At 43.9% G+C, this 72,089-nt stretch overlaps 1 long non-coding RNA gene and 1 pseudogene across 1 annotated transcript; both read right to left on the bottom strand.

Moving 5' to 3' along the window:
• Positions 1 to 15,471: 15,471 nt before the first annotated feature.
• On the bottom strand, positions 15,472 to 39,421 carry LOC126481239 (uncharacterized). The gene is made up of 2 exons (XR_007587535.1): positions 39,315 to 39,421; positions 15,472 to 15,963 (listed from the first exon to the last, which is right to left on the bottom strand). It is a non-coding gene; the product is annotated as an uncharacterized LOC126481239 (long non-coding RNA).
• A 1,207-nt stretch (positions 39,422 to 40,628) lies between these two features.
• On the bottom strand, positions 40,629 to 40,746 carry LOC126482926 (5S ribosomal RNA; annotated as a pseudogene).
• Between the last annotated feature and the right edge of the window lie 31,343 nt (positions 40,747 to 72,089).

The following is a 72,089-nucleotide window of genomic DNA, read 5'->3' as shown; positions in this document are numbered from 1 at the left end:
ACACACATAGGCATTTATGGTTAGTTCTAACCGTCTTTTGTTTTCACTATTCATGCCATGTTGAATTACATCACAATAGTGGAGCCTCGGTAGAATGAGTTCTTGCACGATCTGGCGTCTCACGTCCTGTGGAAATACGTTCCGAAACTTTTTAAGAGCATAGAGACAAGTCTTCCGGTACACTGCGGCTGTATTCTCTGCCCAGTTGAGATACTCATCCAAAGTTGCACCCAAGTTCTTAACTGTTTTCTAATACGTTATTGGAATACCGTCGAGCAGAATAGGAGGCAGCAGTTCGCGGAAATCTGAACTTATTAATTTGTGATTACAGTGTAAAAGCTATTGATTTATTGTGAGACGGGTCCGACTCTGCTCGGTAAAACCTGCCACACAGCCGTAAGGCACCGTTCTTACAGTACACGCAGGAGGAGTTTTCCACCAGCGGGTTTAAGTAGTGTTCTCGAAAAAGTGACTAGAAGCGCCACATTCCCGTAACAGGTGCGCTGTTACCCTGTATGAGGAGTTGCATTTTGGTAGCAGATTCATTTGCAGCCTAGCAGTTCGACCAGGAAGTGGGTGCCACGGCAGGTGAGGGACGACATAGAGCCACCAGCATTAGTCACAAGTTCGTGTCTTCATCGCAGTACCTGCCTCCTGCACGAAGTCCATCCTTTGCAACCAGTGCAACGGCGGAACAGGGCCGTCCCAGGTTCAGCCCATCAGCGACGAAGTCCAGGCCCAGGAGGCAGTGGGATGCATCACAGGTCCGGTAGCGGCCTTCCACCATCGCAGTGTGGGCACCGCAGCGCCACGTGTCATCAGCTGCTGAGATGCGGTCATCTTCTGCAGAACTGACTGCCGCTGCAAGAATCTTGACCATCATCGACTATCTTTGATGCAGGGTGCTTCATAATGAGCACTGAGACGTCTGAGTAAATAAAGGTTTTTTTTATTTTTTTTTTTTAGCCGAGTTTCACTGGGCCACCACTGGCCTGAGATCCGGCCTCATCTCTCTGCCGCCAGACCGAACGATGTGTCGCTGTGGTTAGCACACTGCTTTGCGTTCCGCAGGATGACAGTTCAAACTCAGGTCCGGTCATCTAGATATATGTTTTCCGTGGTTTCCCTAAATCACTCCAAGCAGATTCCGGGATGGCTCCTTTGAAAGGACATAGCCGATTTCCTTCCCCATTCGTGACTCAATCCGAGCCTATGCTCCGTCTCTAACGACATCGATGTCGACGGGAAGTTAAACCCAATCTTCCTTGCTCTTTGCCTCCGTCAGCCATATTGCACCATAGCAACCCCTCCCGGGGTCGGTTACGAGAGCTTCCTTTGATGAGGCGATGTTCTATTTCTTAGTCCACATATGTGAACTAAAAGTGCTTCTCTTAATATCTCAAGAAATTCGCAAACAATGCATCGATCAGTTTAGTAGCAGCCTAGCGTGGAATTGGATGAGAATTCGAATAAACAGGGCGAAGTAAAAATACCGCACCTGGCGATTTCCATCTAGTTCCACATCCCAATTTAACACAAAATTTGGTCTAGCGAACCTAGTCCCTCCAACAGGTTTAGTAGAAATGCGATTTAAAAGACGAGACTTCGGCAACACTGTACATGCATGCAGCGTGGCCAAGAGCAGATAACATGAACTCTGCACTGTGCCGCAGCTGTCCCATTAACTCTGCGAGGCGAGGCAGTAACGCGGGGAATGGACATGCAGGCTCGCCAATGATCGAGTCGCGTTGGTGCCAGGCATTTCTTTCCCAGTTAAAGTATCACACTGTATGCAGTTTACACCTCCACAATACGGCATCTTGTGTACTTGTTACTGTTACTTTTATTTAAACATTAACTTCTTACAAACTTAAACGACTACTGTTTCGTCCGTGAGACAAATAAAGCCATTAGAAAAATAATACTGGATAAAATAACATCGTCTGAATTCACTGAGGGACAAAAAACACAACAGATAGGCTACACTAGAGTGCACATTATGCTACGCACAATAATTCCATTCTGTACGTTTGACGTCCAAGTTTATGTTCACAGAAAAATGTTCAAGTGTGTGTGAAATCGTATGGGACTTAACTGCTAAGGTCACCAGTCCCTAAGCTTACACACTACTTAACCTAAATTATCCTAAGGACAAACACACACACCCATGCCCGAGGGAAGACTCGAACCTCCGCCGGGACCTGACGCACAGTTATCTTCACAGAGCCAGCACGTACATGCACGAGCAATGTTCACTGAGAGATGTTCATAGCGACTACCTTGTATTTTCAGACGCTTCGCCACTCGCTGGATCATACTTTGATGAACACTGCGCAACAGACCTGCATCCACCATTGCCGAAGCAGCAACTGCGCGAGCTACTGGGTCGTGTAAATCCGCTGGTAGAGTACTATAAACTTTTTCCTTTAAGTGCCCCCTCCCCACCAAAGAAAGAAAAATTCCGATGGAGGAAAGAGGAGGCTAGAATATCGCGTAGCGACAGCTTATTCTCCTAAATTTTTGTTATAACATTAATTGTTTAGTCATTTGAAAACTGAGGGCGAACTCCTGGTGTGTTTTGTCTCATGCACGCGATCTGGTAGTTGTACGTTTCATAGCTTCACAGTACCCAAATATGAAGTAAAGCAATACAAAGGATTAATGTAAGAAAGAGCACGCCATAAACACTATAGAAGTAAAGCTCTCATAAAATAACAGTAGATTCATATCTAGTTTAATTAAATTCTGAACTCTGTTGTGTAAGGTATTCTGTGACTGAACATTCACTACCTGTCATCTGCCAACAGCGGAATTAAATCGCTCTTCTAACATCGCAAAATATATATATCAGACTCTTCGGAAAGAAAGAAAACAAAAACGAAGGTAATGTGCTCGTTAACTTGAATAGGTTACCACACTCGTTAACTCAGACATGTAGCATTCTTGCTGGCATAGGCAGACAAGTCACTGTCTAAACAGGGAACAGAGGGCTGTCAATGTAAGAGTTTCACTTGGGGTGTTCAGCGCGCGGGATGTACAGCACAAGCTCATGCTCTCCATCAACGGGATCCTAGGACCCCAGGACAACCCTTGCCCGTTAGTTCTTCCTGTAGGCGGTGCCGTTATCTGCTAGTTGTTCTCCCGCCCGGCTACCAACCGCGACTTGTCTTCTTCTGCTGTTGCAAGTCCCCTGTGTTCAGCTCCTCCTGTGTTGAGCCCAGTCCCTCAGCTTGCTAACTGCTGTGGTGCTAGCAGCGCCTCCTTCAGTACCTGCTCCGTCTCGCTGAAGCGAGAAAACTCCTCCAGATCTGGTATCACTTGATGAACAGTGCTGAGCTTCAACTGAACCGTACAACCATGGGACACATCTATCTCTTACCGCAAAAGTTTCTCACTCCATCTTTACGCACTTTATTTGCAAACGCCATTTTATCTCGAGGATTAAAACTCTTGTGGTTGTTCTACCGCGCCATTGTATAAAATACCTTAAATATAACCTCCAAAAATGACATATTTTATAAAATGACGCGGCGCAACACACCTAAGATTTTTAATCTTAATGTCACCGGCGGCGAAGGCCTTCTTGGTTATACCATTTTATAATTTTATATTTATTTACGCAAGTTATTTAAATGTGCAAGTAACTAAGGTACTGTTGTTTAGTGCCATAATTTAGATACATTTAGGTCAATAATAGATAAAAATGAAAGCAATATATTTTTCTTATTAGTTTATAAACTTTGTCTCAGCATCAGTTTGAAAATTTTGATGTCCGCAGCACATCGCCTCAATCCACACCTATGTTGGCAGATTTATACTCCATGTGGCGTCTACGATTACCTATTCCACTTCACCATGCAGTTTTTCTGTTTCCAAAGCTTTGTCATGCTCATCTGTTGTTCAAACAACAACAACGTGGAAAAAATAGATATTTTCTGCAGTTTAAGTTACACTGGCGAGCCGAAACATTATGACCATTGCCTACCGCGCGCACGTGACGCGATAACAAAAGTTTGTAAACGGAGCAGACAGGACGCGGTATTACCTTAGCGAAGATATGGGCTGCGAAGGGGGAAACCCATAGAGATAAGCGACTTAGACAAAGGACAGATTATTATTACTCAGACAAAATCTCTAAAACGGCGAAGCTCGTCGAATGCTCACGTGATATTGTCGTGAGCATCTACGGAAAGAGGTAGGACAGTGAAACAATCAAAACTAGGCGCTAAATGGTGGAACGTCCGCGACTCTTCGTAGAACACGGAGTTTGGAGGCTTGTCTGTTCTGTAGAGTGGGATAGGTGCGGATCTGTGGCATCTCTGCCGAAAGAGCACAATACTGGTGCAAGCGTAAGTGTTTTGGAGCACGTCATTCTACGTATGTTGTTGAACATGGAGCTTCGCAGCTGACCACTTCTATGTATTCAAGTTTTGACCCAATGACACCGTCAGTTACGATTTCAGTGGGCACGGGACATGGGGATTCGATCGTCGATCAATGGAAAAGTGTCGGCTCTTTGGATGAAGCACAATTTTGCTATATGAGGGCGATGGTCGTGTCCGCAGCTCGTGACCTAGGGACTAGCTTTGCCGCCTTTGGATCTCAGGATCCTGGGTTCGATCCCCGGATGGATTGGGGATTTTCTCTGCCTAGATACTGGGTGTTTATGTTGTCCTCATCATTTCATCATCATTAGTGAATGTGGCGAGATTGGACTGTGTAACGGTTAATGCTTTGTACGAGCGCTAATAACCGCGCAGTTGAGCACCCCACAAACCAAACATCATCATCATCATCGGTGGTCGTCTCGACAAACGCCGTAATCGAGGTGAGCGGCGGCTCGAAACGTGCAGCGTGCCGTGGACGCGGGATAATGGGGGCAGTATTATGCTATTCGTGACATTCTCCTGCGCTTGCATGTGACCTGTGGTTGTAATCGAAGACACACTGACAGCTGCAAACCACCTGCATCCCTTCATGCTTGATGTCTTCCCCGACGGCGGTGTCATCTGTCAGCAGTAAAACTGTCCGCGTCTCTGAGCCATATTTATGCTACAGAGGTCTGACGCGCGTTATAGTGAATTCACGTTGATATCTCGGAGACCAAATTCGCCTGATGGAAATCCTATAGAACCCATCTGGTTCGCTATCGGGCACCATCACGGCGTACGTAAATCAACGGCTCGTTATTTACTCGAATTACATGACCTGTGCGTAGACATCTAATGACACCTATCTCCACAAAGCTACCAAAAGTCTGTCAGATCCCTGTGATGTATCTCGTTTCAAAGTCGGACAAACAAGATACTAAGCAGGTGGTTATAGTGTTTTGGCTCATCAGTGCAGAATATGGAGTCCTGCCCATTAACGTTACATTGGAGCTCAAAACCCCTGCCAGATTTCACACGTTTTTCGTTTTCTTAATGCTGCTCTTTTTCTGATTCGATTCGATACTCTATCTCATATATACCTTTACATATATGTAAAAATGTACTTTATGTGATTTCATCACTGCAAAGTATTTAGTTGTCGCACATATTTTGAATTCGATCTTCGCTTGTTGTTTTATTTGGCATATATTTTATGGTTGGTTAAAGCTGCATAAAAGGAATTTTTATTGTTTAATTCTGACAGTATTTCTTGCAATCTATAGAAATCTGATGTGACATTCTCAAAAAGAATAACTGCAACTCCAAAAGTTGATTTTAGCTTTTTGTTGCAAATTACTGTTTCAGATTTGACACTTCAAGATGCATTTTTTGTCGAAGATCACCTACAGATCGCCAGTAATATTATGTATCCCTGACAAAAAGATGTGGAGCACCCAGAAGCGGAGGGGCAAACAAATGAAACTTATTGCGGTGCGAGGGTATGTGATCATCTCACAGTGTCTACAAAATCGAGTCAAATTTTGCAAATAACTTGGCCGCATTCGTTTGCTTATCAGTATGACGTAGAGCCCCCTCTCACCTTGATGCATGCACTGATCCATTTGGGAAGGGTGTGACAAAGATGTTGGTCCTCTCATGAGCCAACCTGTGCCATAACTATTGTAACTGGTATTTCATATCCTGGGTGGGGGCACTGTGACAGAACTGACATCTGAGGTAGTCCCATACATTTAATGAGGGACATCTGGTTGTCTTGCTTGCCAGAGGAATACCTGAACACCAAGCAGATATGTACCACGAGCATTGTCCTGTTGTAAAATGGCACTACAGTAGTCTACTATCGCCTGAGGGGTAACACAGGAGGACGTATGTTGTCCATGATGTATCGTTATTCTGCCAGAGTCCACACACGATAACAAGGGAGTAAGACCTGGGCGTCTCCAAAATGTTGGAAAAATGTGATCTTTTATCAGATAGCCACCATACTCAAAGCCGACGGTTGTCTGAAGAATTGAAGACCGATATTCATTGCCGCACACAATGCAACGCCATCCATCCACAGTCCGTACTGCCTGGTCCAGGCACCATTCCAAAAGTAACCATTTGGGTTGCAATGTTAACGGCAACCTACACGTGGGACGGTAATTCCGTAATCTGGCTGTCGCAAGTCCCCGATCAATGATGCACGATGATAGAGAATATTCAGGATGACAGGCAAAGCTGTGAAAGATTTGCGACGTGCTTGGTGCACAATACTGTGGTCGTCCCTAATGTTGGTGAGGCGCTTTGGACCGGAAGTTGACTAAGACTATGCCTGCCTTCGGGATCCCATAGACTAAAACACTGGGCCACTGTCACATCCGTAGGGCCCACAAATCTGGATATTGGACGATCGCCGGCCGCGGTGGTCTAGCGGTTCTGGCGCTGCAGTCCGGAACCGCGGGACTGCTACGGTCGCAGGTTCGAATCCTGCCTCGGGCATGGGTGTGTGTGATGTCCTTAGGTTAGTTAGGTTTAAGTAGTTCTAAGTTCTAGGGGACTTATGACCTGAGATGTTGAGTCCCATAGTGCTCAGAGCCATTTGAACCATTTTATTGGACGATCGTTCAACAGGACAAATGGGAACTAAAGATGAGGCTTCTGTCAAACTGACAGGCGCTGATAACACCGCCTCATATCCGCGTCCTTCAAAGTGATCACTCTGTGTCTGACGCTATCGAAACCCACTGTATGCCTTACCGGGCCTGGTGACAATACCAAACACGAAGAACATTAAGTATTCTAGTGGCCGTTCTGCCTGCCACACAGAACTGCATTTCTAATTGTTTACACGCTGGTATCATTCCATGGCGTGTACATGTTACATTGACGTCGGACCATGTCTTCTGGGTGCTTGACTTTCTTGTCAGGTTATATATATATATGTAGTTGAAAACCACAGGCATATAAAGAAATTACGTACAATTTCTCTTAGGTGCTTCATCCACATTAGAAAATTAGGGAGAACTAAATTTAAATTGTGGCTCAGTATTTCTATTCACAAAAGATCGGGAGAATTCCAGGATGGACTGAGTATTCTGGAATGGATTTCCCTCGACCCCTCCCCCTCCCCCTCCCTCCCTTCCCTCAAGAAAAAATATAAAGAATAATACCAGTAGCGTAAGGGAATCGCTGACGACCATACTGACGTCGTAACATTAAACGAACTGATTAAAAATACACTCAGTTTGTATTTCCAGATTTGAATAGAGGCCACGTACGAGGGTGAGTCAAATGAAAACCTTACATTTGTAATAACAAATCAAAATTTCGCGCAGTTATCCTGTAAGTTGGTAAGTGTGCTACAAACAGCATGCAGAATGGCCTGTAGGTGGCAGCATAGTGCAGGTGCACACATACCGTCGCAGTATTAGTATAAAGATGGCCGCCCCACTTGCGACTTGCACCAGGGAAGAACAGCGTTCTGTTATTCGCTTTTTGCGTACTGAAGGTGTGAAACCTATTGAAATTCATCGACGAATCAAGATTCAGTACGGTGACGCATGTTTGTCACAGCAGCAAGTCTACGAATGGAGTAGGAAGTTCGCAAATGTGTGACTTCAGTGGAAGATGCTCCTCGTTCAGGTCAGGCTCAACGAGTTGTGACTCCACAGAACATTGCAGCGGTTTGAAGCCATACTGAAGGAAAACCGCCGAGTAACAATGAATGACATTGCAGCATGGGTCAGCATGATGTGTATAATGTGCTCCAGTTTCACAAAGTGTCTGCAAGATAGGTGCCACGGCAGCTGACTCCTGAAATGAGAGAACAACGTGTTGATGTTTGTGAAGAACTTCTTCAGCGCTTTGAACGAGAAGGTGATGGCTTCCTTGCAAGAACCGTTACTGGGGAAGAAACGTGGGTTCATTTTCACCAACTGGAAACGAAGAGGCGAACAAGGAATGGCGCCATTCCTCATCACCAAAACCAAAGAAGTTGAGAGATTTCAGGGCACTCTCACTTCTGATTCGGTGTAGGGAATACGATCTATGGCGGAATGACTTCATACATGGTGATGAAATAGTGGGCAGCAGTTTATGGTATTGTTTGCGAGCTCTAGGGAAAGAAATACTATAAGCTTTTTTTTTTGGTCATCAGTCTACTGACTGGTTTGATGCGGTCCGCCACGAATTCCTTTCCTGTGCTAACCTCTTCATCTCAGAGTAGCACTTTCAACCTACGTCCTCAATTATTTGCTTGACGTATTCCAATCTCTGTCTTCCTCTACAGTTTTTGCCCTCTACCACTCCCTTAGTACCATGGAAGTCATTCCCTCATGTCTTAGCAGATGTCCTATCATCCTGTCCCTTCTCCTTATCAGTGTTTTCCACATATTCCTTTCCTCTCCGATTCCGCGTAGAACCTCTTCATTCCTTCTGTTCCGATTTTCCCACAGTGCATGTCTCACTACCATACAATGCTGTACGTCAGACGTATGTTCTCAGCAATTTCTTACTCAAATTAAGGCCGATATCTGATGTAAGTAGACTTAATGTAAGTAGACTTCTCTTGGCCAGAAATGCCTTTTTTGCCATATCGAGTCTGCTTTTGATGTCCTCCTTGCTCCGTCCGTCATTGGTTATTTTACTGCCTAGGTAGTAGAACTCCTTAACCGCATTGACTTCGTGACGATCGATCCTGATGTTAAGTTTCTCGCTGTTCTCATTTCTACTACTTCTCATTACCTTCGTCTTTCTCCGATTTACTCTCAGACCATACTGTGTACTCATTAGACTGTTCATTCCGTTCAGCAGATCATTTAATTCTTCTTCACTTTCACTGAGGATAGCAATGTCATCAGCGAATCGTATCATTGATATCCTTTCACCTTGTATTTTAATTCCACTCCTGAACGTTTCTTTTATTTCCATCATTGCTTCCTCGATGTACAGGTTGAAGAGTAGGGGCAAAAGGCTACAGACTTGTCTTACACCCTTCTTATTACGAGCACTTCGTTCTTGATCGTCCGCTCTTATTATTCCCTCTTGGTTGTTGTACATATTGTATGTGACCCGTCTCTCCCTATAGCTTACCCTTACTTTTTTTCAAAATCTCAAACAGCTGTCACAATTTTATATTGTCGAACGCTTTTTCAGGTTGACAAATCCTATGAAAGTGTCTTGATTTTTCTTTAGCCTTGCTTCCATTATTAGCCGTAACGTCAGAATTGCCTCTCTCGTCCCTTTACTTTTCCTAAAGCCAAACTGATCGTCACCTAGCGCATTCTCAATTTTCTTTTCCATTCTTCTGTATATTATTCTTGTAAGCAGCTTCGATGCATGAGCTGTTAAGCTGATTGTGCGATAATTCACGCACTTGTCAGCTCTTGTCGTCTTCGGAATTGTGTGGATGATATTTTTCCGAAAGTCAGATGGTATATCGCCAGACTCATATATTCTACACACCAACGTGAATAGCCGTTATGTTGCCACTTCCCCCAATGATTTTAGAAATTCTGATGGAATGTTATCTATCCCTTCTGCCTTATTTGACCGTAAGTCCGCCAAAGCTCTTTTAAATTCCGATTCTAATACTGGATCCCCTATCTCTTCTAAATCGACTCCGGTTTCTTCTTCTATCACATCAGACAAATCTTCACCCTCATAGAGGCTTTCAATGCATTCTTTCCACCTATCTGCTCTCTCCGCTGCATTTAACAGTGGAATTCCCGTTGCACTCGTAATGTTACCACCGTTGCTTTTAATGTCACCAAAGGTTGTTTTGACTTTCCTGTATGCTGAGTCTGTCCTTCCGACAATCATATCTTTTTCAATGTCTTCACATTTTTCCTGCAGCCATTTCGTCTTAGCTTCCCTGCACTTCCTATTTATTTCATTCCTCAGCGACTTGTATTTCTGCATCCCTGATTTTCCCGAAACATGTTTGTACTTCCTCCTTTCATCAATCAACTGAAGTATCTCTTCTGTTTTTTCGCAGCTACCTTCTTTGTACCTATGTTTTCCTTCCCAACTTCTGTGATGGCCCTTTTTAGAGACATCCATTCCTCTTCAACTGTAATGCCTACTGCGCTATTCCTTATTGCTGTATCTATAGCGTTAGAGAACTTCAAACATATCTCGTCATTCCTTAGTACTTCCTTATCCCACTTCTTTGCGTATTGATTCTTCCTGACTAATGTCTTGAACTTCAGCCTACTCTTCATCACTACTATATTGTGATCTGAGTCTATATCAGCTCCTGGGTACGTCTTACAATCCAGTATCTGATTTCGGAATCTCTGTCTGACCATGATGTAATCTACACTCCTGGAAATTGAAATAAGAACACCGTGAATTCATTGTCCTAGGAAGGAGAAACTTTATTGACACATTCCTGGGGTCAGATACATCACATGATCACACTGACAGAACCACAGGCACATAGACACAGGCAACAGAGCATGCACAATGTCGGCACTAGTACAGTGTATATCCACCTTTCGCAGCAATGCAGGCTGCTATTCTCCCATGGAGACGATCGTAGAGATGCTGGATGTAGCCGTGTGGAACGGCTTGCCATGCCATTTCCACCTGGCGCCTCAGTTGGACCAGCGTTCGTGCTGGACGTGCAGACCGCGTGAGACGACGCTTCATACAGTCCCAAACATGCTCAATGGGGGACAGATCCGGAGACCTTGCTGGCCAGGGTAGTTGACGTACACCTTCTAGAGCACGTTGGGTGGCACGGGATACATGCGGACGTGCATTGTCCTGTTGGAACAGCAAGTTCCCTTGCCGGTCTAGGAATGGTAGAACGATGGGTTCGATGACGGTTTGGATGTACCGTGCACTATTCAGTGTCCATTCGACGATCACCAGTGGTGTACGGCCAGTGTAGGAGATCGCTCCCCACACCATGATGCCGGGTGTTGGCCCTGTGTGCCTCGGTCGTATGCAGTCCTGATTGTGGCGCTCACCTGCACGGCGCCAAACACGCATACGACCATCATTGGCACCAAGGCAGAAGCGACTCTCATCGCTGAAGACGACACGTCTCCATTCGTCCCTCCATTCACACCTGTCGCGACACCACTGGAGGCGGGCTGCATGATGTTGGGGCGTGAGCAGAAGACGGGCTAACGGTGTGCGGGACCGTAGCCCAGCTTCATGGAGACGGTTGCGAATGGTCCTCGCCGATACCCCAGGAGCAACAGTGTCCCTAATTTGCTGGGAAGTGGCGGTGCGGTCCCCTACGGCACTGCGTAGGATCCTGCGGTCTTGGCGTGCATCCGTGCTTCGCTGCGGTCCGGTCCCAGGTCGACGGCACGTGCACCTTCCGCCGACCACTGGCGACAACATCGATGTACTGTGGAGACCTCACGCCCCACGTGTTGAGCAATTCGGCGGTACGTCCACCCGGCCTCCCGCATGCCCACTATACGCCCTCGCTCCAAGTCCGTCAACTGCACATACGGTTCACGTCCACGCTGTCGCGGCATGCTACCAGTGTTAAAGACTGCGATGGAGCTCCGTATGCCACGGCAAACTGGCTGACACTGACGGCGGCGGTGCACAAATGCTGCGCAGCTAGCGCCATTCGACGGCCAACACCGCGGTTCCTGGTGTGTCCGCTGTGCCGTGCGTGTGATCATTGCTTGTACAGCCCTCTCGCAGTGTCCGGAGCAAGTATGGTGGGTCTGACACACCGGTGTCAATGTGTTCTTTTTTCCATTTCCTGGAGTGTAATTGAAATCTTCCCTTATCTCCCGGCCTTTTCCAAGTATACCTCCTCCTCTTGTGATTCTTGAACAGGGTATTCGCTATTGCTAGCTGAAACTTGTTACAGAACTCAATTAGTCTTTCTCCTGTTTCATTCCTTGTCCCAAGCCCATATTCTCCTGTAACCTTTTCTTCTACTCCTTCCCCTACAACTGCATTCCAGTCGCCCATGACTATTAGATTTTCGTCCCCCTTTACATACTGCATTACCCTTTCAATATCCTCATACACTTTCTCTATCTGTTCATCTTCAGCTTGCGACGTCGGCATGTATACCTGAGCTATCGTTGTCGGTGTTGGTCTGCTGTCGATTCTGATTAGAATAACCCGGTCACTGAACTGTTCACAGTAACACACCCTCTGCCCTACCTTCCTATTCATAACGAATCCTACACCTGTTATACCATTTTCTGCTGCTGTTGGTATTACCCGATACTCATCTGACCAGAAATCCTTGTCTTCCTTCCACTTCACTTCACTGACCCCTACTATATCTAGATTGAGCCTTTGCATTTCCCTTTCCAGATTTTCTAGTTTCCCTACCACGTTCAAGCTTCTGACATTCCACGTTGCGACTCGTAGAACGTTATCCTTTCGTTGATTATTCAGTCCCCATGGGCAGTCCCCTCCTGGAGATCCGAATGGGGGACTATTCCGGAATCTTTTGCCAATGGAGATATCATCGTGACACTTCTTCAAATACAGGCCACATGTCCTGTGGATACACGTTACGTGTCTTTAATGTAGTGGTTTCCATTGCCTTCTGCATCCTCGTGTCGTTGATCATTGCTGATTCTTCCGCCTTTATGGGCAATTTCCCACCCCTAGGACAAGAGAGGGCCCTGAACCTCTATCCGCTCCTCCGCTCTCTTTGACAAGGCCATTGGCAGAATGAGGCTGACTTCTTATGCCGGTAGTCTTCGGCCACCAATGCTGATTATTTATCAAAATTTAGGCAGTTGTGGGGTTCGAACCCAGGACCGAATACGTTTTGATTATGAATCAAAGACGCTACCCCTAGACCATGGTTACAGCTTTACCTGTGTTCAAAGGAACAGGGTGCCGACTTAAACGACTACAGTAAAAGCATGGCGTTGGTGGGGTGAGAAAGCGCGTTTTTCTCTGGGAAACGATGAAGACACATTTCCAGATGGCTGCGTGCGGTGGTTGGATTGTGAGAAACACAATAGCTTTGGCGCCAGATGTCCAGGTATACAGCCTAGCGCCGAAAAGTCGCCGGCAGCGCATAGCAGGCCTTGTTAGCGAGCAAGCCACCAAAAGAAATGTAAACATTCTGCAAATGTCCGTGGGACAGGGAAACTGGGGCCCAGACGTACAGACTCTGTTTGAGAACATGTTTTGTCAATACGAATTTATGGCCGTTCTTTGCAAACTTTGAAATGGACGCAACAGGGGAGGTAACAAGCTGTTTATGGAGGGCTGTGCTTCCAGTCTGTATTGTGTTAGCAAAAGACACGGCAAACGTGTAGGAAAGACGGTGCAAAACTGAATTTTTTTCCATTTTCTGCCAATTAACTTTAAGTCTCTGATTGGTCAAATCGGTTTGCAGTGCAAAGACCATTCACCGAGCTTAGAATTCCAGGCTTCAGCTCGTGATTGGCTTGTGTGGAAATGGGGGAAGTCAAAAAAGAGAAATGTGCTTTTGGAACCAAGCTGATGAGGAAATGGGGAGAAAGGGAGATCGGCACTCTTGTACATGTCTCTTATACTGGCGCTTCGCTAGTAAAGAACTGCAGGTCTCTACCTAAACGGTGGGACTTGTGTCCTTTGCTAGGGTGTGACTTAGAGCCTGTGCCAGTCACCTTCTGAACCGTCAGAGGTACTGATATTATCATCTTGGTCACAACAAGTGATGCGTGGGTGTACTTATTTGTCTCGAGTAGGCCGTCTAAGCATTTGACGTATATCAACATGCACAGTCGTGGCACGGAGTCAAATTGGTTTGGCAGACCAGCAAACGGGTCCACCTGCACACTGGAATCCGTCAGGGTTTCAGAGGGTCTTAGGGAAGTACCTGCGTTCTGAATTAACCGAGCGCGAGACCGCGTACTTGCATTTTTCGGCAACGTGCATTTAATAACAGAGTGTGGCCGTCCATGACTTCAGTCGCCGAACGCATTGTAGTGTGCCGCCTTGACCAGTAGGATGGTAATGTATTCGCTGCTGCGACATAGGACTACAATATCTATTTCTCAGCACCCTGTTCTTTCGAACCATATTTTTCCTTTTTTTTGTATGATAGAATATAGATGCTTGGTGATGGTGTAGTTTGATGCCATAACCTGGATTCACGTGTAGGCAGTGAGATAGAGCGAGTTTTGTTCTGGTTAGTGTCATGTGTCGATCCCCAGCAGATCACTTGGTCCACCATAGATCCCATTTTAGCAAGGCTTTTTTAAATAAATATTTTTGTATGATGTTTCATTAATAATTTTGTTGTCTTGTCTTGTTTAAGATCAATAAATCTATTGTGAATTAGACTACAACTTCTCCCTGAGTTCTGATTAACAGTTCCTACACATTTTTATGGCAGTCTAGATCAGAAACATAAGGAGTAGTTTTTTCATTTGGTGTCCACTGCGTGGATCTTTTACTTCATTAACAGTAATCTTCTTTCAAAGTTTCGAACTGAACCATCAGCAGGGAGGGTTATGCCGACTCTCTTTTGGGACGAAAAAGGCGTCATTTTGGAGCATTAAACCCTTAGAGGGACCACTGTCACCAGTGCATCATTCACGGATCTCCTACAAAATCATCTGCGGCCTACAATTAAATCAAAGAGACGTGGATTGCTGTCAGCAGGTGTCCTTTTGCAAGATGACAATGCAAGGCCCCACACTACCCGTACAACAGTTGCAACAATCACAGACCTGCATTTTGAGTGTCTTCCTCATCCACCATATTCAGCAGACCTTGCCCCAAATGATTTCCATATGTATGAACCACTCAAAGACGCAATGGGAGGAGAGAAGTTCCGTTCTGATGAAGAGGTACGCCACACGGTGCATGAGCGGTTGCGCAGACTACCAAAGGAATTTTTTTCTAAAGGAATTTATGGACTTTGTAAGCACTACAGGACTTGCATTGAGCATGGGAAATATGTTGAAAGATGATACAGCTTTGTACCACTTCTGCAGAATAAATAATATTTAATTCATTTGACTCACCCTCGTAGCTTTACTTGTTCGACTGTGGAAGGAATGTTATATAATCTGAATGTTTACGTCAGTTATATGTGAGAAGATATCCCTCTGACACAGGTATAATTCAGAAAGCAGAGGCGGTGTATGAGATACAACGATTTTAATTAAACAATCTTTTGTATTTCTTTAATTTTTATAAATGAACTGTTACATTGGAGCTACATATCTGCTACATAGTAGATGTAAAACATTTATATATTTCTTCGACAGTTGACTGTCATAATGGATGAGTATTGACCAAACGTAATGCATAGATAAGCTGATCTGTAATCTTTGGTTGCACTTAGAAAATCATTTCTTGTTCAGTCACATACAAGGAATGAATTGGAAGTAACTTATGGACACTAATATACGTGCAGCTAGGAGATTGTTTCTGTAACTACGTTTCTGGTGGCGCAGCCGTTCTCTAGAGAGGTGTCGGTGCAGCAGGTGGTGTGGAGGTGCGGCTATCCGTGTCTGTAGTATCCGCCGCCACGCCTGTAGCCACCGTAGCCGCCATAGCCGCGGCCGTAGTAGCCGCCGCGCCTGTATCCGTAGCCGGCAGCCTCGACGGTCAACACCGCCGATAGCACCAGCGCCAGGAACAACAGCTGCAACATAACGCAGTAGGCACCGCTCAGTCTCACCACATTTCCTGATTATTTTGCAAGTTAAACTGTCTTAAAATTTATATTACACTACTGGCCATTAAAATTGCTACACCACGAAGATGACGTGCTACAGTCGGGAAATTTAACCGACAGGAAGAAGATGCTGTGATAAGCAAATGGTTAGCTTTCCAGAGCATTCACACAACGTTGACGCCGCTGAAGACACCTACAACGTGCTGACACGAGGAAAGTTTCCAACCGATTTCTCATACACAAACTGTAGTTGATCGGCGTTGCCTTTTGAAACAGTTAACGCAGAACAGGGAATCAGCGATCATAAAGCGGTTACTTCATCGATGATTTCAGCCGTAAAAAGAAATATTAAAAAAGGTAGGAAGATTTTTCTGTTTAGCAAAAATAACAAAAACCAGATTTCAGTGTACTTGATGGCTCAACACAAAAGTTTTGTCTCAAGTGCAGATAGTGTTGAGGATTAGTGGACAAAGTTCAGAACCATCGTACAATATGCATTAGATGGGTATGTGCCAAGCAAGATCGTAAGAGATGGAAAAGAGCCACCGTGGTACAACAACCGAATTAGAAAACTGCTGCGGAAGCAAAGGGAACTTCACAGCAAACATAAACATAGCCAAACCTTTGCAGACATACAAAAATTACGCGAAGCGAAATGTACTGTGAGGAGGGCTATGCGAGAGGCGTTCAATGAATTCGAAAGTAAAGTTCTATGTAATTACTTGGCAGAAAATCCTAAGAAATTTTGGTTTTATGTCAAAGCGGAAGGTGGATCAAAACAAAATATCTAGACACTCTTTGACCAAAATGGTACTGAAACAGAGGATGACAGACTAAAGGCCTAAATACTACATGTATTTTTCCAAAGCTGTTTCACAGAGGAAGACTGCACTATAGTTCCTTCTCTAGATTGTCGCACAGATGACAAAATGGTAGATATCGAAATAGACGACAGATGGATAGAGAAACAATTAAAATCGCTCAAAAGAGGAAAGGCTGCTGGACCTGATGGGATACCAGTTCGATTTTACACAGAGTAAGCGAAGGAACTTGCACCCCTTCTTGCAGCGGTTTTCCGTACGTCCCTAGAAGAGCGTAGCGTTCCAAAGGATTGGAAAACGGCACAGGTCATCCCGTTTTCAAGAAGGGACGTCGAACAGATGTGCAGAACTATAGACCTATATCTCTAACTTCTATCAGTTGTAGAATTTTGGAACATGTATTGTGTTCGGGTATAATGACTTTTCTGGAGACTAGAACTCTACTCTGTAGGAATCAGCATGGGTTTCGAAAAAGACGATCGTGTGAAACCCAGCTCGCGCTATTCGTGCACGAGACTCAAAGGGCTATAGACAAGAGTTCCCAGGTGGATGCTGTATTTCTTGACTTCCGCAAGGCGTTCGATACGGTTCCCCACAGTCGTGTAATAAACAAAGTAAGAGCATATGGAATATCAGACCGATTGTGTGATTGGATTGAAGAGTTCCTAGATAACAGAATGCAGCATGTCATTCTCAATCGAGAGAAGTCTTCCGAACTAAGTCTGATTTCAGGTGTGCCGCAGGGGAGTGACGTAGGACCGTTGCTATTCACAATATACATAAATGACCTTGTGGATAACATCGGAAGCTCACTGAGGCTTTTTGCGGATGATGCTGTGGTATATCGAGAGGTTCTGACGGTGGAAAATTGTACCGAAATGCAGGAGGATCTGCAACGAATAGACGCATGGTGCAGGGAGTGGAAATTGAATCTCAATGTAGACAAGTGTAATGTGCTGCGAATACATAGAAAGAAAGATACTTTATCATTTAGCTACAATATAGCAAGTCAGCAACTGGAAACAGTTAATTCCATAAATTATCTGGGAGTAGGCATTAGGAGTGATTTAAAATGGAAGGATCATATGAAGTTGATCGTCGGTAAAACAGATGCTTCAAATGGCTCTAAGCACAATGGGACTTAACTGCTGAGGTCATCAGTCCCCTAAAACTTAGAACTAATTAAACCTAACTATCTAAGGACATCACACACATCCATGCTCGAGGCAGGATTCGAACTTGCGACCGTAGCAGCCTCGTGGTTCCGGAAAAGCAGGTGCCAGATCCAGATTCATTGGAAGAATCCTAAGGAAATGCAGTCCGAAAACAAAGGAAGTAAGTTGAAGTACACTTGTTCGCCCACTGCCTGAATACTGCTCACCGGTGTGGCATCCGTACCAGATAGGGTTGATAGAGGAGACAGAGAAGATCCAACGGAGAGCAGCACGCTTCATTACAGGATCATTTAGTAATAGCTAAAGCGTTACGGAGATGATAGATAAACTCCAGTGGAAGACTGCAGAAGAGACGCTCCGTAGGTCGGTACGGACTTTTGTTTAAGTTTCGAGAACATACCTTCACCGAGAAGTCAAGCAGTATATTGCTGCCTCCTATGTATATCTCGCGAAGAGGCTATGAGAATAAGATCAGAGAGATTAGAGCCCACAGAGAGGCATACCGACTATCTTTCTTTCCACGAACAATATGAGACTGGAATAGAAGGGAGAACCGACAGAGGTACTCAAAGTACCCACCGCCACAGACCGTCAGGTGGCTTGCGGAGTATGGATGTAGATGTAGATGAAACGTTGTTGTGACGCCTCGTGTAAGGAGGAGAAATGCGTACCATCACGTTTCCGACTTTGGTAAAGGTTGGATTGTAGCCTATCGCGATTGCGGTTTATCGTATCGCGACGTTGCTGCTCGCGTTGGCCGAGATCCAATGACTGTTAGCAGAATATGGAATCAGTGGGTTCAGGAGGGTAATACGGAACGCCGTGCTGGATCCCAACGGCCTCGTATCACTAGCACCAGAAATGACAGGCAGCTTATCCACATGGCTGTAACGGATCGTGTAGCCACGTCTCGATCCCTGAGTCAACAGATGGGGACGTTTGCAAGACAACAACCATCTGCACGAACAGTTCGACAACGTTTGCAGCAGCATGGACTATCAATTCGGATATCATGGCTGCGGTTACCCTTGACGCTGCATCACAGACAGGAGCGCCTGCGATGGTGTACTCAACGACGAAGCTGGGTGCACCAATGGGAAAACGTCATTTTTTCGGATGAATCCAGGTTCTGTTTACAGCATCGTGATGGTCGCATCTGTGTTTGGCGACATCGCGGTAAATGCACATTGGAAGCGTGTATTCGCCGTCGCTATACTGGCGTATCACCTGGCGTGATGGGATGGGGTGCCATTGGTTACACCACCCGGTCACCTCCTGTTCGCATTGACGGCACTTTGAACAGTGGACGTTACATTTCATTCGATCCCTGCGAAACCCTACATTTCAGCAGGATAATTCACGACCGCATGTTGCAGGTCCTGTACGGGCCTTTTTGGATACAGAAAATGTTCGACTGCTGCCCTGGCCAGCACATTCTGCAGATCTCTCAACAATCGAAAACGTCTGGTCAATGGTGGCCGAGCAACTGGCTCGTCACAATACGCCAGTCACTACTCTTGATGAAATGTGGTATTGTGTTGAAGCTGCATGGGCGTCTGTGCCTGTACACGCCATCCAAGCTCTGTTTGACTCAATGCCCAGGCGTATCAAGGCCGTTATTACGGCCAGGGGTGGTTGTTCTGGGTACTGATTTCTCAGGGTCTACGCACCCAAAATGTAATCACATGTCAGTTCTAGTATAATATATTTGTCCAATGAATACCCGTTTATCATCTGTATTTCTGCTTGGTGTAGCAATTTTAATGGCCAGTAGTGCACTTAATTTTTTAACCGTATAGTCACAACCCCAAAAAGAGAATATTACGTTCTTGCATAAGTTCGTAGCATTCCCATAACTTTAAGAAACACAAAAACTACATATAACAGAGACATAAGTCATCAGTAATATATCTGCTTCAATATTTACACTGAAGCGCCAAAGTAACTGATATAGGCACGCGTATTCAAATACAGAGATATGTAAACAGCCAGAGTACGGTGGTGCGGTCGGCATCACCTGTATGAGAAAACATTTCTGGCACAGTTGTTAGATAGGTTACTGCTACTAGACTATCAGGTTATGAAGATTTAAATGACTTTGGAAGTGGTGTGACAGTCGGTGCACGAGCGATGGGACACAACATCTCATAGGTAGCGATGAAGTGGGGATTTTCCACTGCGACTATTTCACGAGCGCACCGTGAATATCAGGAATCCGGTAAAACATCAAATCTCCAGCATCGTTATGGCCGGGGAAAGGTCCTGCAAGAACGGAACGTACGACGACTAAAGAGAATCGTTAAACGTGACAGTAGTGCATGCCTTCCGCGCAGTGCCGAAGATTTCAATGCTGGACCGTCAACAAGTGTCAGCGTGCGAATCATTCAAAGAAACGTCATCGATACGGGTCTTCGAAGCCGAAGGCTCACTCGTATATCCCTGATGTGTGCATGACACAGAGCCTTACGCCTCGCCTGGGCTCGTCAGCACCGACATTGGACTGTTGTTGACGGGAAACATGTTGTCTGGTTGGACGAATTTCGTTTCAAATTGTATCGAACGGATGGACGTTTACGAGTATGGAGACAACCTCATGAATCCATGGACGCTGCGTGTCAGTAGGCGACTGTTCAAGCTGGTGGAGGCTCTGAAACGGGGCGTGTGCAGTTGGAGTGATATGGGACCACTGATAGGTCTAGATACGACTCTGACAAGTGACACGTACGTAAGCATCCTGTCTGATCACCTGCATCCATTCATGTCCATTGTCCATTCCGACAGCCTTCGACCATTCCAGCAGGACATTGCGACACCCCACACATCCAGAATTGCTACAGAGTGGCTCCAGGAATACTCTTCCGATTTTACTTCCTCTGGCTACCAAACTCCCCACACACGAACATCATGGAGCATATCTGGGATACCTTGCAATGTGCTGTTCAGAAGAGATCTTCACCCCCTCTTACGGACCTAAGAACAGCCCTGCAGGATTCATGGTGGCAATTCCCTCCAGCACTACTTCAGACATTAGCCGAGTCCATGCCACTTCGTGCTGTGGCACTTCCGCGCGCTCGCGGGGACCCTACATGATATTAGGCAAGCGTACCAGTTTCTTTGGCTCTTCAGTGTACAATAGTCTGGCAACGCTGTGGTAACTTTCCGATTCCGCGACTGAAGAAATCATGTGGTACTGACGCGAAGAACTCACCGAGCCATCTTCGGAGCGAATTGTCACCCGGAAAGGAAGTTCCTTGAAGTTTGTTCGACAGACAGTGGTAGAGGTGAAAATCTGAGGGCGCATGATCAGGTGAATAAAGTGTTTGCGGAATGACTTCCGAACCAAACTCCTGTACAGCGTTTTTTGTCAGTCCAGCAGGATGTGGGCGGGCCTTGTCGTGGAGTAGCATCACTTCACGCAGTCTTCCTTGTCGCTGTTCTCGGATTGTGTCTGCATGACGCCTTAGTTGTAGACAATAAATGTCATCGTTGATGGATACCCTTTGGGCAAGCAATTTGTAGTACATCACACGGTCTTTGTTCCACCAACTGCATAACATTATGTTTTGTGGATGCGCACAGATATTTGTACGGGGAACTGCTCCTTTATTTGATCTCAACCATGCGTTTATTTTCCTTATGTTAGCATAAAAATACCATTTCTCGTCACCAGTAACGATAGAGGATAGGAAAGGTCGGCATTGTTCACGAACCAGTTGGTGGCGAGCAAGCAGGGATGCACACACGGTCACCTGCTGATGTGACTTTGGCTTGTAGCATGCGGCACCCATACACCCAATTGCACGCACTGCATGAAAGTGCTGGACGATGGTGTAATGACCCCAATTCATCACATATGCCACTTCTCAAGTACACTGACGTGAATCATTGTGGACTATTTCGTTTAAACGATCTACTTCAAACATCGAAAATCTTCCTGAATGTGGAAAACGATCACACTTAAAAAGAGAAAACCATTTTCTTGCAGTGCTCTGTCCTATCGCATTATCCCCATACACGGCGCAAATGTTTCTGTCTGCCTCCGCTGCTGTCACCGCTCTATTGAAATGAAACAGAAGAATATGTCGGAAATGTTCCGATTTCTCCACTTGACACTCCATTTTACAACGTGAAGATCTCAAATAACCACTTCCAAATGATAGTATATAAACTCAAATAGTGACCGTAAACTACAAATAGAAAAATTATAATCGACAAATAGAACCATGGCAACCGGAACACCAACAGGCTGCAAAACAAAAACGTTATGACTTATACACCAGCCTCATAGTTTTACGAACACCTGAATGATGAAGTTTCTTGGAGTCAAACGGAAAAAAAATCACTGCCATCCACAAATTCCGGAGGTAGCAAGAGCAGTTAAGTGCGAGAAATATTGAACAATCGGCTTAACATCTTAACAGTCCAAGTTACTGACAGGAATAATGTACAGTACTACTCGGATCATATTTGCACAGATGATAGGCTCTGGCTCTGAGCACTATGGGACTTAACATCTGTGCTCATCAGTCCCCTAGAACTTAGAACTACTTAAACCTAACTAACCTAAGGACATCACACACATCCATGCCCGAGGCAGGATTCGAACCTGCGACCGTAGCGGTCACGCGGTTCCAGACTGAAGCGCCTAAACCGCATGGCCGCACGTCAGATGATAGGAAAATAGTCTAGAGGACCAAAGGCGGCAAACGGCATAAAATAACGTACATGTTTTATTTCCGAGTCTCTTTATGTAACGTTTTTTGTTAGCTATTTCACTGATTGACATAAGTTCCTTGTCACTCAATGACACCGCCAACATAGTTACAAACATAGCACCATTTCAGTTGCTAACTGCTACCAAATCTGATTTCGTATCTCCTTCTTTTGCATCTAAATCATTATAATTAATGATGTGTTCTTTCTTTTTTCTCGACGATGTGCTAGCCCCATCATCTCTCTTTGCCCTATTTACTAATAATAATTAGCGCTGAAAATGCTCGTCTTGCTCTCTCCTTGCACTTTATCACTATACTGTCGTCTACATTGCAATGTTAGGTTGATCCAAGCGTGTTAATATATGTATATCCATCATTCCTAAGGAAGCTGTCTTACTCTGCAAATCTAACATGTATGTGTATCACTATAGCTGACCATCTACACCCCGTATAAGTAATATTAATATATTGATACTAAACCTATTTAATATTAAAATAATATTATTATGGGTTTAGAACTGAGAAATTTTATCTTCAGAGGAAGTGCGTTTATGAGAGTGAGAGTCACCACAAATCATTTCGTGTACGTCTATCAGTGTCGTGATGTTAAAAAGTCAAATTAAATTTAAGAAATACAAATTGGAACAAAAGTGTGGCCAAATAACGGTAACAATCTGCCTGTCAAGTTTTGCATATTATCCAACGATTTTTGAAATTCATTATCCCAACTAGGATGAATCACTTAACATGCTCTGTATCACACGAAAAATTAATGACCGAATTCTTTTAAAATAGTGTATTTTATTAGCCAATGTACACTTCAAAGAATAACTTCATCTGCAACTTCTTATTTGACTATTAAAATACGGTCAGAGATACACTGTGTGATCAAAAGTATCCGGGCATACCCTTTCGTATTAGGTGCATTGTGCTGCCACCTACTGCCAGGTACTCCATATCAGCGACCTCAGTACTCATTAGACATCGTGACATTAGACATCATAACCCACGCATCATGCCTGCAAATGCCAAACGACGCCTAGCTTGGTGTAAGGAGCGTAAACATTGGACGATTGAGCAGTGGAAAAATGTTGTGTAGAGTGACGAATCACGGTATACAATGTGGCGATCCTGTGGCAGGAGTGGGTATGGCGAATGCCCGGTGAACGTCACCTGCCAACGTGTGTAGTGTCAACAGTAGAATTCGGAGGCGGTGGTGTTATGATGTGGTCGTGTCTTTCATGGAGGGGCCTTGCACCCCTAGTTGTTTTACGTGGCTGTATCACAGCACAGGCCTACATTGATGTTTTAAGCATCTTCGTGCTTTCCACTGTCGAAGAGCAATTTGGGGATGGCGATGGCATCTTTCATCACAATCGAGCACCTGTACATAATGCACGGCCTGTGGCGGAGTGGTTACACGACAATAACATCCCTGTAATGGACTGGCCTGCACAGGATCCTGACCTGAACCCTGTAGAACACCTTTGGGATGTTTTGGAACGCCGACTTGGTGCCGGGCCTCACCGACCGACATCGATACCTCTCCTCAGTGCAGCACTCCGTGAAGAATGGACTGCCATTACCCGAGAAACCTTCCAGCGCCTGGTTGAACGTATGCCTGTGAGAGTGGAAGCTGTCATCAAGGCTAAGGGTGGGCCAACACCATATTGAATTCAAGAATTACCGATGGAGGGCGAAACGAACTTGTAAGTCATTTTCAGCCAAATGTCAGGATACATTTGATCACATATTGTATGTTATCACAGCAGGAACACATCTGTTGGACCTTAAATTAATGAACATATTATGCAAAAGTTTCTGTGGAACATACAAATGATCACAAACGTATCATGTTTCTGCGAATGTAACTGCATCCTTGCAAGTGATGTCACAATGAAGTTACTCTATTGGGTTATTTAGACTGCAGACGCACTGACACGCGTACACATTTCCCAAAGCTAACACGAATAGTTTAAAAAACTTCAAAATGTGATTGGACATTTTGGTTGTTAATGAGTGACAATGTTAATACGCAGTGAATTACAATTTTCTTTATAGTAAGGGAAGAATATAACCTGTTAGTTCATTATGAAGATAAATACATGTTAGCTTCTGTAGTTAGTTATATAAGTCCATCGTCACAAAGAAGCATTATTGTAAATCTGTAATAAAATTTTATATTTTTTCTAAATTCTGAGTTCCTTGGTTAGATAATAAACCACATTGAAGAAATTTCTCCATTTAAAGATTTTTAAATCACGATAGGTGAAATGGAGAGAACACTCCCGATATCGGAAATTCGAGTCGTATAATGTCAAATTTGCATATTATTTTCAAATGCATAAACTTTCCAAAAATTTTGAGAAGAACGTTAATAGTGGAATGGGTCGATGATTATTAATGTCTGTCCTAATACGCTTTTTAAAAGTTTGTTAATGACACACACAAATCTGGCAAGAAGAATGCCTTGTGAAAATTATGCTTCATATGTGGACGTAGGACAGAGTGAGAACAAAGACTGTGTTAGCAATCTGCCCTTGTGTATCGTAAAAATGTTTGTTGATGAAGAGAGAACGCTAATGGCGGTCGTCTGCCGCTATACTCAGAAGACTAGTTTGAGACAAGGATCTGGATCTGGAGCGAGCTAGTGTTCCATTCTACAGGTAATCATGAATAAACAGCGGACGTATGGAGAGCTATATGTGCAAGCAGTCATTCCTCTAACAGAAGTCACTCAGAAATAGTAGGGTTATGCCACTTATTGATGTTGCTGAGTTCTAGAATACTTGTGAGTTACCTGCATCTAACGGCCAAATGGCATCCATACAGCGCCGCAGTTTTTTATTTCGTTGTACGCTATGCAGTGAATCCCTGTACTTGTATGCTGAAATGGACCTTGGTTGACAACATTTAATGAATGGGTCGTCTTTCGCTCAAATATTATTACGCGTACCAACACACAAACTAAAAACGAGTGTGAGCTAGATACTTTGTTATTAGGTCATAGAAATTAATATTTTCTGCTAGCTATATTATGCTAAAGCAGCTACGTGAGAAGTATTCACACAGTATGAAAATGTTCCCTTTATACGTTTATCGTATTACTTTGTGACTATCAGTTCAATTTCTATTTTCTACATTCGCAGGAGATAAAAAGCAATAATCTAACAACGCCTCCTCCACTCTATGTTTGGTAACATGTGCTACAGCGTCGTTAATTACGACTTCCTTTTGCCCTTCCTGTAGAGGGATAATTAAATAGGCTTCTGTCTTACAGTAGGAGTTACAATAAACGGAAGCATTTCGAGCAAGACCCTAAATTTGCAGTTTCTAAAAGTGAACTGATATGGTGCCTCCTATGGCACACTAACACGAAGAAGGCTATATTAACGCCCGTTCCTTCATTTCGCTTGAGGAATTTCATTATTACACTGAAACAACCCGTAAGATTTTCTTCGTACACTGTCCACCCTTTATCAGGTTTCCAGCAAGACGAAAGTATTCAGAGAATGTTAGGGACAACAGCTGCAGAGGCTTCTGGAACAATAACTGAATTCCGCAAAAGATGTATTCCACGAACAGAGCTTACAGCAGAGAAGTAAACATTGGCATATAGTAATTGCTGATACTAAAGAACCATCCATCATCCACTATTAGGCTTCATGTATAGGGTTAAACGGAATACCGCTGAGGAAATTTTGGAGGTTGTCCAGGAGTATTTTCTGAATATTTTGGTACGAGTGATCTGGGGTCTGTCCCAGAATAACAACATTTTTTTTTTTTGGTCATCAGTCTACTGACTGGTTTGATGCGGCCCGCCACGAATTCCTTTCCTGTGCTAACCTCTTCATCTCAGAGTAGCACTTGCAACCTACGTCCTCAATTATTTATTTATTTTATTTATTTATTTATTTATTTATTGTTCCGTGGGACCACATTTAGGAGAAGTCTCCATGGTCATGGAACGAGTCAATACATGAAATTATAACACGATTGTAGAAACAGATAAAATGAAATATAAGAAACATATTCAGGCGACAAGTCGTTAGTTTAAATAAAGAAAATCAAGAATGTAACACTGGAATTTGCTTAATTTTTTATCTCTTCCAGGAGCTCCTCGACAGAATAGAAGGAGTGAGCCATGAAGAAACTCTTCAGTTTAGACTTAAAAGTGTTTGGGCTACTGCTAAGATTTTTGAGTTCTTGTGGTAGCTTATAGAAAATGGATGCAGCAGAATACTGCACTCCTTTCTACACAAGAGTCAAGGAAGTGCATTCCACATGCAGATTTGATTTCTGCCTAGTATTAACTGAGTGAAAGCTGCTAACTCTTGGGAATAAGCTAATATTGCTAACGACAAACGACATTAAAGAAAGTACATACTGTGGGGGCAATGTCAAAATTCCCAGACTATTGAACAGGGGTCGACAAGAGGTTTTCGAACTTACACCATACATAGCTCTAACAGCCCGTTTTTGAGCCAAAAATACCCTTTTTGAATCAGAAGAATTACCCCAAAAAATAATACCATATGACATAAGCGAATGAAAATATGCGAAGTATACTACTTTTCGTGTTGAAATGTCACTTATTTCAGATACTGTTCTAATGGTAAATAAAGCGGCATTTAGTTTCTGAACAAGATCCTGAACATGGGCTTTCCACAACAGCTTACTATCTATCCGTACGCCTAGGAACTTGAACTGTTCCGTCTCGCTTACAAAATGCCCATTCTGTCTGATTAACATGTCAGTTCTTGTTGAATTGTGGGTTAGAAACTGTAAAAACTGAGTCTTACTGTGATATAGCATCAAATTATTTTCCACAAGCCACGAACTTATATCATGAACTACATTATTTGATAATGTTTCAATATTACACACAAGATCCTTCACTACCAAGGTGGTGTCATCAGCAAACAGAAATATTTTTGAATCACCTGCTTGACGTATTCCAATCTCTGTCTTCCTCTACAGTTTTTGCCCTCTACAGCTCCCTCTAGTACCATTGAAGTCATTCCCTCATGTCTTAGCGGATGTCCTATCATCCTGTCCCTTCTCCTTATCAGTGTTTTCCACATATTCCTTTCCTCTCCGATTCTGCGTAGAACCTCCTCATTCCTTACCTTATCAGTCCACCTAATTTTCAACATTCGTCTATAGCACCACATCTCAAATGCTTCGATTCTCTTCTGTTCCGGTTTTCCCACAGTCCATGTTTCACTACCATACAATGCTGTACTCCAGACGTACATCCTCAGAAATTTTTCCCTCAAATTAAGGCCGGTATTTGATATTAGTAGACTTCTCTTGGCCAGAAACGCCTTTTTTGCCATAGCGAGTCTGCTTTTGATGTCCTCCTTGGTCCGTCCGTCATTGGTTATTTTACTGCCTAGGTAGCAGAATTCCTTAACTTCATTGACTTCGTGACCATCAATCCTGATGTTAAGTTTCTCGCTGTTCTCATTTCTACTACTTCTCATTGGCTTCGTCTTTCTCCGATTTACTCTCAAACCAGACTGTGTACTCATTAGACTGTTCATTCCGTTCAGCAGATCATTTAATTCTTCTTCACTTTCACTGAGGATAGCAACGTCATCAGCGAATCGTATCATTGATATCCTTTCACCTTGTATTTTAATTCCACTCCTGAGCCTTTCTTTTATTTCCATCATTGCTTCCTCGATGTACAGATTGAAGAGTAGGGGCGAAAGGCTACAGCCTTGTCTTACACCCTTCTTAATAGGAGCACTTCGTTCTTGATCGTCCGCTCTTATTATTCCCTCTTGGTTGTTGTACATATTGTATATGACCCGTCTCTCCCTATAGCTTACCCCTACTTTTTTCAGAATCTCGAACAGCTTGCACCATTTTATATTGTCGAACGCTTTTTCCAGGTCGACAAATCCTATGAAATTGTCTTGATTTTTCTTTAGCCTTGCTTCCATTATTAGCCGTAACGTCAGAATTGCCTCTCTCGCCCCTTTACTTTTCCTAAAGCCAAACTGATCGTCACCTAGCGCATTCTCAATTTTCTTTTCCATTTTTCTGTACATTATTCGTGTAAGCAGCTTCGATGCATGAGCTGTTAAGCTGATTGTGCGATAATTCTCGCACTTGTCAGCTCTTGTCGTCTTCGGAATTATGTGGCTCATGCTTTTCCGAAAGTCAGATGGTATATCGCCAGACTCATAAATTCTACACACCAACGTGAATAGTCGTTTTGTTGCCACTTCCCCCAATGATTTTAGAAATTCTGATGGAATGTTATCTATCCCTTCTGCCTTATTTGACCGTAAGTCCTCCAAAGCTCTTTTAAATTCCGATTCTAATACTGGATCCCCTATCTCTTCTAAATCGACTCCTGTTTCTTCTTCTATCACATCAGACAAATCTTCGCCCTCATAGAGGCTTTCAATGTATTCTTTCCACCTGTCTGCTCTCTCCTCTGCATTTAACAGTGGAATTCCGTTGCACTCTTAATGTTACCACCGTTGCTTTTAATGTCACCAAAGGTTGTTTTGACGTTCCTGTATGCTGAGTCTGTCCTTCCGACAATCATACGTTTCGATGTCTTCACACTTTTCCTGCAGCCATTTCGTCTTAGCTTCACTGCGCTTCCTATTTATTCCATTCCTCAGCGACTTGTATTTCTGTATTCATGATTTTCCCGGAACATGTTTGTACTTCCTCCTTTCATCAATCAACTGAAGTATTTCTTCTGTTAGCCATGGTTTCTTCGCAACTACCTTCTTTGTACCTATGTTTTCCTTCCCAACTTCTGTGATGGCCCTTTTTAGAGATGTCCATTCCTCTTCAACTGTACTGCCTACTGCGCTATTCCTTATTGCTGTATCTACAGGGTGTTACAAAAGGTACGGCCAAACTTTCAGGAAACAATCCTCACACACAAAGAAAGAAAATATGTTGTGTGGACATGTGTCCGGAAACGCTTACTTTCCAAGTTAGAGCTCATTTTATTACTTCTTTTCAAGTCAAATTAATCATGGAATGGAAACGCACAGCAACAGAACGTACCAGCGTGACTTCAAACACTTTATTACAGGAAATGTTCAAAATGTCCTCCGTTAGCGAGGATACATGAATCCACCCTCCGTCGCATGGAATCCCTGATGCGCTGATGCAGCCCTGGAGAATGGCGTATTGTATCACAGCCGTCCACAATACGAGCACGAAGAGTCTCTACATTTGGTACCGGGGTTGCGTAGACAAGAGCTTTCAAATGCCCCCATAAATGAAAGTCAAGAGGGTTGAGGTCAGGAGAGCGTGGAGGCCATGGAATTGGTCCGCCTCTACCAATCAATCGGTCACCGAATCTATTGTTCAGAAGCGTACGAACACTTCGACTGAAATTTGCAGGAGCTCCATCGTGCATGAACCACACATTCTGTCGTACTAGTAAAGGCACATCTTCTAGCAGAACAGGTAGAGTATCCCGTATTAAATCATGATAACGTGCTCCATTAAGCGTAGGTGGGAGAACATGGGGCCCAATCAAGACATCACCAACAGTGCCTGCCCAAACGTTCGCAGAAAATCTGTGTTGATGACGTGATTGCACAATTGCGTGCTGATTCTCGTCAGCCCACACGTTGGAATGAAGCCTCATCCGCAAAAGCGAACATTTGCACTGAAATGAGGATTGACACATTGTTGGATGAACCATTCACAGAAGTGCACCAGTGGAGGCCAATCAGCTGCTGATAGTGCCTGCACACGCTGTACATGGTACGGAAAGAACTGGTTCTCCCGTAGCACTCTCCATACAGTGACGTGGTCAACGTTACCTTGTACAGCAGCAACTTCTCTGACGCTGACATTAGGGTTATCGTCAACTGCACGAAGAATTGCCTCGTCCATTGCAGGTGTCCTCGTCGTTCTAGGTCTTCCCCAGTCGCGAGTCATAGGCTGGAATGCTCCGTGCTCCCTAAGAAGCCGATCAATTGCTTCGAACGTCTTCCTGTCGGGACACCATCGTTGTGGAAATCTGTCTCGATACAAACGTACCGCGCCACGGCTATTGCCCCGTGCTAATCCATACATCAAATGGGCATCTGCCAACACAGCATTTGTAAACGTTGCACTGACTGCAAAACCACGTTCGTGATGAACACTAAGCTGTTGATGCTACGTACTGATGTGCTTGATGCTAGTACTGTAGAGCAATGAGTCGCATGTCAACACAAGCACCGACGTCAACATCACCTTCCTTCAATTGGGCGAACTGGCGGTGAATCGAGGTAGTGCAGTACATACTGAAGAAACTAAAATGAGCTCCAACAAGGAAATTAAGCGATTCCGGACACATGTCCACATAACAACTATTCTTTATTTGTGTGTCAGGTGTTTCCTGAAAGTTTGGCCGTACCTTTTTGTAACACCCTGTATAGCGTTAGAGAACTTCAAACGTATCTCGTCATTCCTTAGTACTTCCGTATCCCACTTTTTTGCGTATTGATTCTTCCTGACTAATGTCTTGAACTTCAGCCTACTCTTCATCACTACTATATTGTGATCTGAGTCTGTATCTGCTCCTGGGTACGCCTTACAATCCAGTATCTGATTTCGGAATCTCTGTCTGACCATGATGTAATCTAATTGAAATCTTCCCGTATCTCCCGGCCTTTTCCAAGTATACCTCCTCCTCTTGTGATTATTGAATAGGGTATTCGCTATTACTAGCTGAAACTTGTTACAGAACTCAATTAGTCTTTCTCCCCTTTCGTTCCTTGTCCCAAGGCCATATTCTCCTGTAACCTTTTCTTCGACTCCTTCCCCTACAACTGCATTCCAGTCGCCCATGACTATTAGATTTTCGTCCCCCTTTAAATACTGCATTACCCTTTCAATATCCTCATACACTTTCTCTATCTGTTCATCTTCAGCTTGCGACGTAGGCATGTATACCTGAACTATCGTTGTCGGTGTTGGTCTGCTGTCGATTCTGCTTAGAATAACCCGGTCACTGAACTGTTCACAGTAACACACCCTCTGCCCTACCTTCCTATTCATAACGAATCCTACACCTGTTATACCATTTTCTGCTGCTGTTGATATTACCCGATACTCATCTGACCATAAATCCTTGTCTTCCTTCCACTACACTTCACTGACCCCTACTATATCTGGATTGATCCTTTGCATTTCCCTTTTCAGATTTTCTAGTTTCCCTACCACGTTCAAGCTTCTGACATTCCACGCTCCGACTCGTAGAACGTTATCCTTTCGTTGATTATTCAATCTTTTTCTCATGGTAACCTCCTCCTTGGCAGTCCCCTCCCGGAGATCCGAATGGGGGACTATTCCGGAATCTTTTGCCAATGGAGAGATCATCGTGACACTTCTTCAATTACAGGCCACATGTCCTGTGGATACACGTTACGTGTCTTTAATGCAGTGGTTTCCATTGCCTTCTGCATCCTGTCATTGATCATTGCTGATTCTTCCGCCTTTATGGGCAATTTCCCACCCCTAGGACAAGAGAGGGCCCTGAACCTCTATCCGCTCCTCCGCCCTCTTTGACAAGGCCGTTGGCAGAATGAGGCTGACTTCTTATGCCGGAAGTCTTCCGCCGCCAATGCTGATTACTTATCAAAATTTAGGTAGTGGCGGGGATCGAACCCGGAACCGAAGACGTTTTGATTATGAATCAAAGACGCTACCCCTACACCACGGGTACCCACCATACAAAATAATGTTGTATTGGGCTTTAACCCAGTTACATTGTCATTGTATAAATAACTTCCCAACAGGGAAAAATGCTGTCACCGAAACGTACCACATCAAACACAGAAGACTGTAGCGATCCTACAGCCGTCGGCACACGGACCGTGCATCCGAACGTTGAGCGTTGAGCGTGCCGAGTTTCTGACGTCATAGCGTGGAATAGCACGTTCGGGAGTCTTTCCGAACGTGCAGAGCAATATCTGGCATGTCACATATTCTGAGTGTGCATCGGAGCGTTGACCAATGAGATGGCAAAACGCCACCTACGTCACACGCGCGCCGTCTCCCTCCAGTACAGAATTGTGAGGCGCCATATTGGCATTCATTTCAAGCATATATGTACACTCCTGGAAATGGAAAAAAGAACACATTGACACCGGTGTGTCAGACCCACCATACTTGCTCCGGACACTGCGAGAGGGCTGTACAAGCAATGATCACACGCACGGCACAGCGGACACACCAGGAACCGCGGTGTTGGCCGTCGAATGGCGCTAGCTGCGCAGCATTTGTGCACCGCCGCCGTCAGTGTCAGCCAGTTTGCCGTGGCATACGGAGCTCCATCGCAGTCTTTAACACTGGTAGCATGCCGCGACAGCGTGGACGTGAACCGTATGTGCAGTTGACGGACTTTGAGCGAGGGCGTATAGTGGGCATGCGGGAGGCCGGGTGGACGTACCGCCGAATTGCTCAACACGTGGGGCGTGAGGTCTCCACAGTACATCGATGTTGTCGCCAGTGGTCGGCGGAAGGTGCACGTGCCCGTCGACCTCGGACCGGACCGCAGCGACGCACGGATGCACGCCAAGACCGTAGGATCCTACGCAGTGCCGTAGGGGACCGCACCGCCACTTCCCACCAAATTAGGGACACTGTTGCTCCTGGGGTATCGGCGAGGACCATTCGCAACCGTCTCCACGAAGCTGGGCTACGGTCCCGCACACAGTTAGGCCGTCTTCCGCTCACGCCCCAACATCGTGCAGCCCGCCTCCAGTGGTGTCGCGACAGGCGTGAATGGAGGGACGAATGGAGACGTGTCGTCTTCAGCGATGAGAGTCGCTTCTGCCTTGGTGCCAATGATGGTCGTATGCGTGTTTGGCGCCGTGCAGGTGAGCGCCACAATCAGGACTGCATACGACCGAGGCACACAGGGCCAACACCCGGCATCATGGTGTGGGGAGCGATCTCCTACACAGGCCGTACATCAGTGGTGATCGTCGAGGGGACACTGAATAGTGCACGGTACATCCAAACCGTCATCGAACCCATCGTTCTACCATTCCTAGACCGGCAAGGGAACTTGCTGTTCCAACAGGACAATGCACGTCCGCATGTATCCCGTGCCACCCAACGTGCTCTAGAAGGTGTAAGTCAACTACCCTGGCCAGCAAGATCTCCGGATCTGTCCCCCATTGAGCATGTTTGGGACTGGATGAAGCGTCGTCTCACGCGGTCTGCACGCCCAGCACGAACGCTGGTCCAACTGAGGAGCCAGGTGGAAATGGCATGGAAAGCCGTTCCACAGGACTACATCCAGCATCTCTACGATCGTCTCCATGGGAGAATAGCAGCCTGCATTGCTGCGAAAGGTGGATATACACTGTACTAGTGCCGACATTGTGCATGCTCTGTTGCCTGTGTCTATGTGCCTGTGGTTCTGTCAGTGTGATCATGTGATGTATCTGACCCCAGGAATGTGTCAATAAAGTTTCCCCTTCCTGGGACAATGAATTCACGGTGTTCTTATTTCAATTTCCAGGAGTGTATATATGCCGTTTCTGAGCACCAGAAAGTTGAGAATCACAGGAAAACCCGTTGTTAGTTGTGTGATTCGTTTCAATAAAATAATGAGAAACATCGTATTCGTGGCAAAAGAATTATTGGGGGGACACACTGAAGATCTACCCAAAACGCATTGTTCTTCCTACAATTTCATGTGATTAAATTTCAATTAGTAACATAATTATGCAGAATTTACGTTTTTAGCAACAGGTAGCACAATATGATTCAGAACAAAGAGTGTGTTGTTTGTTTAGCGTAATGAATGGCGTCTATGTCGGCTAATGAGTTTTTGTTGTGGCGGTGGTTCGCGTCGTAAGACTTCCAAACTTTTTTCCTAACATTCACGTTTTTATTAGGTTCTGATACTTTATTATTAGTTTAATATAAGTATATGCTATAATATTTGATGTTATGTAAAAATAAATTCACCTTTTTCTGAGGGGTGACTTTGTTCGATTGGCTTAATCTACAGGACAGCTTGCGCTACTTGTATAAAGATATTTTGCTCCTTTTTCTTTCACGCTTCGTAATTCACATGTTGCAAAGATTCTGCTACTGGGTAGGAACAGTGATCAAGTAAGACTGACCTGGGGGTTTTACTAAAATGTGGAAATGATGAAACAATGTTTATCTTATGCGGAGAAGTTTTACAAATTTGTATCGCACTATTTGTAATGGAACTTTTATAAGCCTGTGTCCTTATTGATTGGACATGGTACTTTCCTTTTCGTGGACGATGGAGGAAATGTGCGTTTTAATACAGCGCTATCGTGGGAATTGTAAGCGCGCCCGTTGAGTAAACAAGTCGAGGATGTGACTGTGAAGTGGTAACACGAAAGAACAATCACAGATAAACTAAGACCCTACTGATTTCATGTACTGACAGAAGGAACCGTAAAGCGTTGTGGAGGGCGGTTATAATAAATGGCATAAAATCAGCGGAAGGCATCAGTAGCGACTTACAAAGTGCTTCTAGCAGTCCAGATAGCACAATTCATGTGCGCAAGGAGTTAAAAAGAATCAGTCTGGATTTGGTGAATGCCTGGAGAACGTTAACTGTCCTCATGTGTAGCGTCAACAATGAAGTAGGGAGGAGGCGGCGTCACGATGTGGGGGTATTTATCGTGGTTTGGTAGGGTCTCCTTATTGCGCTTAGGTTCAAATGGTTCAAATGGCTCTAAGCACTATGGAACTTAACACCTGAGGTCATCACTCCCCTATACGTAAGAACTTAAACCCAAGGAGATCGCACATATCCATGCCCGAGGCAGGATTCGCAATTGCGACCGTAGCAGCCGCTTGGTTCCGGATTGAAGGGCCTAGAATCGCGCGGCCATAACGGCGGCCGGCTTGCGCTTAGGAAAACAACAAATGCCGAAAGATGTAAACACACGTTACAGCATTGTGTACTGCATACAGTACAGGAACAGTATGGAGGCGTCATTTGCTTTTACCATTATGACAATGTACTATGTTGTAAAGCAGCCTAGGTGAGACAGTGTTTTGTGGACAATAATATTCCAGAAATGGACTGTCCTGTCTAGAGACCCGACATGAACCTAACAACATCTTTGGGACCAGTTAGAACGTAGACGTCACTACAAACCCAGCGTCCAACAACATTATCTTATCTGACAAACTGCCTATTGGCTTCTGTCTCACCATTGCCGGCAATGGAGGGTGAAGCTTTGACAATGCCAGCCACTCGTGCTGGCGAAACGTCAGAAAAATAATTACATGAACGTCGGCCGAAAAACCCGAGACAGAAGCCAATAGGCAGTTTCTCAACAAGTGGCCACGAAAGCCTTAACAATTTTGTATTATCTTATCTTCTCCGCTTTCGGCTCTTGAAGAGGAATTGGCTACCATTTCTCCACAGGCCTTCAGACATCTCGCTGAAAGTGTCCTCAGCAGAGTTCTAGCCATCATAAAGACGAATGATGAACACACTCTTCATTAATGTCCCTTGGCAACAGCAACCGAAAATGATGAATGGGAAAGTCAAGCAAAGGGTGAGTCACTGTGAACAGTTTAGTGACAGGATTGTGCTCATCAGAACCGAAAGCAGATGAACACTGACAACAACACTTGAGGTATACATTCGAAGTCACAAGCATAAGATGAAGAGATAAAGATAGAAAAAGCCTATGAGAATACTGAATGGGTAATTCAATAGTAAAGGGAGATGAAAATCTAATAGTCAAGGAGGATTGGAATGCGGTTGTAGGGGAAGGAGAAGAAGAAATGGTTTTGGGAGAATATGGAGTTATTAGTAGGAATGACAGGAAAAAAGAGTAATTGAGTTCTGCAACAAATCTCAGCTCGTAGTAGCGACTACTCTGTTGAAGAATCAGAAGAAGAGTAGGCGTACTTGGAAATGGTCGGGAGAAACGGAAAGATTTCGTTTCGATTACATCATGGTCAAGCAGAGACTCCGAAAACAGATATTCTATTATAAGGCTGGAGCAGATGCAGATTCAGATCACAGTTTAGTATGGATGAAGAATAGGCTGACGTTTAAGAGATTGGTCAGGAAGAATAAATGCGCGGATGAGTAGGATACGGAAACACTAAGCAATGAAGAAATACGCTTGAAATTCTCTGTGGCTATAGATGCTGAGATAATTAATAGTTCAGTAGGCAATTCAGTTGAAGAGGAATTGACGTCTCTAAAGAAAAGTAATAACGGAAGTTGGAAAGAAAAACTTAGGTACTAGGAAGGTAACTGCGAAGAAACCATGGGTAACAGACATACATATTTCAGTTAATCGACGAAAGAAGGAAGTACAAAAATGTTCAGGGAAATTCAGGACTGCAGATATAGAAAATGGTTCAAACGTGTCGAGCGGGTTTACTTTGTATGCACACCTTTAAAAATTATACTTTAACATAATCTAGTGTTTCATAGTTCTGAGCCGGCCGGGGTGCCGGCCGAAGTGGCCGTGCGGTTAAAGGCGCTGCAGTCTGGAACCGCAAGACCTCTACGGTCGCAGGTTCGAATCCTGCCTCGGGCATGGATGTTTGTGATGTCCTTAGGTTAGTTAGGTTTAACTAGTTCTAAGTTCTAGGGGACTAATCACCTCAGCAGTTGAGTCCCATAGTGCTCAGAGCCATTTGAACCATTTGAACCGGCCGGGGTGGCCGTGCGGTTCTAGGCGCTACAGTCTGAAGCCGAGCGACCGCTACGGTCGCAGGCTCGAATCCTGCCTCGGGCATGGATGTGTGTGATGTCCTTAGGTTAGTTAAGTTTAATTAGTTCTAAGTTCTAGGCGACTGATGACCTCAGAAGTTAAGTCGCATAGTGCTCAGAGCCATAGTTCTGCTGCAGGGCTTATTGTCACAGAATTACATAATAAATAGTTCACTTCTTCCAGTTCTGACTAAGCTTTCCGGGACGATTTCCTTGGTTTTAAGGCATTTGCCGGAACTGGAATTCACCTCTCATATACAATGATATGAGAGAAGTCATGTGACTGCGATATGCACCTGTATAGATGGTGGTAGTATCGTGTAAACAAGGTATGAAAGGGCAGTGCATGGGCGTTGCTGTCATTTGTACTCATGTGATTCATGTGAAAATGTTTCTGATGTGATTATGGCCGCACGGCAGGAATCAAAAGACTTTGAATGTGGGTTGGTAGTTGGAGCTATACGAATGGGACATTCAATATCGAAAATCATTAGTGAATTCAACATTAAACATTCCGAAATCTACAGTGTCAAGAGTGTACCGATAAAACCAAATTTCAGACATTACCTTTCACCACGAAAGACGCAGTGGCCGACGGTCTTCACTTAACGGCCGAGAGCAGCGGCGTTTGCGCATAGTTATCAGTGCTAACAGACAAGCAACACTGCGTGAATAATTGCAGAAATCAGTGTGGGACGTACGACGAACGAATCCGTTAGGATAGTACGGCGAAATATGGCGTTTACGAGCTACGGCAGCGGTCGACCAACGCGAGTGTGTTTGCTAACAGCACGACATCGCTTGCACCGCGTCTCCTAGGCTCGTGACCATATCGGTTGGGCCCCAAGTTGGCAACAAGGCATATGCAAGGTGATGGTGCCCGAATGAGATTTCCACTCTGCAGCGGAGTGTGCGCTGATATGAAACTTCCTGGCAGATTAAAACTGTATGCCGGGCCGAGGCTCGAACTCGGGACCTTCGCCTTTCGCGGGCAAGTGCTCTTGCCCTCAAAAAGCAAAGGTCCTGAGTTCGAGTCTCGGTTCAGCACACAGTTTTAATCTGCCAGGAAGTTTCAAGATGATGGTAGTTCCATAATGGTATGGGCTGTATTTACATGAAATGGACTGGATTCTCTGGTCCAACTGAACGGGTCATTGACAAAATGGCTATGTTCGGCTACTTGGAAACCATCTGCAGCCATTTGAGTGCCATCGAATAATTATTGGACATAATCGAGAGGTCAGTTCGTGCACAACATCCTGCACCAGCAAAACTTCCGCAGTTATGGACGCCTACGGAGGCAGTACGGCACAATATTCCTGCAGGGGACATCCAACGACTTCTTGAGCTCACGCCACGTAGAGTTTCTGCACAACGCTAGGTCCGACACGATATTGGGAAGTGTTCAAATGGTTCAAATGGCTCTGAGCACTATGGGACTCAACTGCTGAGGTCATTAGTCCCCTAGAACTTAGAACTAGTTAAACCTAACTAACCTAAGGACATCACACACATCCATGCCCGAGGCAGGATTCGAACCTGCGACCGTAGCGGTCTTGCGGTTCCAGACTGCAGCGCCTTTAACCGCACGGCCACTTCGGCCGGCATTGGGAAGTGTCTCAAGACCTTTATTACTTCAGTGCATTCCCAACTGCGACTCCCATTGGCCATCTATCAACTCGGCGGTATTTTTCTGGAAATTGACTCTGACATGGATCGTTACTGAGTTGCCCGTTCTGAATAGAGAATCAAAAATAAAAAAAAAATAAAAAACGAAAACCGAGTTATGACCAGCTTTAACAGAGAACACGCAGAGGTGGTCACCTTGCCAGTAGGACAGGCGACTCACGCACACGAACACATACATACACAGACTCTGACTCACCAGAAGGCGGAACATGGTGGCGGAACCGGCTGAAATGTGAATCGCCGTACCGGCGCCGCGACCAGCTTATATACTGGAGCTGCCGCCGGCCTTCCACCAGACGCGGGTGCCGGTTTGTGACCGCTGTTACGCAGAAACCCGTGCGGGGAGCGGCGTCCCCTGCCTAGAGTGCAATTAGCAACCTTAGATCAAAATAAAACGCCCACATAGAGTTCTCTCTCACACTTTACTACAACGTGACCCTGCGGAAAAGATAAACATAAAAAATTAACACAAGGAGAACCACGTATGTGTGTACGGCTCTCTGCCGACGGACGTAAGCCGTTCTAGAAAAGTCGTACTTTATTTTGCAGATGACCTCATATAAGGATACATCTTCAGACAGGTGGAGTTCCGCCAGTATTGATGTAAAGGTGACATCAGTGTGGTTAGTTTTTATAGGAAATACCACAGCATTGTACGATATGATGCAATTTTCTTCCGTTATTTCTTCGTACTGTTGCTATTGTGCCAGATGCACAGAACATTACTCTTACTGAAATACTAGCTTAGGGCCCGCTGCTTCGCTCGAATAGGCTGTATGGCCTTGATAGATTCCCTTTTTTTTGTTTTTCTGTAATCGAATTTTTATATTGCTCGCAAATTGCAACGATTTCTAAATATTTCACGCTAATTAAGGTCAGAGAAGCATGGTCCTTTTCGAACGTACTTCTGACCAAAAAGCGACCAGGTAGCTGGAGTCCAAAAATTTTGTTAATTATATCTTTTGCTTTTTTGTGGTGATGTTTCCATAATACATATCTCTTTATATCTGAGAACTGAAATACCAGTTTTCATAGATTTAGCTTTAATTTTTTTAATATAACGAAGTATTTTCTTAAAAATATTTATCCCCTTATTTCATTCCTTTAGGGTCTGAATTTCCAGAAACAGTGAAATACGTATTTTTTTTATTTTCCATCCGAGAAGGCAATCACAATTTACCAAAGATTTAGCTTTAAAATGCTTTCGCACTGAAATATTTTCATGAAACGTTTCACTCTGTATTTCACATCTTTAGTGACTGAATTTCCAAAACCAGTGATATGTGTATTATTTCTTTCTAACAGAGAAGCACTGCGTCTTCAGGCCACAAGTCGTCCATGGGGTCCACCGACCGCCATGTCATCCTCAGCTGAGGATGCGGATAGGAGGGGCGTGGGGTCAGCACATCGCTCTCCCGGTCGTTATGATGGTTTTCTATGACCGGAGCCGCTACTATTCAGTCGAGTAGCTCCTCAATTGGCATCACGAGGCTGAGTGCACCCCCAAATATGGCAACAGTGCATGGTGGCCCGGATGGTCACCCATCCAAGTGCCGGCCACGCTCGACAGTGCTTAACTTCGGTGATCTGACGGGAACCGGTGTATCCACTGCGGAAAGGCCGTTGATCTACTAGAGAAGCCAAACACAAATTTTCATACTTTTACCTTAAAAAATGCTTGCATAGTGAAATATTTCCACAAAAACTGTAACGCCTATCGCAACCTACAGTGGTTGAATTTCCCAAAAACAGCGAAACAAGTATTTTTTCCTTTCCAACTGAGAAGCCAAATTCAAATAGATGTAGCTTTAAAAATGCTTTCATAATGAAAATTTTCATGAAACATCTCATCCCTTATTTCACCCGCTTAGGTGCTGAGTTTCCAAAGAAACTGAAACCCGTATTTTTTTTATTTGTAACCGAGAACTCAGGTACCAATGTTCATACATGTACCTTCAAAAATATTTTAGTAGTTCTTTAATAATGGTATATTAAAAAAAAAACTTTTCACTCATTATTTCATCCGCATAGAGGTTAAATTTCCTAAAATGTTGAAACACGTATTTCTCACCGACAAACTAAATACCACTTCCCATAGGCCCAGCTTCAAAATTGCCCTAATAGCGCATATTTTCAAAAAGAACCCTTCTTCCCCTATTTCACCCCTTCTTAAACGAAGCAAATTTCGAGTTTCTATCCTTAGTCTTCCGGGCTGGGCGATGATGCGTCAGTGAGTGAGTGAGTCAGTCAGTCTTTTATAAGTAGAGATAGTAATTAGACTTAATAGACACTGAGGGTACCTGCTGAACTTGGTTGTTAAAATCAAAGAACGTAAGAGAAATCATATTACTTACGCATTAAACACGTAGAAATTTGGCAACATATTAACAAATAAAATCTCTATTCTTATTTGTATCAACAAGGACTTGCGTATTATTCTGTGCGTTATCAACATTCCCCATTTAGCATGTGTACGGTATTGTTTTTATTAGAGTGTTCCTGATTTGATACGAGTGAGAAGTATAGTTTGTGCCTACATTCTGATTTTATTACCAAATTTGTGGCTGTTTATTAGGTGAGATACCTGTGTCAGCTTTAATGTTCTCATGCTACGAACTTCTGTGGGAAAGTGGGTAAGTTTTACACTACCAGCCCATACATTACGAGTTCAATGCCCACTCAGTCGCAACGTTTTTTCTCTCGGTATAATTTCTTTCATTTCTGGAGATTATTAGTAAATGTGCAAACTGTCAAACTGCGCCTTCTGCATCTAAAACTACATCCATACCTTGTAAACCGCTATGATGGATAAAAGATTCACAAAAAGGATGCTTTCTGCAAGCCGTTAAATGTATTTCTCGGAAAGATGGAACTCATTAGGCAATAGTTAAGTATCTGACTATTCATGACAAGGGGTTCTTTCTTTGGCATTAGGAGAAATTTATTCGAAATTGGGTAAGACTCTAAAATTGCCGTTTTTCATATAATTGTTTCGGAGAGTTTGAGAAAGTATAGTGACCCAACAATTAAACCTGACAGGAAGTGCTCAGAAATTATTCTGTCTCATACGATTGATGGATATTGCTACACTATAACACTGGGCACTTGTTCAATACATAGTCTGCAACTTTAGTTACACATTCATGCATAGGGATGCCAAGTGTAACACTATCACAGAATAGAAGTGAATTAATGCCCGAAATATCGTCTGTCACAATACGTACACGAAGAGGTACAATGATACTGCTTTTTAATTTACAGATGAAAGTCTAGTGCGTCCGCCCCCTACTTCTCGTAAGTGATTTGTAGTCGACTTGCGTACTTCGCGTCTAGCAGATGTGGCCCCAATTGGTTTTTTCTCCGTCGGTCGCGAGCGCTGACGCTTATGCAATAAACGGTGCATAATAATGTGATATGTGGGTAGGTTTAAATGCTAAGCGTACGTTAACTGTTAGGACGCCAACTACTTTTGTTTTATTTCACCAATCGTAAAATAAGTAAAGCGATTTCTAGAGCTAGTCTATCGCGAATATGCATAACAAGATTCCCAGTCATAAATCGTTAGTTCCCGAACACCTCAAATCACAAAAAAAAATGCTTCAGACGATCTTGGAATCAACATGAGATCTTACAAACATGTTTTCAGTGGCAACTTTAACAACTTATTCTGTCTTTACGAGGAGCTGCACTTCACACTAGTTCGAGTGATTCTACCTCTAAAACCGATCATCATCTGTCTTGGATTAACACAACATCGCACAAGTACGTCATCCAAGATATTTTTCAACGAACTGTTCTGTCTTTACATGAGATCAGATTTTATATACGTATTCATATATTACCTCCTAGGAAACCAATCGTAAACTAGTAGTGAACTATCATAGCAGTCTGATGCCTGCCCTCTCAGGGCGCAATTGTGACTCGTCCATCCTTTCCATCAATAAGCACTGACAGTAACTGAAACGTGTATTTAGCGTTTCCTGAGGAACTGAGTTCTATTGAAATTGTTATTAACAAATTTTCAGTGTAAGTAAAGTCAACGGCACGCTTGGAGCTACATATTAACATTCAAACAGTAAACAAAATAATAAAACACTAGCTACATGACGCCCAACGGGGTAGGTGAATCCCCACTCTCTCTCTCTGTGCTCCAGCGCGATGCGGCTCTTCCTTGTCAGGCCGTTTTCACGCTACACTCCCATCTGGCTCGTCGTTCGATGAGAATGCCTTGTGACCCTATCTATTCGCTAGCGTCCCGCGAAAAATCTTCCTATACTGTGCATTAAAACGTAGCAGCAAAAATGTAATAAACTTGGGAAGGGATGTGGCATAAGCACCACAGTATCTACTCAGTGTTGCTCAGTTAGATTTGTTCGATACATATACTGTACGCATATTTAACTAGTACTTGCTGTAACGCTCTTTATAAATCTCCTCCTCGGGAACACTTTGAATGAAAGTGTAACGTTCTTTAAAATAATCTTCTTAATATTACACTGGATGAATGCCTGAACTGGTAATGCATACAGAGCTGGAGTTATAGTGTAGCGTGTTGTAACGGCAAGTGGGGTACTTCCTCTGTTAGCTAAAAATTTTATTCGAACTGATTGGACAATGCAACTCCCAAAACCAATGAAGAAATACAGTCGCAGAAGAATACATTCGGCTCTTAGGCGCTGAATCCTCTGGTCCTGTTCAAAATTGGTAACTTTGGTCCGTGTGCTCATGAGAAATAAATAACATTAGCTTACCTCTAAAGCAGCAACGGTGGATCACGAGATGTTCTGGTATTTCATGAAGAAGAATAAAGTATACTAGCTACAGGCCCAGCGCTTCGCAATGCTGGCCGTATTACTTTGAAATGTGCATGAAATTCTTTTCGCTGATAAATGTGAACATTTAAGAAAAATTGAATGTTTTTAAAAAACATATGACCTCGACAGGGAGACGGCACTGATTTGGGTGAATTACTAACACTGACCTTTTCAATAGTGAAATTGTATTCATAGTTAAGTTTGGCTTTCCAAAACATCTAACAATTGAAATTACACTACTCAGAAAAATTACATCCTTTTTTAGTCATTGCCTCACAAACAATGAGATTTATACAGCAAGTATTATCTAGCCTCACTAAAAAAGCATGAAGTCAAATCATCAAATAACGTATAACTGTATTAATAAATCTTACGAACATTACAAAAGGGAAATATATAACTAGCCTTTACATCAAATCTATGTACATTGAGGGTTAATCGACAGTTGCAATTACTAGCCAGCTCATATACACTAACGTGCTGGCAAAACGGAAGACAAATATTTGGCATCTTTACGAAACAGCTAAAATAATGTACGAGGGAACCGTGTCTGGCTGATCAGTGGGAAGCACATTCACATCTTCTACTTAAGACACTGCTTAGAACGTAGGACATCACACAGAATCTTGAAACACCAACCACGTTCGATACATGGTCTCCTAAAATACGGGGCAGGCCAGCTGGTAAGCCGGTTGCAGTCCTCATATCTTGACAAAAGACGTATTTTGTTAAAATGTGATTTACGGGTACCTGTACACCACAAGCATTGCATAGCAGGAATCCTCCGGCCGGAGGAGGAATTCATGCATCAGAGGACACTGCCGAATCCGGAGGTGCGTCAGGAGGACTTCTGCTCTCCGCAGAGGCCGGAAGGATGAACGCCTTGGCCGTGTCTTTGGTTTCGCCGACAGTAGCTAGATGTTCCTCAAACCTAACGACTCCCACAGACGCATAAGCCTATCCCTTAACAGCGAGGTATCTGCTTGTACAGGGATAGCAAATACAGAAACTATTGTTGCCAAGCAGCCATTCTTCACTGTACCATCTGGTACTGTATCACATTGCGTTCCCACGAGCCCTGGTACCCAGCAGAATGATACCTTGCCCTGCCTCTGTAAGTGGAAAAGGGTATCGAGGATCTTTTGAATATACTTTCATATTGGGTACATGTGATTATTGCCTGAAGGGTAATTACGGAGTCGGTGCAGATGGGGAATTCGATAGCATGATTACATGGCGTTGGGTCCAGTGTCTTCACTATAACATATAATTCAGCGTCATACACTGTGAACGTATTACGTAATCGTGCCTTGAGAATATACACAAGAAAGCATCATAAGGGAATTATCCACATCGGCTGGAAATCGCTAGAAGTGATGAACAGGTGCAGACAAACAAATGATTAAAATTTCAGAAAAATTGGATGATTTATTGAAGAGAAAAATCTTCGTAAATTGAGCGTCTCGGTAACGCATTGACTCCTTATGCAAGAAGTTTTTCGGTTTGTTGGATGCCCTCCTGAGGGATATCGTGCCAAATTCTGCCCAATTGGTGCACCAGTCGTCAAAGTCCAAAACTGGTTGGAGTATTCTGCCCACAATGCTCCAAACGTTCTCATCTGGGGAGAAATCCGGCGACCTTGATGGTCAAGGTAGGGTTTGACAAGCACGAAGACAAACAGTACAAACTCTCACCGTGTGCGAGTTGGAATTATCTGGCTGAATTATAAGATCAGAATGGCCAACCATGAAGGGCAACAAAACTGGGCGTATAATATCGTCGACGTACCGATGTGTTGTAATTGTGCCGATGATAACCAACGGGTTTCTGCTACGAAAAGAAATGGCACCCAAGACCACCACTCCTGGCTGTCGTGTCGTATGGAGGACTTCTACGCCTTAGAATCTCGTTGATTGGAGCATAATTGTCTTCAGTGATGCGTCCCAATTTGAAATAAGTCCCGATGACCGGCAACGGCTTGCCTGCAGACGTTCTTGAATAAATCATCCAATTTTTCTGAAATTGTGATCATTTGTTTATGTGTAGATGTGTATCACATGTAGTAATTTCCGTGGCTTTTGGATAATTCCTTCGAGATTCGTCGTATTCTGGAAATAAAAAAGCGTAGCCAATGAAATTCCACTGCTTTGACAAGATTGGCTATTGTGAGACCATTTTCTGTTTATACGATCGCTTATTTTAAGGAAAGATGTGGCACTATAGTCTGACAAAGTCTACGGTGTCTATACAGACACTCGAATGTATGGGCGGTCTACCATCTATTAGAAAATCCCTACGGTTCTGTTTAGCAGGTTACACTTTCTGATGAGAGGGTGATGGTAACACTGGCAGGACAGGTTTCTCAATTTGCTCAGTCTCTTGCACAAAGTTACATGCTGATTGGAGTAATACTTGCGCGAAGAGAATGTTATTTAAGCCATCTGATGTTCAGCCGCACGAAGAAGTCCCGTGAAGGTGATATGGAAATTTACTGATACGAAAATGCACCCTCATCACTGACTTTAAATATTGTCCACTACACGTCCAATAAGTAACACAGAGAGGACTCAGGTTGCAGATTGACCTGTCCCTCTTCGATCGTGTTTTTTGGTTCAAATGGCTCTGAGCACTACGGGACTTAACATCTGAGGTCATCAGTCCACTGGAACTTAGAACTACTTAAATCTAACCAACCTAAGGACATCATACACATCCATACCTGAGGCAGGACTCGAACGTGAGACCGTAGCGGTTGCGCAGTTCCAGACTGAAGCGCCTAGAACCGCTCGGCCACCCCGGCCGGCCGTGTTTCTTTTCCCTTCCTTTCTCCCACATGCTGCCATCTCGCTTAAGGTACAGGAATGTGGATGGATGCTTCGAGGTCAGTTCTAAGTAAGTACCCGTTGTGTGTTAAGTGCTTAGCAATGAGGTCCACGTACTCATATTTTTGGAGTATTAGTGCGATGCACTCAATAAAAACATCAGAAGTTCCGTACCGGTGCATCTCAGTTACCTTCTATACTCTGATCATAAGTTTAATGTTGAGTGTTGAGAGCCACCAGAAAATTTAACGAGTCACATAACAGAGAACTTCTTCAGTGCAAGCGGTCTGCCTATGCCGTAGACGCTGACGTGTTCTCATGGGGGGAGTACGATGCTTCTGCTTCAGATCATTACAAGGACTGATCACTGATTCCGGTTCGTCATGGAGTATTTAACTTTAGCCACTACGTTTGCACGGTTGCTATAAATATGTTGTTAATGTTTGGGAAGGAGACGCACCATGCTGTAGCATAAATAAAAGAATTCCGACGCCTTGTTCGTTCGGTGAAACTGCGCAGTGGAGGAGCATACCCATTAAGTTGCGGATATTATTCAACAACCTACATTTTCTTTCTTTTTCTTAAGAGAGAGTCGATAAGTCGTGATGACTGGGTGTTGTGTGATGTCCTTAGGTTAGTTAGGTTTATGCAGTTCTAAGTTCTAGGGGACTGATGACCATAGATGTTAAGTCCCATAGTGCTCAGAGCCATTTGAACCATTTTAGAGAAGTGTTCCAAAGGAGATCCTGAAACTGAATCCCTTATTTCAGATGTCCTGCCATGAGTTACTTTTGGGTGTCAAGCCTTTTTCGTAATATATTCTCTGTATTTTAGAACCTACTATTAATGATAAATATTTCTCCATCCTGTCTGTGACGTTATAAGTCTACTCTTTCTTTTGTACTACTGTTGCTTCTACAAACCTCACTACGGGTGCCGTTGCGGACTTTCCAGACATTTTACTGCAATTCTGTAGCTAATAGGGCCTTTGTAGGGTGATCGTTCCTCCGCGTTTGGATAGCTTTAATACATTTATTTCATTATACACGATTTAACTCACATAATGTGAATAAAATAAATGGTAGAAGAAATACAAGGATCAGTCTGAAACGAAGAAGAGAGTAATGAGTAATGTTAAAGCAAATACTCATCTGTGAAGTTACGAAAGCAATGTACGCTACAGTCAGAAATGCTTGAAAGGGTGTAGTGTTGCAAAGGCACCCAGTTATTTCGTAAAAAAAAAAAAAAGAAAAAAAAATAAAATAAATTGATATGTCGCAGTCGTTAAGGCACTTTACTCGGATTCAGAATCAGTGGCCGAATTGATCCAGGTTACATGTAGTGTCCATAATACTCTTTTGGTGAATGTTAGGTTAACACTTTGAAAGCAGTCGCAACTAACTGCCTACCTAGTCTTATTTATTTGAGGCCATCATCTTTCGCTAACCCAAAGTTTGCGGTTAGTCAAACGGTAACCCACCTGTTTCTTTAGATAAAAGTGGGAAAATGTAAAATAATTGTGGGACGAAAGCACAGGAGAAATTTGGACCTAAAGGGAAATAAACATATGCTGGTGCCACAGGTATCCATTCATCGAACAGAAAACTTTTCAGAAGATCAACATTAACTAATTGAGATGCACACTTTTGCTTCTTTTAACCACTGAAATTACTGTTCTCTGCGGCCGGCCGAAGTGCCCGTGCGGTTAAAGGCGCTGCAGTCTGGAACCGCGAGACCGCTACGGTCGCAGGTTCGAATCCTGCCTCGGGCATGGATGTTTGTGATGTCCTTAGGTTAATTAGGTTTAACTAGTTCTAAGTTCTAGGGGACTAATGACCTCAGCAGTTGAGTCCCATAGTGCTCAGAGCCATTTGAACCATTTTTGAACTGTACTCTGCAATACCGAATAAAAGACCTTAGTGATAGCTCAACACGAATTTTGATAAGATACCGTCATATAACGATCGTAGTTTTACAGTTCCTCAGGTGACTAAAAGCTGAACTAAGAAAGTTTGGTATTACACCACACAGTCCATTTAATCATTATCAGAACAGTCTCCACAAGGACAAAAGAACTTGGGAACGTAACAATGTCATTATATCAATGACTATCAATCAGTATATTTTGATAAAGAATTGTAACCACTATACAGAAACAATGATGTTAGTGTAAGAACAAGTAAGTAGTCATAGTCATGATTACCCACGTTAGCCGGCAACGTAGCACTTTACAATCGATATTAAAGGACGAAGTCATATACAAATTTATCGCCCGAGAGAACTGCGGTAGCCTACTGTAACACTTGAAAACAAAGTAACAACAAAGTCTTAAACATGGCTGCGAAACAGCAACTGTACAAATCTGAAAAGGTTGAAAAATCAGCCAACCAGTTGCAAACTAAGCTTTATTAGCCCTTAGGGTTCGATATTTGTAAGAATATGTTTTTCACTTTTTTTATGAAGATATTTTTATAAATATCGAAACCTTGGTCAAGGGCTAATAAAGCTTCGTTTGCAACTGGTTGACTGAATTTTCAACCTCTTGAAAGTTACAACATTAACTATTTACAGAACCTATGCTATTGCAGGAAGATCAAAAGATGAAATCCGATTTGCTCTAATAATCTTGGTGGTGTTGACCTCCACAGCTGATTGATACTAATATTACTGATTGACAGAAATAACCACAGCTGTTACTACTCAACCACGATGCTATTGCACTTGGCCTCCCGCGACCGTTCTCGGAAACGCGCGCTGCCATTGTAGTAAACACAGTATCCAACTCGTGAACACTGTGAAGGTCTGGATAGTTTCACGTGGAGGTTGTCTAGTCGTTACAACAGCAGAACACCTCCTGATCGGCTTCAATGGCACGGGCAAACACAACAGCCGAGTGGAGCTCCCTTACTCCCAGGTGCAATTGTGTTGTGGTCGACTAACTCGCAATAACTGTGTCACCACCGGTTTCATTCTTTAACAGGTTGCCTGGTATTAAACGAAACAAAAATTTAGAGTTAAAGCTATATAATAGGTTGGTGCATAATTTCGTAGCGTTTTCCCGTAAGTTTAAGAAACACAACGGATACACATAACAGGGACTTTAGTCATCGATAATATATTCCTCTTCACTATATGCAACAGTGTGGCAAAGCTGGGGTAAGTTTTCGGTTCCGTGACTGTAGAAATAACATGGTTTTGAGGCAAAGAACTCGCCGAGACATGTTCGAAGCGCATTTCCAGATGGCAAGGAAATTGCTAGGAGGTTGTTCGATAGAAAGCGGAAAAGGTGAAAATTTGAAGGCGCAAGATCTGGTGAATAAGGTGGGTGCGGGGTGACTTCCCAATCCAACTCCTGTGTAGTATTTTCTGTCAGTCTAGCAGGTTGCTGGCTGGCTTTACTGTAGAGCAGCATCACTTCACGCAGTCTTCCTCGTCGTTGTTCTCGGACTACGTCTCTCAGTTGTTGATAATAAATGTCAGCAATGATGGTTACACCTCGGGGAAGCAATTCGTATCACACCACACCGTTGCTGTTCCACCAGCTGCGTAACATTATCTTTTAGGGATGCGGGCAGGTCTTTCTTTCTACGGGGAGTTGCTGCTTATTTTGGGCTCAGTCACTCCTTTCTTTTCCTTTTATTGGCAAAAAGACACCACTTCTTGTCACCAGTAACTTTACAGATTACAAATCTCCTGTATTGTTCACGAGCGAAATGATGCAACAGAAATGCGTACATGGCCACCCGATGATTTTTGTGCTTTTGGCTTAGAGATGCGATACGCCCACACTCGATTTTTAAACCTTTTCCACTGTATGCAGACATCGTACGATGGTGGAATGATCACAGATAATCGCATTTGCCAGTTTAAGAGTACACTGACGTGGCCCATTGTAGATTATTACGCTTAAACGGTCTTCATCAAACATCGGAGGTATTTCTAAACGTGGAGAGTCACTAACGTCGATACTCTTTAACACGTGAAAACTCTTTTCTTGCCGTGCTCTGTCCAATGGAGTTATCCTCATACACAGAACAAATTTTTCTGGCTGCCTCCGCTGTTGTCTCCCTTCTATTGTACTCAAAACGGAAGAATGCGTCGGAAATGTACCTATTTCTCCACTTCACACTACATTTTCTAGCGTCCACAGATCCACTCACTATCTCCAAATGACAAAACGGCAATATGTAAACTCCAATAGTAGCAGTGAACTACAAATAAAAATGACAATAGATAAATAAACCCATAGCAATCGGAATAACAATAGGCAGAACAAGAACGCTACGAACTTACACATCAACCTAATAAGTCTATTGACTTCACGAATAAAAAAAAAATCACTTCCCACTGCCAACAATACTCACCAAGTAATGCATCATGATAAAAAAGGTGTCTTTGTCACATTCAACGTTAGTGACTCTCGAAACGACGATTACATAAACATTATGCTGACCGCCTGGCGGAAGCAAGCCTAGGGGTTAAGTGCACGCGGCACGGCAGCCCGTGTAGACTGTTCAGATATGGACGCTCCACGACAGAGGCAAGCACGTAAGCGTATTACGTGGTCTCTGCTGAGTGTAATATATCGATTGTAGGATAATAATTATTACAAAACAAAAACCTTAGAGACAGAATGACATTAAAGCGTAAAAATAATTCAATTCCTCTGTATTTAATTTTTAAACTAATTTTATTACTTTTAAAAAAAAATTCCTTTCAATGAGGGCAACCTAGTGATGTTTTGAGAGAATGAAGGTGTATTAATATGGCTGTGTCGGCTTTCATTAATCTTGATATTATCGAAATATTCTATCTAGGTACTTCTCAAGGCAACGGCCATGCCGCAGTGGATACATCAGTCCCCACGAGATCACCGAAGTTAAGCGCTGTCGGGCGTGGTCGGCACTTGGATGGGTGACCATCCAGGCCGCCATGCGCTGTTGCCATTTTTCGGGGTGCACTCAGCCTCGTGATGCCAATTGAGGAGCTACTCGACCGAATAGTAGCGGCTTCGGTCTAGAATACCATCATAAAGACCGGGAGAGCAGTGTGCTGACCCCACGCCCCTCCTATCCGCATCCTCCAATGAGGATGACACGGCGGTCGGATGGTCCCAGTAGGCCACTCGTGGCCTGAAGACGAAGTGCTTTAGGTAATTCTCAACTTTGAGTTTGTAACTGTACCGTGTTAGCCGCATCAGAAGTATTTAATGTTAGCATCTGTTGCTTCAGCCTCTGGGTGTGGAATTCAACCGCTAGTGCAACAGGACGCATTTGTGCAGTGCAAGTTAAAGCTGTCACCGTGTATAAGGATTGGAAACTGTAGACATTTTGTAATAGTTTGTTGTAAATGTGAACAGTGGTTTCACTGTCTAAAATCTTTCAACAAACTGCGTGCCTCTTTAAAAAAAAATGGTATGTAATTAGTATATGGAAATAAATCCAGCACTCTACTCGTGGAACAGGTGTTCTGGCGTTTAAAGGGTCAGAAGCAAAGCATGTACAAAAAGTTGGCATGTTGCAGCACGCTAATGTGGCGTTATGTGCATCTGCGTGTGACGGAGAAATGAAAAGGACTTCATTTAAACACGTACTCATTCGTCCCTCAATATTTCTCGTTCCACTCTTGAAAGGTGACGCAGTAATTCAGCATAACTATCGGTGCCTCTGTCACCGACGCTAGTGGTAAGACTTCGTGAGGAAAACACGACAAACCCGGTATTCTGTTATACAATTTTACAATTTTGATGAACTTCAGCGAGGAAGGAAATGTTTCTATACGGCAAACGAGTGTTTATGAAAGTGCATCAGAACGTGAGGGTAACACAAATGGCTGAGAAAATCTGAAAGATATATGCTAAACCATATTGGGAAGCTACGCTATTGCTTTTCAGTGTTACAGTCGGTGTTGTTACATCTTTATGTAAGATTTTTATTCTCAAGAAACTGCCTTATTATCACAATGAGTTACATTTAACATTCTGTTGCGTTTCAACAGCCTTTGGCGTTCGGTATTGAGAAAAATTACTGTCTGCGCCTAGCTATTGAAGAGGGGAAAAATACTTACGTAAATAGATAACTATGTTGTATCTCTCACAGGCTTGCGTTGTGTTGATTACGTAAATACCTCCATTTCTGGTCTCATCCGTACTTTATTGCAACAGAAGCAGCTCTTTCTGAGACACGAAACAGGCTCACTTGTTACTGATGTTGTAATGGTCTTCAGTGAGAAGACCGGTTTGATGCAGGTGTCCCTCCTACTCTATCCTCTGCAAGCCTCTTCATCACCTCCGAACAACTTTTGGAACATTCGTCCTTCAGAACTCGCTTAATGTCTTCACCTCTTGGTTTCCCTCTACTGGATTTACACGCAATTGGCAATTGGTCATCCCTTGATGTCCCAGAATATGTTCTACCAACCTATCCGTTCTTTAATCAAGCAGTACCACAAATTTCTTGTCCCTACAGTTCTATTCAGTACATCCTCATTAGTTACATGATCTGCCCATCTAATTTTCAGCACTCTTCTGTAGCAACACATTTCAGATTCCTCTATTCCCTTCTTCACTAATCTGTTTATAGTCCATGTTTCACTTCTATACATGGCTGCACTCCAGACAAATATCTCCAGGAAAGGCTTCCTAACACCTAAAAATCCGTATTTGATATTGACAAATGTCTCTTCCGAAGAAACGCTTTTCTTGCCATTTCCAGCCAATTTTTTTATATCCTTTCTACTTCTGCCATCAACAGTTATTTTGCTGCCAACAGCAAAACGTATCTACTGCGTTTATCGTCTCGTTTCATAAACTCATTCTCTCAACATCACTTGATTTAATTCGATTATATTCCATTATTTTTGTTTTGATTTTATTGATGATCATCTTATATCCTCCGTTTAAGACGCTGTCCATTTCGTTCAACATCCAGTATAGGGTGCAAACCTGTCGCACTCCCTTCTCAATCACTGCTTCCCTTTCAAGTCTCTCGTCTCTTACAGCTACCATCTGGTTTTCGTACAAGTTACTGGTAGTCTTTCACTCACTGTATTTTACCCTGTTACCTTCAGAGTTCCAAAGAGAGTGTTCCAATCTACATTGTCAAAGGCTTTCTCTAAGTCTATAAATTCTATAAACGTAGGTTTGTCTATCCTTACAGTTTTTTCTAAGGTAAGTCGTAGGGTCAGTATTGCCTCGCTTGTTCCTATGTTTCTCCGGAACCCAAAATGATCTTCCCCGAGGTTGGCTTATACCAGTTTTTCCATTCTTATGTAAGAATTTCGTGTTAGTATTACATTAATATTACTTATTTCAATACACACAGTCGTAATTATTTTTATTTTTAGATGACGGGTTTGGGTCTTCTGAGAGGTCATCTTTAGATCTTATATTTCTTGATGACCATAGATCTGAAGGCGATCTCTTAGAAGATGGAAACCGGTCATATAAAAATAACAAACTTAAATACGGAATGAAATTTTCACTCTGCAGCGGAATGTGCGCTGATGTGAAACTTCCTGGCAGATTAAAACTGTGTGCCGGACCGAGACTCGAACTCGGGACCTTTGCCTTTCGCGAGCAAGTGCTCCACCAACTGAGCCACCCAAGCACGACTTACGACCCGGCCTTCACAGCTTTAATTTCGCCAGTACCTCGTCTCCTACCTTCCAAAATTTCATTCTAGAAACATCCCCCAGGCTGTGGCTAATCCATGTCTCCGCAATATCCTTTCTTCCAGGAGTGCTAGTTGTTCAAGGTTCGCAGGAGAACTTCTGAATATACGAACTTCAGTTTTTATTTCCTCCCTCACACATGCCGGCCGAAGTGGCCGTGCGGTTAAAGGCGCTGCAGTCTGGAACCGCACGACCGCTACTGTTGCAGGTTCGAATCCTGCCTCGGGCATGGATGTTTGTGATGTCATTAGGTTAGTTAGGTTTAACTAGTTCTAAATTCTAGGGGATTAATGACCTCAGCAGTTGAGTCCCATAGTGCTCAGAGCCATTTGAACCATTTGAACCCTCACACATACTTACCCACGCATGTTCACCCACACACAGACCCAATATAAACACAAGCACTCGCGCGCGCATACATGCACACACTGCAAAGCCGTGTCTCGGAATGCGCATCTCTCTCTCTCTCTCTCTCTCTGCCTCTCTCTCTCTCTCTCTCTCTCTCTCTCTCTCTCTCTCTCTCACACACACACACACACATACACATGTGGAATGCCCATGTATAGGGTAAGGGAATCCAGCCTCAGCACATTTTTCCTCAAGAAATTATAAATTTATTTCAAATATGTCAACAATCATAATGGTGATTAAAACTACAATCAGCTCTACAACAATGAACAGCATGTTTCTGTTACATAAACAGTATTTAGACAAGAGAAATATATATTTAAACACAGGCAAATTTAAATCGGAGAAACAATAATTGAACTAACTACTGTTTGTAACCTTAAGTAGGTCGAAGCCACCTTTATCCCTGCAGGGGCCACTCTTAGGTCACATAAAATTGTGAACAGCCACAAAGCCCTTAAATAAAACCCGTACAAGTAGAACAGTAGAATTAAGTAAATATTCCTAAATTAAATTACAAAACACCCAAGAACAAGAATCAATCCCCCGAGAAAGAGGGCAAATTCATAACTTTAAGTCTGCTGATCTTGGAATGAGTTGCAAGAAATGTGCACGCAAGTTAAGCCAAGCTGGCTATCAAGAGCAGTGAATTACAGATGGAATTTAAACATTCAAAACTTAAATACAGTAAATGTTCGTAAATTAAACTAGAGAAAACAGATTCTTAGCTTTGTTATGTTAGATTACAAGACAGGGAAAGTTCGAAAAGGCACTTACTTAAAATCACTTATCAAACAGAATAACCAGAAAGCTTAACTTGTTTAACAGCTGCAGCTGGAATCAAACCTCCAGCGAGAAATAACGGCTATCGGAGACGCTGTCCAGATACAAGCACAGCCCGAAATACAGGATTATGTATACGCGGGCAAGCACCGCGTCAATACAACGACACAGTTCAGAAGCCAAAGCTGTCAACAAACAGCGTTCACATTACGACACTAAAATCAAGATTTCCGGCAATAAGTTGCTCAGGTCTTTCAAGACTTAATAAAGCCATTAAAGTAACGTAACGTTTGCTAAGAAATTACTTAAGTCGAAGTTAAGTGAATAAGGATTAAACTTTTTATAATTATAAGTAGGAATTTCAATTACTGTACTAAAACCGCTAATACAAGGATAAGACACTTGTGATAACCAATAGCAGACTTATCAACAGACAGCGAATGCTCTTTAGAAACTGCAGAATAATAGATGCAAGCTTACTCGCCTGGCACAGACTTCAGGCTTAACATTTACAGATAAGATTGAGGTTGCAGACCTTCAAGATTTAAACCCATGTATAACATATTTAAAGGAACATTAGTGTAAAACATCAAAAGCTGATTCAACATTGCTCAAAACTTACGACAGATAAGGAATGACTTAAAGCTAAAGAACAACAAATGGAAACACCTGTGCACGTCAAGCACCGACGGTAGACTCTGAGCGGAACAGTTGTAGGACAAATTTACCACTTCAGTCAGTGGCCCATCTAAGTAAACATTCATGTAACCCGAGACCAACTCGGAGGTTCCAACAGGCCAGCTGCCCGTACAACACTTCTTATACACACATAAATATAAATCACTAAGCAAAACAGCAAATTTACACTCGCTGCTTCAAATAGGTCGCAGTAATTCCAAGGAAACCTCGTCTTTCAAACTCCACAGCGAGTTTCACTCAGGGAATAAACGCAATACGCACCATAACGTCTTCAGTATTCCATTTGACATCATTCAAAGCACTATTCCGGGCGCCAACATGCAAACTGCACATGGCGAGAACATTTCAGAAGGAAGATTACTGGTGCACTCTCTTTCTGAAACACAGAAATCAGCGTCAGTGAATGCTATCGCACCTACGGTTCCAAATACAGCAAGAGGCTGCAACGGCCACCATGTCAACAGACTGGCCCCTCAGTCCGTATGTACTGCCGCCCCGTACCAACACCAACCGGGCAACCGTGGCAAGGGTCCCGCCTTTTCCTCACTCGCAAACAGCGATAAACCGAGAGAATCAGTGCAGCACTTACGCCTCCTTCCGAGACGCCAGTCCACCAGAGGATCCAAGGACAGCACAATGTCGGCACGGTTCAACAGGTGCACGTGTGAGAAATGATACAACCACAAACTGTCTGTTTAACACACAATTGTATTTGACTATTGCAAGAGAAAGAAAACCTAGTTCGACATAACTAGAATCATCACCAAATAAGCAAAGCAGGTGTCTGCAGTAAAAAAAAAAAAAAAAAAAAAAAAAAAAAAAAAAAAAAAAAAACAGAAATATCAGAATGACATACAACTTATCAAATGTTGTGATATAAAAGACAAAAAAAATATGGTTGGTATAAAAGGGGGGAAAGGGGAAAGGGACCAAACTGCTTGGTCATCGGTCCCTTGTTCCTATTGTAACAATTCCTCAAGGGAATGAATAAAGCAAACGAGGCATGCAGCACAATATCACAAGAACGACAGAAGGGCAACAAACACTACGAGGAACAAAATAGGACAAGAAAAACAGAGAGACGCAAGAAATTGGTAGAAGAGATTAAAACAGGAGAGCAGATTACCAAGGCTGGCAGACCGCGAAAATAAAATGATAAGCCAGCCGCTCTGCTACACATTGAAACCTCCAGCCTAAAATCACTAGGGTGGACGACACAGAGGGACAAAGGGCATGCGCTAAAACTTAGATCTAATGATAAAACCCACCCTCGCGTATAAAGCGTAAAACCCAATCAGCCGATGAGGCGTTATCTGCTAAAATTAATGATAACGTTAACCGAATATTATGTCTCAAGGCAGCCAAAGTAGGAGAATGCAAAAGGATATGGGCCATTGTCAAACGGGCGCCGCACCGACGCTGAGGTGGGTCTTCAAGACGCAGGAGGTAGCCGCAGGTCGTCCAAGTGTGGCCAATGCGGAGCCGGCAGAGAACCTGCGAGAGGCCCTCATGGAGGAATTCCACACATTCGTAGTCTCCTTAATGGCACGCACACGCAGTTTGTTGTGTGTACTGAGATTATGGCATTCCGTCTCCCAAAGTTGAAAAACCTTGCGGCGTAATAATGATCATAGGTCAGTTAAGGGGATGCCGATCTTCAGAAGCGGTTTCCGTGTACCCTGTTTGGCCAGCCTGTCAGCAAGTTCATTTTCTCGGATTTCGAGGTGATCTGGGGTCCAGACAAACCCCACTGAACGACTGGACCGTTCCGCGGCATTGATGGATTCCTGGACGGTCGCTACCAAAGGATGGCGAGGGTAGCACTGGTCGATAGCTTGTAGGCTGCTCAAGGAGTCAGTACAGAGAAGAAACGGCTCGCAAGGGCATGAGCGGATGTGCTCAAGAGCACGAGAAATGGCCGCCAGATATGCAGTGTAAATACAGCAGCCATCTGGCAAGGAGTGCTGTTCAGTATGCCCTCCATGAAGAAACACGGAGCCAGCGTGACCATCAGTCATCAAGCCGTCGGTGTAAACCACTTCATGGCCCTAGTACATGTCAAGAATCGTGAGGAAGTGACAGCGGAGAGCGCGGGGTTAACTGAGTTCTTAGGGCCATGCAAAAGGTCGAGACGAAACTGCGCTTTGGTATACACCATGGAGGTGTATGCAGATGGACGTAGAAGGGAGTTGGTAAAGGAAAGGACTATAGTTCACACAGGACCTGGGCCGCAGATGCGGGAGATGAACCGCCGTGGGGAGGAAAAGGAGACGATAATTCGGATGCTCAGCACAACTACAAATGTGTGCAACGTAATTGGCGAGCAGTTGTGCATTCCTAAACTTCAATGGAGGGACTCCAGCCTCCACCAGGTAGTTGGTCATCGGACTCGTCCTAAAGCTCCCATTTCTAGTCGAACGCCATAATGTTGCACTGGGTCGAGGAAACGCAACGCTGAGGCCGCAGCCGACCCATAAAGGAGACTCCCATAGCCAAGACGGGATTGAACAAGGGCTCTGTAGAGCTGCAGCAACGTAGAGAGATCTGCCCCTAGTTAGTGTTGCTCAGGCATCAGGTGGCATTGAGGTGCTGCCAGCAGTTCCGCTTCACCTGACGAAGATGAGGAAGCCAAGTCAATATGGCATCGTGAACCAGTCCTAAGAATCGATGTGCCTCCACTACAGTGAGTGGGTCGCCATTAAGGTGACGTTCTGGTACTGGATGAACGGTGCGACGCCGACAGAAGTGCATGACACACGAATTTGCGGCTGAAAACTGGAAGCCCTGGGACAGAGCCGATGACTGCTCCTTGTGGGTGGCTCCCTGGAGGGGCCGCTCAGCAACACCAGTACTGGAGGAGCAGAAGTCGTCTGCATACAGAGAAGGTGACATGGACGGTCCTACAACAGCTGGTAGACCGTTAATTGCCACTAAAATTAGAGACATACTCAATACAGAGCCCTGCGGGAGCCCATTCACCTAGATATGGGGGAACTATGGGGGGCACCAACTTGGACACGAAAAGTAAGGAGTGACACGAAATTTTGGATAAAAATCGGGAGCAGGCCCCAGAGACCCCATTCATATGATGTGGCAAGAATATGTTGTCGCCAGGTCGTGTCGTAAGCTTTTCATAAATCAAAAAAGACGACAACCAGGTGTTGGCGTCTGGAAAAAGCTGTTAGGTGGCAGACTCGTGGGAAACAAGATTATCAGTGATAGAGCGACCCTGGCGGAAACAGCCCTGGTGTGGAACCAGTAGACCCCGTGACTCCAGGTGCCAACACAACCGCCGACTCACCATACGTTCTAGTAGCTTACAAAGAGCGATGGTGAGGCTGATGCACCGATAGGTATCCACGTCAAGTGTGTTTTTACCAGGTCCTAGCACTGGAATGATGGTACTCTCCCACCATCATGATGGAAAGCTGACATCGCACAAGAAGGTTGAAGATGACGAGGAGATGTCGCTTGTAGTAGGATGGGAGCTGTTTAACCATCTGACTGTGGATCAGATCCGGCTCAGGAGCTATGTTGGAGCAACGTACAAGGGCGCTGAGGAGCTCCCTCCGTAAATTGGGCGTTGTAGGGTTCACTGTGAAGTGTAGTGAATGAGGGGGGACTTTCTCTTCCATCCGCTGTCTGAGGATGCAAAAGGCTGAGGGGTAATTCTCCGACGCAGAGGCTTGAGCATACCGCTCAGCAAATTGCTCAGCAATTGCGTTTGCATCGGTAGATAACACATGTTGATGCCAGGGACGCCTGTAGGGGTCTGGTACCCAAAAACACGTCTGATCTTCGTCCAGATTTTGGGAGGTGACGTATAGCACCCAATGATCGTGACGTGCCTCTCCAACATTCCTGTTTCTGTCTTCTTATAAGCTAGCGAACGTGGACACGGAGCTGTTTAAAAGCTATTAAGTGCTCCAGGGGAGGGATCCGCATACGTCGCTAGAGATTCCGCCTACGCTCTTTAATGGCCTCAGCAATTTCCGGCGACCACCAAGGTACTGTCATTCGCCGGGGACACCCTAAGCAACAAGGGATCGCGTTTTATGCCACAGAAACGATCGTCGTGGTGACTCGGTCAACCACCACATCGATGTTACCAACTGGGGAAAATTCATTGGTGGCAGCAGAGGTGAAAGCTTCATACTCTGCCTTGTTTAAAGCCCATCTGGGTAGGCGTCCGTGGTCATGACCCCAGGGAAGTGACAGGAAGATGAGGAAGTGGTCACTACCACACAAGTCATTGTGGGCTCTCCAGTGGACAGATGGGAGAAGCCCTGGGCTGCAAAGTGATAAACCAATGGCCGAGTAAGTACCATGAGCCACAGTGAAATGTGTGTGGGGCCGAGTTGTGACAATAAATTTTCGACATCTCTACCTCGACCAGTATGCATGGTGCCACACCACAAGGGATTATGGGCGTTAAAATCTCCCAAAAGCATGAAGGTTTCGTGAGTTGATGCATCAGTGCAGCTAATACATTCAGGGTAACTGCACCATCTGGAGGAAGATACACATTGTACACAATTATTTCCTGTATCGTCCTTATCCTGACAGCTACTGCTTCAAGAGGAGTTTGAAGGGGCACAGGTTCACTACATACCGAGTTCAGGACATAGACGCTAAATCCAACTGACACTCTACCATATACTCTACGGTTCTTGTAATATCTCTTACAGCCACAGAGGGCGGGGGTCCAGAATGCCAGGAACCAGGTTTCCTGGAGGGCAATGCAGAAAGTAGGTGTAAAGCTTAACAGTTACCGTAGATCAGCCAGATGGTGGAAAAAACTGCAGGAATTCCACTGGAGGATGACGTTATCGTGAGTTTGGGAAGGTATGAAGCACACAAGGGAGCAGGTTACACCTCAGGGTCACCTGCTGCCACCGATTGAGTATTTGTATCCATTCATATTGCGGATGAGTTTATAGACGACGTGACCCACTAATCACGCTGAGGGATCTACGCCGAATCGCCGTTGGGGAGTGGGACAATGTGTACCAACAGTGCCTTGATGAACATGTGGGTAGTACGCCACGATGAATACATGCGTCGAGGCAAAAGGACGTGCTACTGGGTATTAGAGGTACCGGTGTGTTCATCAATCTGTACCATCACCTCTGAAGGTTTCACTGTATGGTGGTAGAACATGCAATGTGTGGTTTTCATGAGCTATAAAAAGGGCGGAAATGATGTTTATGTTGATCTCTATTCCAATTTTCTGTACAGGTTTTGGAACTCTCGGAACCGAGGTGACGGAAAACTTTTTTTGACGTGTGTATTAAGAAAGAATGACGGACTGATAAAAATAGTTTTAGTAGGTTATGTAGAAGTGAAAAGGAAGCGAGGAAGGAAGAGATTTCAGGTACTGAATGACGTGATGGATGGTACAACATACAGCAGCCATAAGAAGGAAGCAATGGATCGCAGAAAATGGAGAGGCAAAGGACCTGCTAATACAGCAGAAAACTGATGATGATGATGCTGGGGTGGGCGAAGCAACTCTCCCTAGTCAGAGGGTTGGTGCACAGGAATTATGTTTGTTACAAGTGTCTGTCACCGAGCGAGGTGGCGCAGTGGTTACACACTGGACTCGCATTCGGAAGGACGACGGTTCAATCCCGCGTCCGGCCATCCTGATTTAGGTTTTCCGTGATTTCCCTAAATCGCTCCAGGCAAATGCCGGGATGGTTCCTCTGAAAGGGCACGGCCGACTTCCTTCCCCATCCTTCCCTAATCCGATGAGACCGATGACCACGCTGTCTGGTCTCCTTCCCCAAACCAACCAACCAACCAAGTGTCTGTCCTCAATGTAGATAGCTTTATTTTCTGAGAAGGAATTGTAGGTATCACGCACGATGCGCTGAGAAATGCTACATCATTTTATAAGAAAATGTTGTTAGAAATAAGCAGCTTCAATTGTGCCATTGAGTTATTAGTTCGTAGTGTAACAAAACACTTACAAAAACTAAATATCAATTATCTTTCATCATTTCTAATATAAAAGAGTTCAAAGAAAATTCTTTTTCTTTCTGAAGTTTTGTTACTCCCTAATGTTGGTGATTGGGTGGTAGGGGGGGGGGGGGAGTAGAGTGATAGCTAATGACTGAAGGGTAATGGTAGCAGGATGAGTGAGAACCACTGATCTAGATGCACGTCTATTTCATACAATTCAAACATGTTCAAAATTACTAGACAGATTCGTTGCGTTAAATTACCATTACCTGAATGGCTGAACCACATCAGTCAATCTCTTCGTTTATAAAATAACTCAGAAGCCTTACAAAAAAATAGTGAAGCTTTCCTGATTGAAGTGCCCCATTTTTATGTCTAATAACAGATATAAATTTACATAGAGTGAAGAGCATACTTTCTCTTTAAACTGACTGTCGTGTAACATGTATTGATAAATCTTATCCGAAACGGCAATTTAAGTTTTAGGTAACCGTTGAGATTTATGGAAAGCTATACAGATTCACTGATACCCGATTCTCTAATTTTACTTTCTGACTGTCATTCCGAATACTTCTTTAGTCCTCATGGCGTCATCAACAGGCTCAACTTTCTATTACCGTTGTCCTCAATTGTCTTCCAATGAGCATAAATGTTGACCACCCTCTTGATCTGTTCTGTACGAGACAGTAGGACAAGACGTTTCTTTCATTTTCCCGAAATAGATCTTTACAGAATTCGACTTCTTGTATCGTTTTCTGCTCAAATGTTGACAAGTTCACATAGTGTCCAAACATATCAATTTTTCTAATGTCTAACTTTCCTCGTTTAAAAATCAGCTGCATTCAAAGCTCACATCTCGATACTTTGAAGAGAAATAATTTTGTTAAAGAAATATTTCGAATGAATACAGAAAGTATTAAGTAATGTGTAACATTATCATACAAATAAACATAAATACAAAAGCTCCAGAATGACAAACACTGAAGAAACGAAACAGGAATGAAGAGACCTATAATTTTCATTTTTAATGCTCTACGTAGTCACGATGACTGGGTGAGCAAATGCAGCAGTGTCATGTCCTAGATACAAAAAGAGTTAGGGAAACTTGTCCATCAGAACTGGAGATAATAAATGAAACAGGAAGCAAACGGAGGCCACTTTATCCAGTCGCTAGTGAAGGCCTCTGCAGTGTTTCCTTCAAATGTCATAATGACCCCCACAAGTGAGAGCTACTGTTACTGTTTCCCTTCTCTCTCTATTCCCTACTGACCGTCAAACTTCCTACGGTCAACAAAAACGAATGCTGAAGGGCAGCGCGAATGAGTAACGGTACGTGCAGTGCAAGTGGATCTTAGCGTGTGCTCCACTTCTCTCTGGTATCCTAGCCGTTTACGGAAAATAAATCCAAAACTAAAACCATATAATAGGTAACAACACGACGTTCGTATTATAGTAGCAGATACTGCCCTCCAAGCTTCCTCATTCCAGGAATGATACAATGACATGAGCTACAAAGACTCCACAGAAACACACACACACACACACACACACACACACACACACACACTCAGAGGAGTAAAAGAAACTCTTACGTCTGGTTTGGAAAGCAATATATATTGATTCTAAAATCTTGATTACAGCAACTGAAGTAGGAGTGCCTTTTCCTCCTTTGAATAAGTCAAAGATGTCAATCAATTTTTTTTACATTGTTCTGTACATAGTTTTTGCTTAATTTGTTCTTCCTCAGACACCAGACCTGAATGTCTTCCTCTTGAGTTAGAATAGTCATTTTACGCTGTGTTTGAGCTTACGTGACAGAACAAACTTTGAATTTTGTTTCCATCGCATTTTCATCTCAGATTGACGTACACTCAGCACCATGAGAAATCGACAATTTGTAACGATTTTGTTTCCCCTGTCAGCTGTTTCTTCCGTCGTTTCTTGGCAGAGCAACATAATTGTATGTGCAAAACAGAATATATAGCTATCTGATTTTTTTCTTGAATGCTTCTTTTTAGTGTACCGTAATCGAATCGGTAGACACGTGGCCCATTACAGGATCCCTTTGCTGTCCGTCTGTCTTTGTGTTTCTTCAACTGTTAAGACATCTTTCTCTCAGAAACGGAAGGGTGTATCAAGTTCAAATTTATGTAATATACTAAGGTCTACCGTCTACTGGTGGTTTGAAAAATTTAAGCTTCTAAGTCAATGAAATCAAAATATACGGCCATTTATATCATATTCCGATACCTGCAAACCCACTCATCAAAACTTATAGGATACTTCCAGTTGACCTAGAATCACAAAATTTAGCAACTTCACAGGAGCTCTCCTGCGAAGTATGGAAGGTAGTAGACGAGGTACTGGGGAGGGGGCGTGAGTTGTGCTTGGGTAGCTCAGGTGGTAGAGCACGTCCGCAGCTCGTGGTCGTGCGGTAGCGTTCTCGCTTCCCCCGTCCGGGTTCCCGGGTTCGATTCCCGGCGGGGCCAGGGATTTTCTCTGCCTCGTGATGATTGGGTGTTGTGTGATGTCCCTAGGTTAGTTAGGTTTAAGTAGTTCTAAGTTCTAGGGGACTGATGACCATAGCTGTTAAGGCCCATAGTGCTCAGAGCCATTTGAACCATTTGGTAGAGCGCTTTCCTGCGAAAGGCGAAGGTCCTGATCCGGCACACAGTTTTAATCTGCCACGAAGTTTCAAAACCCTTATTTGTCAGGGATTGGTAGAGGTATCAAGTTAAAATTTACGTCAAATACCAATGACTATGGACCCTTGGCTAAAGCTTCTAAGTCAATGCAGTCAGAAAATACGACCATATAGGTCACATATTTTGATACAAACTCACTAATCACAATCTACAGACGAACCATCAACATACATGCCTCTTCCGGTGGTGTAGCGGGAAAGGGCGTTCCTGCACAGCGAAAGATCCCAGGCTCGACTCTCGGTAGAACTACGGACATTTCGGTTCCCGTTTTAACCCAGCCTTCGCCTCGCAACGGTGTGAGGAGTCGCGAGAAACAATACGTGGTTGCCCTCTCCCTAGTTGGATAGCTACGGCATATTAGGGACGCGCAGGCCGCTGAACTAGCGTCCAATAGGGAGACTTGCACCACGCACGAAATTATTATTATTATCTAAATGCATTATTAAGTTTTTATAGAAAAAACAGAGCGCGAGTCCTACATACTTTTTTTCTGACCTCCTGAGGGTCTGGGGGTTAGAATAGGCCCGCGGTATTCCTGCCTGTCGTAAGAGGCGACTAAAAGGAGTCTCACACTTTTTGACCCTGTAAGTTCAGGTCCTATTTTATGGTTTGACCTGCCACTTTCCAAATTCTACAGAAGTGCTGGCCATAGGGGAAAAGACGCCTTATGTGTTGTCTGAGTTATCCATAGTGCCCTTAGATTCGATCTCCTGAACCTCTTGTCGTGATGGATTTGCATCTCCACCTGCAATTCAACTATTTGGGCGAAGCCACTTTCCAGGTTATATCATCTTCTTCCATTGTCTCCTATCCTCTTTCACCCCCATGACAATATTGAATTTCTCTTCGTCCAATATCCAGCACGGTAGCCAGTTCGTTATGGTGGGGCCGTCATATACCCATTTGGTGATAGCCCCCTGACAACATAGGGATCGCACTGCTGATCCCTGATCTGAAAAGTCCCCACGTATGCCAAGGAGTAGATGCTCATCTTCATGGAGAATCCGGACTCCCAGCAATGGCCATCATGCCCAGTGGCCTTTGCTGTGGCTGGGTGGTACCTGTGGAGAGAGACCCTGAGTGGAGTGGGTGGCATCAGAGCAGACGACCCACAATGAAGCGGACCAAGTCGTCTCTCTCTTGTGACCGTACGGCGCCAGCAGTCTTTAAAAAGGGCAAGATCGAATACAATGCTGACAGATATGACCCTAAATCGTTTTCCTCCCTCGCTACACCATGGGAGGAATCTAGGGCTACAGAGAGAAGGGAGCCATATTCGCCTCGTAGTCTGTAGCAGGATGGACGGGGACTCTCCCTATGAAGCCTCAGTTTCTTGTTGAACATCTTAAGTTTAGTTTTGGGAAATGACAGCACCGTCCAAGATGAGAAGCGGTGCAGTCTTGATTCAGCCAGCAGCCCTAGCCCAATCCTGGGCAATGCTCACCTGTGACCAGCTGGGTGATACACCCCATAAAAGCATCAACATGGTCCAGGGGATTATTTTCCATCGCGACCTCCTCTTGCAGTCTGACGACGAGCTCCGCGCCAATTTAGAACGGCGGGGTGTTCAATTCATCCGGAACGTTTACAGTGGACCCAAAGACAACAGGGTTTATACCAGAGCTTTTAGCTTAACCTTTGAAGGTGATTCATTGCCTGAAAAGGTCAAGGTGTTGGTTTAACGCTGTGACATTAAACCATACATCCCTCCCCCTATGTGGTGCTTTAAGTGCAGGAAATTTGGGCACCTATCTTCCTGTTGCACTTCCAGTGTCGCATGTCGAGACTGTGGACGTCTACTCCAACCAGATACTCCATGTGCGCCTCCTCCCACTTGTATCAGCTGTGGAAAGCACCACACTTCCTGCTCTCCAAACTGCACAATACTCCAAAAGCAGCAGAAAGTCATGGAGTACAAGATCATGGACCAGATGAGTTACCAAGAGGCTAAACGTAAATTCGAATGATCAGACCCCATTCAGTTGACACCCACATATGTTGCAGCTGCTTTAACATATCCGTCACAAGTGCCTGTCGTTCCACACTCTGTGCCTCTTTGACGCCAGAATACATTCGCCCCTTAGTTGTAGGGGGAACATCTTCTTCTGCTTTGGGAGCAAGGCCCTACCAAATGCAGGGGACATCAGTAACCTCCCCTGAGCCGGAGAAGCAACGGCCTCTTCCAGCTCCTCTGATGCAGAAGGGGTCCCGTGGAATCCTCTCTCTCAAGGTCTCCACTAATGCCACAGCAGACACTTACCAGTAGCTAAGGGAGCGAAAAGCTGCTGGACGAAGAGCTTCATAGTCTTCCTCTGTGCCTGAAGCAACTTCAAAGAAGGAATCCCAGTAAGCCTCTAAAGAAAAGTGCGAGGGTAAGCAAAAGAAGAAAAAGACTGCTAAGAAACAGGCCCTCTGGTGGTCCCAACACCATCACTCCCTACCAATTCCGCATCTGAGGATGAGGTGGAGATCTCAGATTCCCCTGAGGACGTGGATCTCACTGATCCCTCATCCACAATATGAATGGATCCAAATACTCAATCGGTGGCAGCAGGTGACCCTGAGGTATAACCTGCCCCCTTGTGTGCTTCGTACCTTCCCAGACTCACGATAACGTCATCCTCCAGTGGAATTCCTGCAGTTTTTTCCACCATCTGGCTGATGTACGGTAACTATTAAGCTTTACACCTACTTTCTGAATTGCCCTCCAGGAAACCTGGTTCCTGGCATTCTGGACCCCCGCCCTCTGTGGCTGTAAGGGATATTACAAGAACCGTAGAGAATATAATAGAACGTCAGGTGGATTTTGCGTCTCATGTCCTGAGCTCGGTATGTAGCGAACCTGTGCCCCTTCAAACACCTCTTGAAGCTGTAGCTGTCAGATACAGGAAATAACTGTGTACAATGTGTATCTTCCTCCAGATGGTGCAGTTACCCTGAATGTATTGGCTTCACTGATTCATCAACTCACGAAACCTTCCTGCTTTTGGGAGATTTTAACGCCCTTGTGGTGTGGCACCATGCTTACTGGCAGAGGTAGAGATGTCGAAAATTTATTGTCTCAACTCGACCACTGCCTCTTAAATAGTGGGGCACTCACACGTTTCAGTGTGGCTCATGGTACTTACTCGGCCATTGATTTATCACTTTGCAGCCCAGGGCTTTTCCCATCTGTCCACTGGAGAGCCCACAATGACTTGTGTGGTAGTGACCACTTCCTCATCTTCCTGTCACTTCCCTGAGGTCATGACCATGGAGGCCTACCCAGATGAGGTTTAAACAAGGCAGACTGAGAAGCTTTCACCTCTGCTGCTACCATTGAATCTTCACACACCCTCCCCCCCCCCCCCCCCCCCCGCCCCTTGGTAGAACCGACGTGATGGTTGACCGAGTCACCAGGACGATCGTTTCTGTGGCACAAAACGCGATCCCTTGTTCCTTAGGGTGTCCCCGGCGAAAGACAGTACCTTGGTGGTCGCCGGAAATTGCTGAGGCCAGTAAAGAGCGTAGGCGCGCTCTATAGCGACATAGCCGGCCGGAGTGGCCGGGCGGTTCTAGGCGCTACAGTCTGGAACCGAGCGACCGCCACGGTCGCAGGTTCGAATCCTGTTTCGGGCATGGATGTGTGTGATGTCCTTATGTTAGTTAGGTTTAATTAGTTCTAAGTTCTAGGCGACTGATGACCTCAGACGTTAAGTCGCATAGTGCTCAGAGCCATCTTTTTAAAGCGACATAAGCGGATCTCTTCCCTGGAGCACCTAATAGCTTTTAAACGGCTCCGGGTCCGTGTTCGCGTTTGCTAGCTTTTAAAAAGACGGAAACAGAAGTGTTGGGAGAGATGCGTCACGGCCGTTGGGTGCTATACGTCACCTTCTTAAATCTGGACGAAGATCAGACGTGTTTTGGGGTACCAGACCCCGACAGGTGTCCCTAGCATTACCATCAATGGCGTGTTATCAACCGACGGAAAAGAAATTGCCGAGTACTTTGATGAGCGGTATGCTCAAGCCTCTGCATCGGAGAATTACCCCTCAACCTTTCGCATCCTCAAACAGCGGATGGAAGGGAAAGTCCCTTCGTTCACTACACTACACAGGTGAACCCTATAATGCCCGATTTACAGAGTGGGAGCTCCTCAGCGCCCTTGTACATTGCTCCAACACAGCTCTTGGGCCAGATCGGATACACAGTCAGATGGTTAAACATCTCTCATCCAACCACAAGCGACATCTCCTCGTCATCTTCAACCAGAGAAATGAAGCAGGAGGGATAAATAAGAAACAGTAAATGTAATTTCATCTTTGATTCAGGACCTTGGGCATGTGGCTGGTCGGTGAAAAATAACAGCATCGTACCAAGAGGGGTTATTTTGATATTGTTTTATTACCTAACCAGTTCGGACGTTCAAATCACGACATCTTCACGCCTATATGTAAAATATAAGACAGCAGAAAAACACATAACAGGATGTTACATATAGTACATATTACATAAACAAAGCAAATGATACATATTAATGTATGTCAGTAAAATAAACTAGTGGTGAAGTAAAATATTTGGGTTATAACTAAAGATACATCATGAACATACAACATGATATGAAACCTTCAACAAGCACTTCAGTCACTTAACAGAAATAACAATAATACAGTAGTGTTGGGTAATGCAAACATTAGTAGTATACATTCATTGTCTACAAATATGTGAAGGTTAAAGCGAAAAAATGATCAATTTATTTTCTGAGGCAGAATAAACGTTAAAAATATCGTCAGATACCTAAAGTAGAATTGTAAGAAATGATATCTGTGCTAGAAATAACTCTACAAACAGTATTAGAAAAATAACTATGAAGGTAATAACCAACAAGGTCGCATAGCATAGCTGTCACTACTACATAATATGTATAATTCAAACAAGTAGGCATTGGTGCCATAAAACATCCGAAGAGAACCATAGCAAATCGTGGAAAAATATGAACTAACAACAAATAAAAGAAAAGCAAGTAGGGTATTATGAGTATTGGTATCTTGAAACCTGTAGGGGAGTTCCCAAATAAGAGATAACTCGTGAAGTCAGTACAACACACTAGCATAAAAGTAATAGTGTCAACCTGAAACAGCGTCACCTAGATATCCATATTCATTACTTAACGGACAAACGTCAGTAAATAGATTAATGAGCATATGAAAGAAAGAAAGACAGATCTATCTGAAACATTTGAGTAGCAACTGAATACAGACAAAGTATTCCACACAGCTGAATCGGCAATTAAGCTAAAAACCTAGTGTTGTAGGTTACCATGTCATCAAGTGAAAAAAGATGCGGACAAAAGAAATGATGTTTCTTGCATGAAGTGGGGTCAGCATGTTGTAAACAGCGAGAAGTATCGCTATAAGTAACATTAATCTGCATTAATAAATGTTCTGAAAAGATGCCAAAATAAAAATTAATTTACTATTATTTTAAAGAATAATAGCTATATTCATTAGTCAGGGGACAAATACCTGTAAACAGAACTACCATGAAAATGCTAAAATAAGGCAGTATATAAATATGAACCAAATTCAAAGAAAAGAACCAGTGTTGCGCCAGTGGACGTGCTGTGGCAATTAGGTGATACCATAATAACAATAAATCCTGGGAGAGAAGTGTACTAAGAAATCTGAAAATAGTCTCTCCGCAGTGCGATATGATTGTTAGCCGCGCGTGCCGTATGCCGCAGTGAATATACCGAAATGAAACTCAGTGAAATACAAGTTATTAATTTATGGAATATTCATTTTTACTTACAAATTTTCACATTAAATGTTGAAAATGTCCCCCTGTAGTTGAATACACAATTCAATTCGTCTAATCATGTTTCCAAACACAAGCTGTAACATTTCTTCTGTAGCAGAAGCAGTGAAAGTGGATATTGCAGTTTTCAAGTCATCGATGGATTTTGGACATTTTTGATAGACAGTTGCTTTCGCTGCACCCCATAAGAAGAAGTCAGGTGATGTTAGGTCAGGCGACCATGGAGGCCGAAGTCCCTGTGAAATTATGCGATCATCAAAAACATCAGCAAGCAGTGACATTGAAACGCGACCTGTATGCGCGGTGGCACCATCTTGTTGAAAATAAGCGTTCAGTATTTCACTTAACACAAGTTCTCCTATGAATGGGTACAGAATTTCACAGCAGTATCGTTGTGTGTTTATTGTTTCGTTGAAAAATATGGGAGCCACAATCCGACGTCTAGAAATTGCAATCCAAACTCCTATGAAGTGCTTCCTCATGAATACACAATGGATTTGCAGTACTCCACATACGAGAATTTTGCAAGTTTATGTCCCCGGATAAATGAAACCACGCCTCATCATTGAAAAACTTTTCATTAAGAATGTCCCTTCCATTCTGTTGAACGAAATTTTTGAACCATTGACAATAATGCAGTCTCTTGCCATTATCAGTATTTTTCAGTCCACGACTGTCACTTTGTATTGGAAAACATCAAATTTTTTCCTTACAGCTGTATGGGCCTTTCCGACACTAACATCGATTTCCTGGGCGAGTTTTCTTACTGACTTGTTCGGACCCATGGACATTTTATCGGAAATATCGAGTAGTTTATCCTCAAACAAAAAGCTAGGACGACCACTTCACGGTGCATCTCTCACTGAACCCGTACTTCAAAATTTGTTAATGAAATCTCGCAATGTATCGCGATGTGGGGGTGTTGTCTCCAGGAAAACTGAATTAAATGTTTGACGAACTGAAACTGTGTATTTACCGCCAGCTTTGAACACTTGTTAGACTAAAAACACACGTTCTTCAATGGTTAGCATTTTAACAGTGCCAAAAACGAAACAAACGAACGAAGGAACTAAACTTAAACGTTCACGTCAACACGTAACGACACACACCAACGATACTACTGACTCTGGCTGAGATAAACGAAACAGTGCAATGTTGGGAGAGTCCAATTGAAGGGAAGCAACCCAGGCAGGCGAACAATCATACGGCACTACGGAGAGACTTTTTGAACACTTCGTATAATACAGCTGCATCGCCATGCAAGCGCAATGGATTATCAGGCAGTCAAGTAAAAGAAAATGAAATCCTA

The sequence above is a fragment of the Schistocerca serialis genome, chromosome 5 (assembly GCF_023864345.2).
Source record: "Schistocerca serialis cubense isolate TAMUIC-IGC-003099 chromosome 5, iqSchSeri2.2, whole genome shotgun sequence".
NCBI classification, from domain to species: Eukaryota; Metazoa; Arthropoda; class Insecta; order Orthoptera; family Acrididae; genus Schistocerca; species Schistocerca serialis.
This window is presented reverse-complemented; position numbering and strand designations above follow the sequence as displayed.